The sequence below is a fragment of the Drosophila hydei genome, unplaced genomic scaffold, assembly GCF_003285905.1.
Source record: "Drosophila hydei strain 15085-1641.00,03,60 unplaced genomic scaffold, DhydRS2 tig00008114-arrow-pilon, whole genome shotgun sequence".
In the NCBI taxonomy this organism is placed as follows: domain Eukaryota; kingdom Metazoa; phylum Arthropoda; class Insecta; order Diptera; family Drosophilidae; genus Drosophila; species Drosophila hydei.
The window spans coordinates 3,930,475-3,991,422 of record NW_022045827.1 but is presented as its reverse complement, the minus strand read 5'-3'; the positions used below and the strand labels follow the sequence as shown (position 1 = coordinate 3,991,422).

Here is a 60,948-nt window from a genome sequence, read left to right as displayed (position 1 = left end):
CAATTACAAAAAAAAATACTTTAGAAGACAAATTGTCTCCAAATGCTTTTAAAACAAACAAAACGAAAATTGAAAAAGAATAAAAAAAAATATTTTACTAGAGACACGAATTAATTTGTGAGATCTTTCAGCAAATGCAAAACTTGTGAGACAAATGCCATGAAGTACTAATCGTATAACAGATCGTATAACAGTTATAGCAAACGTAACTCAAGCAACTTTTTAGGTATGCAGCAAATGATAATTATGATATTTAATAACAAAAATAATGATTATGGGTATGATTATGATTATGATAATGAGGCATGCTTTAATGTTAAGCAACGATTTTTAACTTTCTCCAGATAAGATAAAAATTGATATTTGCTATGTATGTTATGTATGAAACGACAGCAACAACAAATACTATGCTAGCGAGAGAAAACAAAAGGATAAATGATAAAATTAACATTATTAACAAACCACAAAACAAACACACTCAAGTTTTCATTTAACATTACAAACGATATATATTCAAGTGCTTCTTACATAAAATAACATATAAATACATATACATAAACATATGTATATATATATGCATATGCATATAACAGTATAGTATATTATTAACAGGCATTAAATTATATGAATAAAAAACATTAAGAAAGAATTAACAACTAATTAGATCTAAGCATTACATTTACCATATTATTTATGAGCATGAAAGCGAACTAATGAATAGATGCGAATGCCTAAATCGTTTTAAAATTAGTCTCTGCCGAACTGGGTCTAGGTCTGGGTCCGGTTCGAGTTGCGTTTCCGGTTCCGCAATCGGTTCGGCGTTCGGTTCGCGTGTCTGGCACTTAGCTGCGGCACGAAGCGTTTGGTTTTTTAATTTGTAAGTAGCCCGCTATTGACTTGCAGCGTAATCGCTGCATTTTACTCAAGACACTTGCGAGAAATCAATTTATATAATTATGTTAAGATTTTATAACGCAACAAATCTAAACTATATATAAATACACACACACACAAACACCTATATATATGAGACTCTGTAAATAATTGACAAAACATAACATTGAAAATGATCAAATAAATAACCTTTCATTCGAAGAAAAGAAAAAACACAACACAAAATCGATTTTCTCTATGAACAAAAAAATATATATATATTTATACATATATATATATATATATATATATATTGGCCAAATCACACACACCCCTTCATACACATACACTGCAGAAATAATTAAAAGTATGTTATACATTCTTTGGCGTTTACAAATATGTAAAATACATTTCAATTTGAAATTGAATTTGAATTTAAATTTAAATTGTTGAAAATGTAGCGCGAAACAAAAAACAAAAAAGGAAAATATTAAAAAAGAAGCAAAGCGAATGAGCAAGCCATAATATATAGCATATACGAAAACAAAATACATATTTAATCAAATAAGTTACGAAACGTAGTTTGACAGAACTCACAGAACGGTACTTCCAAGCAACTATAGAGCTACACACACACAACACACACTTACTTTCTTGATATCCTCTCTGCCCCATAAGAACGCATTTTAGGTGTGTCAACATCGATCCTTTAAGTTTTCCCTGATTTTAAGTTTCGAAAAACTCTGAAAATTGATTTTTACCTTTGGAGCCCGCCAGAAGTATTGAGCAGCACTTGACTTAGTTCAGCCAAACGCTTCAGAAGACATAAGCAAAAAACATACTTTTCAGAACAATTTCTTATAATTAATACATAAAATATATATATGAAAAACGCAAAAAAAAAAACAAACGTTAGTAAAAGACTGAGCTACAAATAAAACAAAAAAATTATCAATAATAAAAACATTTCTTAACACGAGGTATATTTGAGAGAAGCAAGCGGTTAAAAAAACACATTTTCCATTATGTATTTTTTTAGTTTTTCTTTTAAATTAATATATAATTTAGAACTACAGCCATATGTGTAACGTCTCTATTGTAAGAAGCTAATGTAATTATTTGTTGAAATGCAATTATTTGTTAAGTTCCTAAAACTTATTGCATTTAGGTGTGTTAATGAATATTTATCAACTTTTATAGATCTATCGAATTACAAGACACTGGAACTTCTGCATTTCTTTATTGACAATTTATTTGAACGTGAACATATATATATGTATATATATATTTATATATATGTGTAAATGTATATCGAATTACGCACAAGTTTCGTGAGAAAAGTAAACGCATTTAAGGCTTATCAAAACATGAAAACTTTGTACCCCAATATACGTAATGCAGTTGAAGTTTACAAATATTTTACAAGGTTCTTTCTAAATTCTTATTATTATTATTATAATTATATTAGTTTCGATCTACCGTCTTCGCGCACATAGGGCATATAAAAGATCTATATAAAGCAAATACCTAAATACATATATATATGTATATATATATATATATATATATATATATATATATATATATATATATACATATAGACGAACAGATATATACATACATACTACATAAAATTGCTTTTAGCTTTCCTAGTCCTCTGATTTAAATCAAATACTCGTACATATGTGCGATTACCTACATTAATACATCCATACATAGTTGAAGAAGAGAGCGATTCTTCAGGCTTAATCGCAAAACCAATGCAATCTGACCCGAAAAGTAACAAATGTCAAAAAGAAAAAAACAAAATGATTTGATTAACTAATCAAATCAGCATAAAAATGAAAAAAAAAATGAAATAAATTGAAAAAGAGGAAGGGAATCAGAACGAAGCTTTGACTTCGCAGAGGCACGATTAAGCAAATGATTGAAACATTTACAATTAACAGCATCTAAATATAAAAGAAAATAAATAATAAATAAAAGTTTATGAAGATGAAGTAGAGGAAGAAGCAGAAGAAAATACGAGAACAGCGCAGTCAAGTGTTAAATTCAAAAGCGAAACACAAAACAAATTTAACACAATATTATTAAAAAATTATTATATTGTACTATTATAACTGAAATATTTAGATGAAATGACGATTCTTAATTATAACATATTATTATAGAAACATACTGAAACAACAAAAAATGAAAAATGAACCGAAAACGATTATTAAATGAAAATATAGAGAATATTATATTATGAAACAAATTTGTGCCTTAAAAACTTATTGCCAACTTAGGCATGCGAGCAGCGCTTGGAATATACAATAAAAAACATGGACGTAAGTATATATGATATATAGCTGATATAAATTGATATAGCATAGGTAAAGATATAATCTATGATTGAGCTGCAATATATTGTGCGGAGCCCCAGCGATCTATGCTGTGCTGCACTAAGTATCTTGCCACAGATGGAGACTGCTCTGAGCGGCTTAAAGGAGCAGATAATTGAGCTATAACATCAAGTGTTCAGATCTTGATCAGATCAGATCTTGTTATTTACAAACCTTGCTTTCCTGATATATATTACATGCGCCCAAATGTTCACTCCCAAATAGTAGATTTTGCATCTGATCCTTGCTCCACTGCTGTTCATGCTTGAGCAGTATATATAGCTCAATATATGACAATTTTCTAGGCCTGCAGCCAGCCAAGTGCCTGCCTTGAAATTAATATTGTAAACAGCAATGAACCTTGGAATTTGATTTATAGCTGAGTTTGATGTTTGATTGAAAATCTTTTGAATATATTTTGCAATCGTTTCAGATTGCGGTTCATTTGCTGCTGTGAATAAAGCTGCTTATCGAAAATACCTCAAAAGGCATTTGCAGCTATTTTTATAGCTCATTGAGGTAAAATGAATTGAATACAAATTTCTTAGTAAATTGTGCAAGTTGAGTACCAGAAATAGGCAATCGTATAATATAGTAGCGATAACCCCACATCAACTGTAGACTCTATTGTACTGGCTCTGCCAGATAGGCGACAGCGGCGACAACGCAAAGGCGAATCTGGCGCAGCAACAACAACAAAATAAACTGTCATCAAGACGAGATTAAGGCTGGCGACATCGAGTACGAGAACTAGAACTACTTAGAGCTATGTCTCTACTGCATGTGTGTGTGTGTGTGTGCGTTTGCTTCTATGTATTGATGAGTCGAGCAACTTGCGATTAGGTTTGAACTTTTGATTTCCGAGTGTCTGCCATTAGTCCAAAATCAGTATCAATTTAGCCACTAGGGAGTTCACAACATGGAGCTGCCTACTGCGAAGAGCCAGCTGCTCTGGCAGCTACTGCTGCTGCTGGTGTTGGGCGCATGCCACGCCCAGTTTGATGAGGTACATGAGGATAGCGAAAGGGAAGCTTGGCTGCATGGTGTGTTTACGCCACAGCCTTTGAGGGCGGCTCCTTGGGAAGTGGATGCTGTGACCCCACCACCGCCGCCGCCAAGTGGAGGTGTGCATGTGCCCGGCGTGGGTCAAGTGTTTGGGCTGCGCGGTTATCAGTTCATTAAGAACCGACCCATCGATGCGTTTCTGGGCATACGCTACGCTCAGGTGAGCAGTGGCCTGGGACGCTTCCAGCCAGCCAGAGCAGCGCCTTACCAGCCGATCGTCAATGCAACCCAATCGAGCCCCAACTGCGCCCAGTTTCCGGAAGTGCAGCGCCTGCAGGTAGCAGAAGCGCGCGGCGAAAACGTCGACGACTGCCTCACACTGGATGTCTACGCGCCCGCCGGAGCCCGCGAGCTGCCCGTCCTGGTCTTTGTGCACGGCGAGATGCTGTTCGATGGCGGCGCCGAGGAGGCGCAGCCCGACTATTTGCTGGAGCACGATGTGATCCTGGTGTCCGTCAACTATCGATTGGCGCCCTTTGGATTTCTGGCCGCTCTCACCCAAGAACTGCCCGGAAATGTGGCTCTGTCGGATCTGCAGCAGGCTCTCGAATGGGTGCAACGCAACATACGTTACTTTGGTGGATCTAGCAACCAAATAACGGTCATTGGACAGGCAGGCGGTGCCACGCTGGCCCATGCGCTCAGCCTGAGCCCGAAAACGCAGCACTTGTTCCAGCAGCTCATTCTGCAGTCGGGCACTGCTCTGAATCCCTATTTGATCGACGAAAGGCCTCTCGAGACGCTGGCCACCTTTGCTCAGCTCGCTCGCTGTCCCAGCGCTGGCCGCAATCTAAGCCCGCTCTACGAATGCCTGAGCCGCCTGCGCACATCTGAGTTGGCTAGCATCTTTGAGCAGTTGCTGCTGCAGAACGAGCCGCGCGGCCTCAGCGCCTTGGGCGGCTTCAAGCTGGTGGTGGGCGACTCCCTCGGCTATCTGCCTGAGCATCCGGCTGCTCTTGTTGCCAGCAACAGTGCCAACAACACGCTAAAGCCCGCAGTCATTGGAGCCACCAAGGACGCCAGCGCCTTCATTGTGTCACGTAAGTGTTTCCCTACTTCCTAGTGCCCACCTCATACTCATAATTGCCGGAAATCAACTGCTCCTTCAACAGGTTTCTATGATCAAATACAGCGCTTGCAGTCGCAAAACATCAGCGACTACATCAATGTGGTGCTGCGACACACAGCCCCGCCGCAGCAGCATAAGATATGGCACGATTTGGCTATTCGGGAGATTTTTACGCCGGAGCAGTTGCGTTACGTCAATGCTCGCAGCGTCTCACAGGGCTTGGTGGAGCTGAGCAATCTCATATTGTATCGGGCGCCCGTTGTCTACTCGATTCGTTCGTCCTATAAGAAGAATCCCACCTATCTGTACACCTTTGACTATCGCGGCGAGTTTCATCGCTTTGCCCACTTTGGCAATCCGCTGCCATTCGGAGTGGACGCCTCGCTCAGTGACGACAGTGTCTACCTGTTTCCCTATCCGAAGGATGCTAGCAACTTGAATCCCCAGGACAAGTCGCTCGCCCGCGCCCTAGTTGCCATGTGGGTCAGCTTTGCCCAGAATGGCATACCGAATCAGAACTCAAACGTGTGGCCCAAGGCGACCTCGGAGTATGGCCCATTCTTGCGTTTTACCAACTCTCGGCTTAGCATCTTGGAGCTAGACCAGCATTTTGGCGAGAGCATCAATGTGCCCAATATATATGCCCAGTACTTCAATACCACCAACAGCACAAGCACCACGACGACAACGACAACGACAACAAGACGGCCGTACTACCCCGAGCAGCCTTATAGACCGCCACAGCAGCCCCAGTACAGACAGCCAGCTTTCAACGATTATTACGCAGGGGAGCAGGAGGTGCGCAGGCAACAGCTACTGCGAGAGCAGCAGGAACGAGATCTGAAGCTGAGTGAGCAACAGGAGCGAGAGCAACAACAGCAGGAGGAGCTTTTGCGCGAGGAAGAGGAACGTCAGCGGGAGCAGCAACAACGCGAAACAGAACTGCAACGCGAGCTGCAGCAGCGGGCACAATTCGAGCGAGAGCAGCGACAACGCGAGCAGCAGCAGCGCGAATACGAGGCAAGGCAGCACGTGGACGAAGACGAGCAGGATGAGCGAGAGCTGCAACAGCGAGAATATGAATTAAGGCTGCAGCAAGAGCGGCAGCAGGAACGCGAGCAACAAGAGCGCGAGCAGACGGACCGAGAGCAACAAGCACACTTGCTGCCCATGGACTCGGAGGAGCAACGTCTGCAGCAGGAGCGTGAGGAACAGGAGCGAGCACAAGAGGAACGCGAGCAAGAGTCCAGAGAGCAGCATGAACGAGAGCAGCAGCAACGGGAACAGTTGGAGCGAGAACAGCAAGAGCGAGAACAGCAAGAACGGGAACAGCAAGAACGGGAACAGCAGGGACGAGGTGAACAGACGTACGCTACGAATGAAGAAAATGCACCAGATCCAAGTGCCTACCCCAGCTACGAAGATTATGTCAAAGCCTACACGCTCTGGGTAGAAGAGCTCAGCAGTCTCTACAACCCAGAGAGCTTTGCAAGTGCTGAACAGGAAGCATCGCCGGATGATGAGCTAGCCAACGATCGCTATGCCCAGCCGGACGAGAACCAATTGTATTCCGACAACAATCCACAACGAATTAAGCTAATGCGCAGATATCAGCGTTTCAGCTTCTAAAAATCATTACAAAAAGTAATCACTGCCTTGTTTCAATTTCATTTATAATTCTTATTAGCGAATTTCGAGCTTATATCGATAGATATTTGCAAATTTGTAAAGTTAAATTTGTTCAATAAATAAATATTATTGTTGTTTCTTAACTCGGAAAGTTGAAGAGGGAGAAAAGATTAAATACGACCTCAGCACATATAAAAAGTCTGCTCTGATTGATTGACTGTTTGCTGATAAGCTAAGAGTACTCAGTTCTTGCAGAGTAAATTATGTATAATTGATATTATGGAAAATGTAAGTGTTGAGTGTGGAAAGTTTTGCAATTTAAGAGTGGATTAAATAGTATAATATAACATATAGACTCAAACGGGCTGAGTTCAGTTTGCATACAACATTTACTTCAAATTTGCATAAATTATATTTTTAATACTGCTCTACTACGTGATTCTCATAAATGCAATAGAGATTTATATATTTTTGCATTGAATATGCTAGGCTTATTTTGAGCATGTATTATAAATCCATAAATATATTTGTAATTTACAATTTGTATAATAACAACTTAGTCTATTGGGTACTCTAAACTGGATTTGACACTTGAGAAATATTTTACTTTTGGCGTTAAAAAATGTATTTATATTTGATGTATTTCATTCTTGATACTCAGTCCTTAGTCCGTATTATCACATATATATATATATATATATATATATATATTTAAATTTATTATATTTTATATTTTTTTATATTATATATTTTTTTAAGTATGTATATTCAATTATTTCAATTATGATATGATATTATCGAGAAGATGTAAATATTTATTTTATAATCTTAATAATTTTTTCTGAACTCACTTTTTAATCTCATTTTTTCTACAAATCATATTTGTTGCATTTCTTTTAGAATTAATTTGCATGAATTTCTTATTTACAAAGTTTAATTTTTATAAACTTTTGTTTAGTTTTTTCTTGCCTTTGTTTTTGATAACATTCTTAGCCTTAGCTCCTGTGTCAACCGTCATGGCATTGATTATGAAGCTGTAACCTTCTTAGATAATTAATTAATTTATGTAAAGTTATTTTACAGATGTTATAACAAAGTTTGTTAAGCTAAGCGCTCCGCCATGTGGATAAATATGCATATTTATACTAGTGCAAAGGTCATTGAACCGAAGTCTAAGCCGTTTAATGAGCGTGTCCCGTCCGCTCATTTCTATTTGCAAAAGCATATAGCAAGGTAAATACTTTCACCCACCGCACAAAATGATTAATATGAAGACAAAAACCAGTAGCGACAAATTCATCGAAATCAAAATTTTTTCAAATTAAAATATCCAAAATTTAAATGAGAATAATCTGTGGCCTGCAGCTCTGAAAGTATAATTGAACCTAATCAATCCGATGCGAGGCGCCAACTTTCATTATGCGAAGAACAAATAGACGGCCAATGCCCTAATGGTAATCCCCAGCTCTGTTTGCTGTTTACTATTGGCTATTGGCTGTTTGCCATCGGCCAGCAAATATTAATTGTGTGTTCGCCGAAATTAGCTTGAGCCGCAGGGGCCCGCTAGCGAGCCAGCAAAATACGAGGGAAAAGTGTAATCGAGCAGTGGCTAAACAAATTAGTTCAGTTTTTAATTAGAAGTGACCTCCTGAGAGAACTAAAAAGCTATTAGCAAATTGCTGTCAAGTTTCCCTTTTACTTTTATTTGGCTTTTATCAACGCCGCCTCAAGAAACCAGAGCAAACAAAAATAGTGTCCAAGAAATTAATTGGTAGCAGAAATGGAAAATAATGGGATGGCTACAGCAGCGCAACGTAGGTGATCTTTGTTTCTTTTTAACTTTATTTTTTTTGCTTGTTTTCGATCTTTTTTCTATATTTTGCATTCTGCTTCTTGGCAGTATTCGCGCAACGGAGTGAAACTTTTACTGTGGCCAAGCAAAGCGATCGAACTAAAATCTAATCGCCAACTGCTGTCGAAGATCAGTTGAGTTTCGTACCTATGCGAGCGCTGTCGCATCTTGGCCTTGGCTTCACAATACCCAAAATGCAGTTTTCGCTTCTGTGCGCCGCGCTGATCGCATGCGGCGCCGTTTTCGCAGAGGCACGCGTGCGCGGCAGGCTGTACGACGAGGAGAAGGATACCATTGTGGAGCTGCCCAAGCTGGGCGCCATTCAGGGCAAAATAGTGGAGACCGCTTGGAGCAAGCGCGAGGTGTTGCAGTTCGTGGACGTCAGATACGCTGAGCCGCCCACGGGACAACATCGCTTCAAGGTAGGCAGCCAAAAGGTTCATATACTCAAGACCCAGAAAAAAAAGGAACTTAAAATAGAAATTTCGTTCACTTAGCTCTTAGTTCGAACCCACCTATCCTTATACTTAAGCTACTCACCAAGTTTAACCTAACTGAGACATTTTAAGTATTATTTATGTGCATAATAAATTCCTCATTAAACTAATCTTTATTCAGCATACATAAATATTTTATAGTTTGTGCCAAACAAATGATTCATATAGAAATTTTCGTAAATGTTTTAGGGTATCTTTGAGTCAGCTGATGCAAAAAAAAGTTTCTCTAACGATCATAAATAATGCTAGACGTTCGGTACTATTTCGTCGACTCGACTCTTTAGGTCGCCGAGCATTTCACCCAAAGCCTTAAGCCATTTGTAAGCAAAGTTATCTCAACGAAAACGTTCACGCAGCTCATAAATATTTATTTGAGCTAAGACCTAATCAGAGCCAAGTTTGCTGGCAACATCTTTAAGGGGCAAGAGTCGTTAAGATGCGAAATTTTGCCTGATTGGTAAACAATAAATTCCATGCACTAATTAAGGCAGAGCTTATTATTGTTCGTGCAATAAATCCAACAATCATCTCCTTCTAGCCACCGCGTCCCATTGAGCCCTGGGAAGATGTTATGGATGCGACAGCGGAGAAAATTGGCTGTCCGTCTGTCGTGTCGCTGGACGCTCTGCAAAAGCTGGACGATGTGCTGGATGTCGAAGACTGCCTTACGATGAGCATAACCACACCGAACGTGACTGGCAACCTGCCGGTGCTGGTCTACATACACGGCGAGTATCTCTATGAGGGCAGCAACTCAGAGGCGCCACCCGACTATCTGCTGGAGAAGGATATTGTGCTGGTGACGCCACAGTATAGACTGGGACCGTTTGGCTTTCTCTCGACCAAGACTGATGAGATACCCGGCAATGCCGGCGTTCTCGATATCTTCTTGGCACTGCAGTTCGTGAAGCACTTTGTTAAATATTTTGGTGGTGATGCGAGCCGCATCACGGTGGCTGGACAGGTGGGTGGTGCGGCCATAGCGCACCTGCTTACCCTTTCGCCGATGGTGCAGCGCGGCCTGTTCAGTCAAGTGATTTATCATTCTGGCTCGGCCATTATGCCCATTTTCCTGGAGGACAATCCGCGCAAGCATGCCCAGGAGATTGCCCAAAAGGCCGACTGCCAGATGGTAACTGTGCGCGATCTCAATAAATGCCTAATGGAGCTGAGCGCCTTGGAGCTGTTGAATGCATTCATGGACCATGCGGTAGGTGAAATCTTACTTTCTTTATACCTCTTATTCAGCTCAATTAATTGTTGGTAGGTTGAGAAATCTGATCTGGGCATTGGTCACACGGGCGGCATACAGTTCACAATTGGCGGTCCCAGCGGGGTGCTACCCAAGCACCCGTATGATCTCATGCTGGAGTCGAACTTCTCCTACCCCGCCATGGGTGGCTGCCCCAAGAATGCGGGCACACGTGTGCTAAATGAAATCGTGGAGAACGACTTTGAGGGCAAAATACCAGACGATGATTACAATACCTACAACTATATCGATCACGTCATTCGCCAGGTGGTGGGCACCGATAAGACCATGCTGTTGACCAGCTTTGTCACCCACGACTTCTTCAATCGCCAGCTACTTGAGAACGGAACTTTCGACACGCTCATTCCACGGCTAATTGATGTGAGTAGAAGTCCGCAACTCCAATAACTCGTGTATGCTAGTGAGACTTCTCTTTCAGGTGGCGGGCACCTTAAACCACAAGCTGCCAGTGCTGCTGGCCCTTAATATGAACAACAAACACAATCCGGAGAACACGTTTCTCTACTCCTTCGATTACGCGGGCGAGTTCAATCGATATCGCGACATGGACGAGGAGACGAACATGCAGAGTCCCTTTAAGGCTGGCGTCTCACTCACCGATGAGGCGCTCTATCTGTTCCCCTATCCCGATCATGTGAAGCGCCTAAGCCCTCCCGATATGACAATGGCCCATCGCATGGTCGAGCTATGGACGAATTTCGTAATTACCGGCAATCCGCTGGGCTCCTATCGGTCCGGCTACTGGCCGCCCATGACTACGCTCTACGGTCCTTACATGAAGATCGACGAGACGTTGACCATTGGCGGCAACTACTTCAACGAGTTCTCGGCCACGCTGAAGGACGAGGACCAGGGCCACAGTCTCATACGTGAGATTTACTATTTACGCAATCGCGCACGCCACAAGGTCCTCGGCCAGGCCCAGCGCAGGAAGCAAGCGGCAAGCAATCTCAAAAAACTAGAAGTGCGAAAGAGTCTCATCAAGCGTCCCAATCGAAACAAGATACGTTTCTAGGATTGGGACTAATTAGTTAACCAGTATTTCTAATAAGAATTGAAAACGTATTTAAAATATAATTATTATATTGAAATTTATTGAAGTCAACTTGAAGTTGCTCTATTAATGTGTTTATTCAAATCGAAATGGCAGAAGAAGGCGTGGCAGCTAACATCAAGTAAATATACCTCTATATGCTTGAACAGGAAGACAAGCTAATTCGATCTAGCCACGTTCGTCTGCTTAGCTATCTAGCTGCAAGCTATTAGCTGTTACCTTTTAGCTGTTAGCTCTTATCTGATAGCTTTAGCTTGTAGCTGTTAACTTTAAACTGTTAGCTTGTAGCTGTTAGCTAGTAGCTTTTAGCTGTTAACTTCTAGATGTTATCTTCAAGCTGTTAGCTATTAACTGTTAGCTTCTAGCTGGTAGCTGTTAGCTGTAAATTTCTAGATGTTAACTTCTAACTGTTAGCTGTTGGCTGTTGGCTATTAGCTTTTAGCTATTACTTTCTAGATGTTATCTTCTAGCTGTTAGTTATTAACTGTTAGCTTTTAGCTGTTAACTGTTAATATCTACCTTTTAGCCGTGTGTCAATTTCCAATTCAAAGTGAAATCAAATATAAAAATTCAATACCTAAAACATTAATAATTTATTCATACACAAACTTTAATACATATTCAAAGTTTGGTACAGCTATTCATCTGATAATTCGCAAATGAAATGACACTTTTCCTCGCAACTTAAGTCATTCATTACGAACTCTGTGCTTAACATATGAATGCAATTTTCACCTTTTAAACTATTGGGTTCCTTTTGATTCCAGCGCAGGAATTTGGCTTTCAGACCAGTTGTTAGCGATTGGTAAAACCCCTCCAAGCTAAGGTCATTGATATCAGTCCAATACAATTTCTGAGCATCCAAGAATGGAATGATCGCATTCAGCTCTTCCTGATCATTTAGCTCTACCAGATGGGCGCCAAGTGCGATGCATTTGTGTGCAGCGGCAAACCAATTGAGCGGCGTTTGTTGCTCAATGTAGTAAAACTTGGATCCGATTTGCTGGAACGGTTTGTGGGGAACTTTTTTGCGTTTGGCCATTAAGTTTTCTTGCTCCGTTACTTTTTGCTTTACTTCCTCGATTGTGCTGCTAAATCTGGTTGACGTCTCTGCCTGTGTAGCCAGCTGACCTTCGATCTTATCCAGCCTGGACGCCGCATTCGCCAATTTGTTTGCATCGCAGGTCAACCAAAGATTCTTCATGACATACAAATGGTCCAGCAACGGCTGCAATGCTTTGAAACAATATGCTTCACACTGGTTCTGCGAGTCGAAAGGTGTCCTCTCTGATTGCTGATAATGTTTGGGAAATACCTTTGCTAAATATATTTATATATATATATATAGATTGACCTACCACATTGTTCAAAGATCCCAATAAGATGCACATCAAAGTAACTAAGAAGTAAAATTCCATTCCGGACTGATCTGAGCTCTGTTTAAAGATGATTTTGCCTTAAATAGCTTTTTCTATGTAAAATAATCTTATACAGTGAAGCTCGAATAAGACAAACTTGTAAATTATATCAATATATAAAATCTATGGATTGAACTAAACTTTGTTTGAGTAAATACATACAAATGTGTTCAGTGAGTGCATCAATAGTGTATATAAAGTATAAAGTATATATATATATAGATATATATATTTATATATATACATACAATACTTGCAATAGAAGTAGTCATTCAGCATGCAATAATAATTCATGTCGGAAGATTGTACTTGGTCGCCTTATCAGCAGAAAAAATATATAATTGATAATGATCCCGGGAAACGAATATTAACAAAATATAAAAAAAATAAATACACGTTTTGCAAGTCTTATAAATGGACTGCAGAGTTATTGGAGTGCTTTAGCTAACGGTCGAACTCCATCAAACATAAAGAGACAATGGAAGACTTAAGAATAAATTAAGATTCATCATAATAGAAGAAAGTTTTCTCTTATAATTTAAGCACTTCTGAAATTAATTTTCGGAATAATAAATTCTTCAATATTTATTAGTTTTATTTGTATATGTATAAATAAAATTATTTGTGAGTCGTGCAATTTAGTGTTGTACGCGTGTCGATTTTCTAGCTATGAAAACCAGGTTCTGGCCACGCGCCTCGGTGGCTCCGGCCTCATCGTTGGTTTGCTCCTGCTCCTCGTCCTCGTCTATCTCGGCTTCAGCTGGCTCTTCCTGCTTATTGAGGGCATCACGCAGCACTGCCTCGAGTTCATAGTAGTCCTCATTGACGAGGTTATAGCCATGCTTCACTTCCTGCACCCCAATGCTATATTCGTCCAGGTAATTGTCGCCAAAGCTAACTGTACGTCCGATATGCATGTACGGACCAGTTTCGTCATTCATTGGGGGCCAGGCGGGCACACCCTCCGCCATGGGCACACCGTCGGCCGCAAAGGAGGTCCAAAGGGCCACCATGCGTTTGGCAATCTTGACATCGCTGTTGGCGTTCAGCATATTAATGCGCGGCCAGGGAAACAGATAGAGATTCTCGTCGGTCAGGCTGACGCCCATGTCGAAGGGCACATCGATAGCCTCTTCCTCGCCGGTGGCATAGCGATTCAGCTCGCCCTCATAGTCAAAAGTGTACAGGTAAGTGCTGTTCGCCAGCTTCCTGGCATTGGCCTGGAGTACCAACAGCACCGGGTTCTTCAGCGCGATCGTGCTACAAAGCTAGGTAAGGTAAGGCAAAGCACAATATAGGAAATCTATTTGCGATTCTGTTCAGCCCACATTGCAGTTGTAGCAACTCACATCGATTAGACCCGGTGTTAGGCGCTTGAAGCTACCATTCCGAATGTCCTCGGCACTGAAAATATACTCTTCGGCGAACTCCCGCCAAGAGCTCGTGGTATCGGCGCCATTAATCTGCTGAATAATTGTTTCAATGTACTTCTCCCCGGTCATCTTGTCATCTGTAGTGCTCTCATTAAAGCTATCCACGAAGAGATCTATAAAGAATGCAACAAGGGGTATCAAAGCCTTCATCTGCCTATTACCTAGTTGGACTCCACGGTATTACTTACCCCTCATCAGGAAGGTGCCGCCGTGCTTGACACTGCCACCCAAGGTGGGATAGGCTGTAAAATTCTCGGCGGCGAGCAGTCGACCCGGATGCTCTGGCAGAATGCCCGATGGCCCGCCAATGACCAGCTGGACGCCACCGTACGCACCGGAGGGCACCAAAGGCTTCTTTTCGCCAAAGACACTGAAGGCAGCCAGCAGCATGGTGGCGTTCATGCGATTGAAGCACTTGTGCAGTGCGTCCGACTTGGTGAGCTGCTTGCAGCCGGCAATGCGTGCGATTTCCTTAGTTGTCGTCAGTGGGGAATCTGTGATGAAGGCCGGAGATAGGGCTGTGCCAGACATATAGATGACACGATGGAACAGGTTCGCTGGCACAGCCGGGCTCATCGTGAGCACATTAATAAGCGCCGCTCCGCCCACCTGGCCGAACAGAGTCACTCGCTCTGGATCGCCACCAAAGGCCGTAATGTGTTCATTGATCCATTGCAAGGCTAAGATGAGATCTGTCACCGCCGCATTGCCGGGCATTTCATCGCTCAGCGTGGACAGGAAGCCGAAGGGACCCAGTCGATAGCGCACCGACACCAAAACCACATCGCGCTCCAGCAGATAGCCAGGTGCAGCTTCCACAGTGTCGCCGTCATAGAAGAAGTCGCCATGTACATAGACCATGACAGGAGCCAGTTTACCTTCCAGCTGCGAAGAGGTTCATTATCTATGATAGTCAAATGGATTAAGTCCAGGCAAACCCACCGATTTTGTGCTGACTGTCAAGCGCAGACAGTCTTCAATATCAATACCGTTCTCCTCCATTTTGGCGAACTTGACCAAATCCTGTATAGAGGGACAGCCGGCATGATGACGATGTGCCTGCAGAATGCCCTTCCAAGACGACGTGAGTTCCGCCGGCTTTTAAGGGCGTATGAGAAACATAATAAATTAGTATAAGGCAACTCTATATTATGAGCCATATATGATCAAGGCATAAAAAGATTTCAGAAGTTTTTAACAGCTCTCGAAAATGGATAACATTTATGAACAAATATATTGAAAACTGTTTTCGAACAAGTTTCAAGTGATTTTTAAAGAATCTTTTTGAGTACGGCAAGGAACACTTAAGGACTTTGGCCAGAAATTACTTCAGGTCATTTAAAGCAAAGTTAAAAAATTTTTATTTGCTTTCCGAATTTCCCAAATTCAGATTCTCCCTGCCTAAAATGAAAATAAATATTAGCCCAATTGCTAGTAAATTTTACCTTAAAACGCTCCGCTTTGCCATAGGGAATGTCTAGGAACTGCATAGCTTTCTGGCCTGTCCATTCCGTGAGCAAGGTGCGACCACGAATCTTGCCCAGCTCCGGCAGCGTTGTGGTAAACACCCTGGAGTTGGGCTTACTTTGCTGTTGCTTATTGGGCCTTGTATTTTGGGGTCTTTGCGCCTGGTGTGGCTGGGGGCGCTTGTTGGGGTTTACCGGCTTGGGCCGCTGTTGCTGTTGCTTCTTATTCTTTTGAGCCGAAGCGCTGCTGATGGCAGCCAGAGCAAGGAGCGCCACCAATAGCAGCAAGACAATGCTGCGTAGATTTGCCATGATTTGACCCGTTGCCGTTACGCGTTCAAAGGTAACTGTTGACCAGATTGGTTGGCAACTAAAAACGAAGACTTTCGCAACGCGTCTCTGGACGCCGGCGTCATAATTAAGTATCTCTTAACCGGGCACCTGGCGGCGGTTCTATTTTAGATGAGTGCTCGAGCGAAATGGGGTCAAGTCGCCGTCAACAATTCGACTCGAGCTCCCTTTGCCAGCCACAAAGATTCTTAATCTAATTCGATATTCGCAAATACAGATTATGAATATTTATCAAGTTGATTGCCAAGCCAGAACTCGTTTGCCCTAAGGGGCGCACGTTAAGAGTTTCTTCTACAGATTATACTTGATTTTGAAAGTAAAAAGCCGAGACCAAACTAATTCTTGACCCCTTTTAGACAAATATGCTGACAGTATATGTAAATAACTATCTAACGATTAGGCTATATGCAATCTACTCCGGCGAACATAATAATAGTGTTTACCTGTAAGGTAAACTTACTTAATTACTCCACAGAATTCGTATTTGTAAACAATATAGAAATACTGAAATAAGCATTTGCAAGCTTCAAGTTTATCTACATATATTTGTATTACATTCGTTAATACTTTATTAATAAGTTAAACAATAATGTTAAATAATAATTAAATATTAAAATGCATTAGTCTAGATGTATGTAAGATGGCATATACTAGCTTAAAAAACGCACAAAAACAATTGCATTGAAATGCGTAAGAATTGTGTCTGCTTCTTGTCCACAGAGAGAACGAAATATTGGGCAAGCTGTAAAAATGTATTTGGGTAACAATTTAAAAATATTTTATATATTTTTTGTTGTTGTGCCAATGCAGAAGAATGAACAAACCGGCAAACGGCAGAAACAGCAGCAGATCAATATATGTATGTTTGAGGAACACCTGACAGTGGGGGATTTTGTGAGTGTATAGGCGTGTGTCTGTGTGTGAGCGTTGGTGTATCGCACACACAATATATATTTATATGTAATATAAGCGCACAACCGATTTTGTGATGAGTGTTTCGTTGTCATAGAAACTGGTTTGAATTGTCACATTGCCATTTAAGACTTTAGCGGGCATCATTTGGGATTCGGGCGCTGCTTCAATGGTGCTCTGCCATGTGTTGGTGGTGTTGGCGCCCACGAAGCCCATCTCGAAGAACCACTCTTCCATGATGCGACCCTTGAAGAGGACCTTCTGGTCGAGCCGAAAGTTTTCCATTGACTCAATCGTGCTGAAATTGATCTCTCGTGATACGGCGCGCATGTCCAGAATTTTAACTGGCACTCGCGCTTCGTGTTCCACGTCTGGTGCGGAAAAGTCTTTATTCTCCTGCCAGATGACTTTGCCGGTGTCCGCATCTCGCAGTATCATGTAGTTAATCTGAAATCCCTTTTGGATTTTGTCGCCTGCGCTGAGGTCATCGGATCCCATTTTGAAGCCACTATTTGTGTCACAACCAGGAGGGAGATTTCTTTAATTAAATTCGCTTTTTGCAGACCAGATTATATTTGTGGAAATAATCAATGTTTATTTTTAATACTAATTATGTGCGTAGCAGTATATTTGATTTTGAAAAATACATATGTACGTGCAGCCGTATTCGCAAGCAGCTGGCTCAGCTGTAATACAATCGATTACTTGTGTCAGCAGGAGACTAGTGTTGTTAAACAGGCTTGAATCTATCGATAGGTGTCATGAAGGCAAACTTTAAAATATTCAATTAGTAATATAAATTCGAGTGTACCTGAAAGTTTCTTTCACATCCATTCAAATAGTATCAAACTCACAACCCGTGTCAATCAAATTTACTTTTAATTATCGCGTATATAAGCTGATCCGTTTTATGTTACATCTCTGTTAGTGTAAATGCTTTGAACCACTCAGCGGCTGTTAATTTCAAATTCAATCTAATAGTAGGTGGTCGCTGTAATGCACGTGCCTTATCGCTGTATTGCTGTTAGAATTCTGTTAAAAAAATACCAGTATCACAGTAAATAAAAAAAAAAACAGCTAAAATTGGTGTTTGTATTACGTGGACTGCTTGGCTTTCAATTTCATTTTCATTGTTCAATTGCGCACAATCGAAGAATAGTAGCGCCTCGATAAGAGCCGGCGTAATTGCTTAATACACTTGTCGCTCAAGCACTTACGTAGAAAGTGATAAATTACCAAAAATGGTCGATGTTATCAAGAAAGGTGCACTGTTTCTCATGAATCAGAAGTGCTATGATAACTACGTTATTGATCACAATTTTCTCGATGGTAAGTTGGATGCACTGCTTACGTTATTCTAGCAGATGGTTAATAAATGAATTTTAATTTGCAGTTCCGTGCTTCAAGGCGCTACTGAGTAAAGGTCTCGGCATCGGCATCATCGCCGGCTCGGTGCTGGTGAAAGTGCCGCAAGTGGTGAAGATTCTTAACAGCAAATCTGGCGAGGGCATTAACTTGATGGGCGTAATGCTGGATCTGCTGGCCATCACATTCCACTTGTCGTACAACTTTATGAACGGCTATCCGTTCAGCTCCTGGGGCGACAACACTTTCCTCGCCATCCAAACGGTGGCCATTGCGGCGCTAGTCTTATTCTTTGGTGGACGAAAGCCACATGCGTTTATATTTGTAGTAGCCTACGCTATACTGCTGTATGTACTCAATTCAGGGCTGACATCCATGAAGGTGCTGTTCACCATACAGAGCTGTAATATACCCATTCTTCTGGTGGGAAAATTATCTCAGGCTTTGACCAACTACAAAGCCGGCTCCACGGGTCAGCTGTCGGCGGCCACTGTCATAATGATGTTTGCCGGATCGGTGGCACGCATATTCACATCCATACAGGAGACAGGAGATCGGATGATTATCATCACGTTCATCGCCTCGACCTTTGCCAATGGTGTCATTTTCGCTCAGCTGCTTTACTACTGGAACAAACCTGTAAGTGGGGCTATCAAGCAAGACGCTTCAAAGGTCAAGAAGGCGAAGACCAAGAAAGATGACTAAGTTGTAATCGCATAGCATTAAATTTAACAGTTTCTCGACATGATTGAACAAATATCACAAATAAATAAATTTATTATTAGCAATTGTAATAAGTAGTCATCGCGGTTTTTTATTATTTTTCGTTTTGAAAGTGATTTCGCAGCAAATCCAACGCCCTGAACCGATGCGAAATTGTATTCTTCTCTGATTTGGGCAGTTCAGCATAGGTTTTATCGTAACCTTTGGGCTGGAACACTGGATCCCTGTGGACAAGCAAAATGAATATATTTGATCAATTTCACTTGCTATTCTTTCAAATACGAACCAGCCAAAATCGCGCGGACCACGCGGCTCCACAATAGTGCCCTCTGTAATGCCCTGAAAGATTTTCGGCTCTGCCACGGAGCTCTCACAATACGCAAATGTGCAAACAGCACGTGCAGATTTATCCTCCCAACCACTCAGCATTCGATGCAGTCCCTCGGGTTGCAGCTTCTCGAGAAACCACTTAATATACGGACCAGGCAATCCCTCTAGCGCATTAAAGCACAGACTGGTGTCCTCTATTAGCACTGGACCATCCACTTGACGAGCTGCTTCCTTACATTTCTTCACCGCAATCTCATCAATCTCTCCCTGTAACTCTGGCAAATCAACCTTTTTTGAGATGACCGTGCGTGGAAAATTAGGCCCAAGTATGGCGACCAGTTCCTCCAATTTCTTAGCATTGCCCGTCACAAAAGTAATTGGTTTCGACATGCTCATCTATTGTTGCAACCAATTTAAATAATTTGTACGCAGTGGCTGCTGCTCCGGCACATTCCAGCGATGAGTCGATAGGTTGCGCCATCAGCTGATCACAATAGCCAAAAAGACGGGGTCGTTATGCATTTGAATAAGCCAATTGCACCAAGAAGCTATTTGGCAACTTTTCTAAACGAATTGACAAGAAAATAGAACGCTGTTTTAATGTTAATCTCTGTGAACAGTTTTTTTCCGTAACGAAAATATAAAATAGCTATAGCTATTTATATAGCTCTATTTTGGCGAACCACACTTTTATTGGGTCCGATGTCACTTAAAGCTAATAAACTTAAGTACAGTATAGACTCCCTTATCCGGAAACTTACAAGAACGAAAATTTTGCTATTATCTGCCTTTTTAGCAAATTTAAAGTTGAAATGAAGTTGACAAATATTAGATCAAGTTATACAATAGCTTTAAAAGTTTTTTGTTTCTGGTTCAGACAATTTTTGAAATCTGTTACTAGGGAGAATACACTGTAATGCAATAAAAAAGTTTATAGACATCATAATACCCTTTCCGTTTAATTGGTAACGGATAAACCTTTTTCAACTTTTAAGTTTCGCATTATACTATAATATAAAATAATTTTTGATTTCGTATAATAAAATCTAGTTAAGCTAAATTAATAGAATTATTTTTTTTATATTTTTTATAATTTTTTAAAAATAACAATTTCAACATTTTCAAATGCATACATATAGTAAAAAAGAAAACAAAATCAAATTGAAATAAGTTGGCTGAAGAAGCTAGAGAAAAGCTCCCCATCCAATGTACATGGAAGCGAGGTTATCCACTTTAGTGGCCTCATTAATCAAGTAGTTGACCTGCCCCTCTGTCGATAGGGGTATGCTGTTGGCCTGCTGTCGCTTGACCTGGTCAAAGTAATAATTGGATTAGAGTTCTTGAGCTAGTTAGGGATCTGGAAAAGCTACTCACATGTCCCTGCAAGCGCTCGGCAATGCGCTGCACATCGTTTGTGACCTTAGGATCGGTCAACTCGGCACCGTTTTTGTTCCGGTTGCTAGACGAGGCCATGAGACGGCTCTGGATCGGGCCCAAATCGTAGACGAACGGCCGCAGCATGGACATGAGCGTTTTGGTCTCCTGCTTAAGGAGTCGCAGCGTTATCTCACAGCACTTGCGAAAGCTGCCCTCCACGCCTAACGGACCCATGGCCGTGATCATATTATGGGTGAGGCGAAAGGGAACCACCTCGGGATAGGCAAATGCCTCGCCTTGGTTGAACAAGCAATTGAAGTCCACGTGCACCGCATCGCCATTGCGTTCGTCGAAGAGTATATTTTCACCATGGCGATCTCCCAGGCCCAGGATATAGCCCACCATTGACATGACAGCCACCGTACGTATATACGAGTTGCGGGCCTCGTACCAACTGTGAGGCGTGGTGAAGCGCTGCAGGAGCCATTCCTGAAACACGGGCGGGTGGGCCGGCAGCAGCTGCTTAAGAAAAACGGCCCGCTTGCGCTCAATCGGCTCAGTTTGTGGCAGAGCTAGCTGTTGCAGCTGGCGGCCGCTCATCACCTGGCCACGCTGCATGTACAACGCAATACAAATGCCGCGATATGAATTGAGATTCGGCAGCCACTCGAGCAGACCGCACTCCTCATTGAATGGCAGCACGGCGTAGGTGCGTATGTGTAGACGACGCTGGCGGGCACGCGCATCCTGATGTAGATAGCGTTTCATCAGCCCATTGAACTCCATGAGACGTGCATCTTTGCGCAAATCGTCCTTGGGCTTGACCATGATATCATAGTTCTGTCCATCGCTGCAGCGTATGGTCAGCTTTTTGGGACGCGCCGCCGAACGCAGCACGAGCACCTTCTCCTGGAAACCAGTTATATAGATATGCTTATAAGGAAACCAATTGCTCGTTGACAATTTGTTAGCGCCAGGAGTGGACGAGGGAGCATTATCCTGCGCCGAGGATATGTTGAATGTCGGCTGCATATACTTTTCAAAGGGCAGCATTATGTTGGAGAAGTTCGCCTGGCTGCACAGCTGCGGCAATCGTTTGTCCAGATCGCTTAGCTTATAGCTGCGATCGAGCGTCACCTCCTTGTTGGTTACGCAAATCAGTCGATCCGTTAGAGTATTGAAATCGCTCAATAAACGTTGAAATTCCGCGTTCTGCAGCCTTTCATCGGTGAGTATCGAATTACAGCGCTTGACACGATTCACGGTGGCGGACTTGAAGTGGGGCAACAACATCCAGAGTGACTGCTGCGGATACTCCCGTATCAGCATGATAATCACAGTGCGCAGCACAGCAAACACCTCGGACGAGGGGTGACACAGTCGGCTCAGCATTTGCGAATACGCCGTATAAAATATGCCCGTGGACAACGCCGTGCAGCAATTGTTGAGCAAATCATTCATTTTGCGCACCAGCTCTGCATGGGTAGTACTGGCCTCGGTCGTGGCTGCCGTATCCAGCCAGAGGCTGATCAGGCGCGGCATGGACTGGTAGACATGATCACTGCCATAGCGTAAGGATTTCGCATAGTTAACCATAATTTGCAGCAGCAGCTCCTCGCTTTCGCGTGTCTGCGCATTGGCAGTGCCAGTGGCTCGCGCCTCACGCATCTTTTCTAGAAATTGGGCCAGCTGCACGTAGCAGCGCTCCGACTGACGATGCACAGCAATGGCCTCCTGGAAGTACTTGAGTATGGCTTCAGCGCATAGATTCATTGAGTCCGCATTGTATGTGGCCTGCAGGTACTTCCCCTCAAAGTAGAGCTGACGCTGTTCGCCGCTGAGCTGCTTGACGTTCCCTTCGCATTGCTGTCCAATGGCCGACAACTGTTCTTCGAGGAAATTCATGGCCTGCACCTGATCGCCCTTTTGCCACAGCAGCTTGGCGCGCTCTAGGAAAAGACGGCTAGGCTTGTACTCTGCCGCCTTCATCAGGTATAGATGGGCGCGCTGCAGTTGGCCGGCATTGAGATTGATTTGCGCGCTGTTAAGCCACAGCTGGGCCAGCTGTGTTCGAAGTTGTGCCTGCAGTGGAGCACGATCGCCCAAGCGTCGCTTAAGCTCTGCGAGTAGATTACGTCGAAAGCTGTAAATGGGCTCCAGCACACGCAGCTGCGGCTGTAAAATCTGCAATCGGGCTTGCCAATCGGCAAAGTAGTTGTGCATCAACTGTGTCTGCTCCTGCTCCGTCTCTGCCGGCTGTAGCGCTGTCAACTGATCCACTAGCTGCTGGCTGCACTGCAGCTCGTGCAACATATGTAGTTTTAGCACATTGTCATATGCATGCGCGTAGGAATGTTGCTGCAGGGCTGTGCAGCTGCGCAGCTGATCAAGCACCGAGCAGCGCATAGTATCCAGCATCGAGTCAAACTCAATTTTTGTAGTCGTCGGTTGCCTTAGGGCCAGGCATGCCTGGGCGCATTGAGCATGCCAGTTGGGCTTGCTGCGTCTCTGTTCCTGCTGCTCGAGCTGTAGCTGCTCCAGTTCATCATAGCTGCCCAGCCGCCAGAGCAGCTCCGCTTTACACTCGCTGAAATACTGATCCGTGTGTCTATCTGACAGCCGCTGCGAGAGGCCGTCAGCAATGAGCAGCGCCGTCTTGGGTGTGTCCATGCGCAAGTAGGCATCGATAATGGCTCGTATGTGCTCCGGCTGGAGTTGCTCTGTGCTCGACAGCAATTGCTCATAGCATGTTATCATATCCTGTTGGCGTTCCACCAGACGATTCACAAGAATTTCCTGAGTGATGCTCATGTCGCAGCTGCGTGTCTGGACTGCCCCCTCCACGGAATCGGAGTCCATCAACCGTCCATAGAGCTCAACGAGAAATGTGAACTGTTCCAGCAACCGCGTCGCCTTGTCGTCTTCTATATAAGCTTCCAGATAGCGTAGAGCTCGCGCGTATTCGCCACAGTTGTAGCTGGCGCGTGCCACACGCAATTTATCTATGCGCTGCACGAACTCGTAGATGGCACCATAGTTGGCGTCAACGTTTTGGGGCGGCTTGCCGCCCATGCTTAGGCCATGTTGACGTTGCCATTCGCGCAGCCAACGTTGAAGAAAGTCCAAAAGCTCTGCACAGAGTTTACCCGCCAAACGGGATTGATCCTCAGCACTGGAGCCAGGTATGGGGCCATCATTATTTGATTTAGTGGCGGCTCTATAGTGCTCAGCCTCGATGAGCTTGTGGCCGCCAGTGTTGAGTGTTGCTGAAGTTGGTTCAAGAACAGCTTTCGCTGGTGCAGTTACTTGTTTGGACAGCTCTTCATTGGCCTGCAGCACCGCTTGGAACTCCTCCTCAATGCGGCCACGTTGCTCTGGATTGCACTCGAGCAACGCATGCAACAAAATATAAGGATAGAATGTGCTCAGCATATTGGAGTCGCGCCTTATGCAGGGCTTATAGGAGCTGAGCAAATGACGCGTGTCCGAGGACTGCACGTAGTCAACAAGCCGCGAAGCCCAGAGAAACGCCCACTGCTCGTAGGAATTATGTGTGTACTGGCTGCCAAAGAGCGGCTGTTGTGTCAGCGTGCTGGGGCGCTGAGAGCAGGTGTAGCAGGAATTGAGCAATGGTTCCATAATCTCGCGCATACGCACGGGCAGAGATTGCCAAAGCTGTAGCTTCTTTTGCTCCTTGGGCGCAATACCGCAGACGGCGAGCGTTTCCTGTATGGCCAGCGAAAAGCTATCCACATGTTTCGTCTTCAACTGGAACTGATAGCCTCGACAGAGTGCCGTTAAAGCTAAAACTGTAAAGTCGTCCGTTAGGACGCTCAGTGGGAGCTGCTGGTCACTGGCATAATTGTAATTTGAAGGCAAATAACTGGCATCGATAGCACCCAGTTCACCCAGGCACTTGGCAGACGCGAGCTGCAGCGAACGATCATCATGCTGGCTGCCAGACATTAGGATATTGACTATCTGCTCCATAAGCGGTTCCATGGGCAGCTTGTGTAGTATCATGTGATAAAGTTGGGTGCGACGTCGACCGAACAGCTCAGCCATATGCTCTAGTCCATAGACACGCACCTGCAGGCACTCGTTAGTGATTTGCTTATGTAAAAAGCGCAGCTGATCCAGCAGCGGAGCTTCTTCCTCGTCTGCCACTGGGCCTCTAAGGCACAGCTGCGCTGTATGTCGCTTAATGCACTCACGTATAGGCGTCGACACGTGATCTAGGCGTTCCAGAAAATATAAATCTATCATAAGAGTATAAATGTGATTGCAATCAACAGGAATTCATTATTTGATTTAGCTACCCACCTTGAATGTAGGTGCCCAACATGGAAGCATTGCGTAGTATGACAAATTCGTAGAGCTCATTGACCTGATCTACGCTGTAGGCAAGTAGAGGTTGCAACGTGGCTACAATGCGACCCAGTGACGGACCCAGCTCCTGTATGTTTACAACATGAAGGAATATGTGCCAAATCTTCAAGCAAATGCGCTGCAGGTTAGGCTCTTGTAGCGTGTGCACGAAACTCAACATGGCGATGATCTTAAAGCGAAATTGGGTGACATGTTGAGGGCCAACAAATCGAAGAATCTGTCCCAGACTGTAAAGTGTTTCCTCCTTCAATGGCTTCTCGAAGGTGGGCTCCGAAAGGCAACTTTCAAAATAGGTAATGACCCCGAGTATACGTTCCGCAATAAACGTGGAGAACTGAGCATTGGTCGCCTGCGTGGACGTGCTCTCGTTGCAATTGCTAAGCTGCAGCAGACTTTGAAAGGACCGCATCACAAAAGTTGGATTGCGATTAAAATAGATAAGCAGCTCGGCCACAGTTTGCTAAAGCAATCGAAAAATAAGTAAGTTGAGTTGAGTGAGGATACGAGGATTTTCAACACACCTTTACATCGGCATTCATTAGTTCCTGCACTGTGGATTGCGTGCAGCTGGCCACCAGCTCGATGCAACGATTGGCAATCTCTGGCGGCTCACTGAGATGGACGTGTGCGTAGAGACGCAGAAACGACGTAGAAAATAACAAAGCAATTGGCTTCTGCACATGCTTGGCTATAAGCACAAAGACGCCCTTACAGCGTGGCTCCTTAACACAATAGGGCAGTATTAAAGCGGTCAGCAGGCGTTGATATTTGCAGATGAACTCCTGCACGCATGAGAAGTCTAGCATCCTGCTGAGCTATAAAGGAAATCACGGATCAGCTTTGATTTTCAAAATATACAAAGACTCACCGCTCGTAGGGAGTGCGTAAAGCGTACGCCTTCCGTCAAATAGCCGCGCAGTGCCAGCTGCACGACCAAACCGAGTGCATCGCGTTTGTACCAGTTCCACAGTGTAAGCGGCTGTAGCTCATGGCGTGCGCACATCTGGCAAGCGGCGAGCACAGCTTCCTGGGCTACCAGCGAACGCGTGTGCACCAGAAAAAAGAAGGTCATCTTGAACCAGTGAAATAGCCAAAGCTCATCCATCTCCGGATGCGCTGCGCATACGATCACACGCAACAGTTTTAGCTGCTCCTCCTCGCTCTGTGCATCCAAAGGCTTAGCTAACGTCTCCACAACCCAACTAAGCACAAGACTTGCCAACTCCTGCATGAAGTCTGTCGATTGAGCTGCCAGCACGGGCACAAGTCGTTCGAAGCTGCGTTCATTGAGTGCCTGCAAATTAGTCGATTCCTTAAGCAGGCGCAGACAGAGTGAGGGCTCCAATTTGACCACATCCAAGTGATGTGTGATGAAAGTGCATTTGGATTTAAACAGCAGAGCCTCACCGAGAATGCTTTGGCTGCAACTGCTAAAAGGCTTGGCAACAGCAGTGCTCTGTTTACACATGCCTAAATATTGCCCTGGTAATGCGGCAGGCAGCTCTTCGCACTTGGAGCAGTACAATGTAATGCGTTCCTCTGTCTTGAAGACTTGCGCTGCTTCCGGCTGTTGAGTGCACAGCAGCAAACGCAGCACAGCGGCCAAGGTGTTGCCATCTTCTGTAGCCTTCAGTTTGGGCAACATCTGCTGCAAGTTAACGGATTTGATGTAGCCTGCCACATACAACTGAGGTAGATGCTCGCAGATGAGCTGGACTATTTCGCTTTGCTCGGAATTAAGCAACGTTAGACATTTCTGAGCGAAGAAGGTCTGAAGCTGTGTGTGTGCACTGGAAGGGGTCTCCAGCCGCAAAGTGGCTAAGGCAAGCAACGACTGAGTCTTCTTTTCTAGCTCTGATGACTGCAGTGCTCGTTGCAGCACGCCCAGCAGCTGTTGCTGAGTGTGTGGTTTCAGTTGCAGACGCAGGCAAGTGCAGTGCATCAAAAGTGCGCAAATTTCCAAGAACTCCGGACAAGCCAAGCACAATGCGTCCTCCAAAAGCTGTACACTCATAATATTCCAATTGCTGTTAGCATCGGTCTGCAGGGTGAGTTCATGGTGCTGCGGTAGTTGGGCGAGCAGCGCCGCATTAAGCGCCTCATCGCTGGCAGCCACCAGATCTTTTTGGTTGGCCACCAACAGCAGCTGTTCCAGTTGCTTGACCGCACGCAGCACGGCCAACAATTCCGGCAAATTCATTGCGGTCGGCTTAGATAACAGTTGAGCCAGACTCTGGCTGAGGATCAACACGATTTTATCTCGCACTGCAGGCTGCTTGGTAGCAACTGCAGCAAGCAAAAACAGCACTGGTTTAGGATTCCCACGCCACTGGCGCAGCAAGAGCTGCAATGTGTTTTCAGGCAACATTAAATTCGCTTCCTTCAGCTGTTCTTGCAAGTAGTCGCACAGAATCTGAAGCAGGCTGCAACGCCAAGCGCTGGTAGGTAGACACAGCAGTTCGTTCAACATTTGGCAACATAACTCAAGGCAATCCGTATCAGACATCTTTTGCTTTGTAAAAACTAGCAACAATTGCTCGGTATATGTGGCCAACCGCTCCAGTTGCGCCTGCGTCATACATTGGTCTTTCCAGCGGCTGGTCAGGGACCACATAAGAACAACAGCGCGCAGCGTTAGGGATGCATAATGTGTCACAACAATGCTTTTCGACCAACTGGTTGTGGAATGCTCTTGGAGCACTGCATGACAGTAGCTCAGACAAGTTAACTTGGTGTCCATGTTACACTCTTTGAGTGTAAGCAGCGCCTGTTGCAGGCTCTCGGCAAACAGTTCGGTATGTGTAGCACGTCCAATGTGATGTGCTTCCTGTAGCACTAGCAGCAAATACTTAGCGTACACATCCGAGTTCTCTAGCTGCAGTTTGATCACTTGAAACGCACATTCCTCATCGAACTCCTGCAGCATACTAGCATCGCAGAAAAAGATGTTCAAATGCAATGTGCGCAACTCTTTGGAATTCTTGTTGGGATTTGTATAGTCAAAGGCGCTCATTTTATCATAGAGCTGCTGTAACGCCTCCACGTAGGCCTCCACAAGACACTCATAGAGTCTCGGATGGTTGCACCAACAGGATAATAACAGCTTCTGCTGCAGCTGCACATTCTTCAGGCACTGTCTAAATATATCAATTAATACACACATATATATAAGTACGGATTGATCAGTTACCCTTCATCAGCACTTTCGCTTAAATAAACAGACAGCTTGTTTAGAAGCCAAAGCAGAAAAGTCTCCTGGAATTTATTTTTCAATTCGCCCACCGGTGAGCAGCTGATCAGACTCGGATCCTGGCAGAGAATGTCGTCAACCACGCTGTACACAGCGGATAAGTTACCGTGGTTCCGTTTCACCAAATTGTACAGCAATTTCCACATATCTTTACGTCGGTCCGACATATTGCCGAATTTAGTTTTTATACAGATTTAAATATCAAAATGCGAGGGTCGACATTGCCATGCAATATGTTAGTGTTGCCAGACTACGAAACAAACTGTTGCTTCAATTTTACTTGCAGCCGATAACTTGAAAATACCAAAGAAATACACAAAATATCATATGGCAACCAAAATAAAACAGCTGTTGATTTAAAAAAGCTGACAACGGAAGAAATTGTTTTTATATGGCATAATTTACTAATAGATACCAAATTAAAATTAAGCTTATTAAAAATACTGCAGATCGAAAGATCAAATCGAGGGATGTCACCTGAGATAATGAATCTAGCTATTGTCGAACTCTAAATTATGTGTGTAATAGATTTATACCTTATCTTTAGTTTGCGTCATATAATTTGTGATTTTGCACTTAAAACTGTAGTAGTTTTGTTCAATTATAAACTATGACCTCTTAAGCTATCTACACATTTTAATAAATATTTTTCCGTACATGGAAATCGTCACGAGAATGTAATGTAATATTAATTAAATAATAGCCTCAGCAGAGCCAAAGACTAGAAATATGATCCAACCGACCAAATTAATGCCAGCCGCCGCGCTAAAGACCATTGGCCAACTCTGCGTCAGCTCCAGTATGTGGCCTGCCAGGTAGACGCCTAGGAAGCCGGGTATGGCACCCACAGTGTTCATCAGGCCAAATACGCTGCCGGAATGCAAGGGCGCCAAGTCTTGAGGATTCACAGTCACCGCATTGTTGTGGAAGCCTGTCCCGCCAATGATGATAGTCATACAGATTAAAGCCGTGTGGAAGTCCGTGGTGCGGCTCATCACAAAAAGCGCCACGTTTTGCGCGGCAAAGCAACAGCTTTGAATTAGCTTTCGGACTGTCGTTGTGGACCATTCTCTGGCTATGAGCCGTGTGGTCAAGTACTTGGCAAAGAAGGTACATGGCGGCAATGCCAGCCAAGGTATCATGTTGACAACCCAGCCCTTGGCATGGGGAAATCCATCGTGGAAATATGTGGGCAGCCAGGAGAGCAGCACAAAGAAGCAGTTCATTTCGCAGGCATGTGTCAGCACACAGGCCCAAAATGGCAGCCGACTAAAGAAACGCAGCCAAGGCACAGACGTTTCCGTAGGCGCTTTGTTGCCGCACAAGCGCGCAGGTGTAGAGATGTTAATGATCCGGTTTCGGTCCCCAGCCATGGCATAATAACGCAATACCAGCGCCCAGGCGAAGCCCATCAATCCAATCACACGGAACACATACGACCAGCCAAAGTAGTCCAGCACAAAGGACCCCATGATGCCAGTCAAAAGCGTGCCCATTGCCGACCCAGAGGTGAGCAGGCCAAAGAAGCTGCTGCGCTCATTTTGACATAGGTTCTGAAATCAGAAAAAATATATAAGACAGACAGATATGGTTTATTGCAATACTTTACCTGACTTGTCAAGCTGATCATGCTTGGAAAATGCACGCCCTGCAGTGCACCATTAAGAATGCGTATGGTAACAATGATCGGTATCGTATAACTCTTTACTGATGCAGCCGACCAGATAATTGTGGGCATTAAAAATGTGATGATAGACCAGCCAAGGGCAGCAAACAATATAACACGCTGCCCGCCAAAACGATCGCTGAAATAGCCGCCCATCACTTGGGTCAGCGTGTAGCCCCAGAAGAAGGAGCTGAGCACTGTGCCGGAATCGGTTTTGCTCCACTTTTGTGCAGCTGCCACGGCAGGCACCAGCAGCGGCATCGTGGTACGCGTCGAATACAGCATGCAAGTGCCTGTGAGCAGCGTAATGAACCAGACGCGTTTCTCATGCCTGCAGATGAATATAATTTGTAATAAGGAAATTCGATAATCCAACTCGTACTTGCCTGCTCCAAATACTTTGTGTGTCCACAAGTTCGCCGCGCAGCAGCGAATACTTTAGTTTCTCGTCCATTTTGTGCGTATGACGGCTGGTGATGATGGATTGTTGTGTTTACTACTGATATTGAACGCCCCTCACGTCATGCATTTCCGCAGTTGTGGCGGTTGTCGCTTGAGCATTTTTATTATCACAAGAACCCAAAAATCTAGTTCCTTTTCTCTCTATTTACAATAAACTATTTCTTTACTTTTGTACATATTTTGCTATTGGCGTTGGCGTTGGCGTATGCTTTTACGTGGCTACTTTGCTGCTTGGGATTAAACGGTATTTAATGGACTGACAGTGCTCAAGCATTCAGCTTGTCCGATCTACTTGTGCGCTACTTTACAAAAGTGAGCTGTCAAATTAAATATTATATTTACCAATCGGTTGGGCAACAAAATTATAACATAAGTTTTATTATCAATTTAAAATAAAAACAAAAATATGTTGTTAGGACGTCTGATATAATATTTTGAAGTTAGCTTTATAAATTGAAATGCACTGCGAAGCGTACACTTGCCCTTGCCACATATTCTTTCTGAAAACATATGATTTGGCGCTGCCACTCACAAATGGCAGTAGCAGCGCTTTGCAGTGCTGCCAGACCTTTTTTGGCGCGTAAATGTAATATTTCAAATATATTGTTTTAATGTGACAAGAGCCCTGATTATTCTTTGTTATTGAAGTGAAATCTTGTTGGTTTTATGACTACTTAGGTCAGTAGTTAAAATTAAGAATTTCTGTTGTAGGTAAAGAAGTTATGTAGGATGAGTTCGAATTAATTCAATTTTTTTTATTATGTATATAGATATTTAATTCATGTGTAGAGTAGAAGGATAAGACAAATAACGTGAAATAAATATTATAGCAAAGCGCTGATATAAACAGTTACTCGTCCAGCGTGAGATGCACATTTGCGGAGGGATGCAAGCCAAGTTCCTTCAGCGTGGCTTCATTATGCTCCGTTTCGAGAGACTTGCGCGGAAAGGCACAGATCAACTTGTAGCCCTCCAATGGTATGTGCTTGTGCGTTTGTCGTATATAAAGACGTAGAGTTTTTAACTTGGTATCAGACGGCCACCGCAATTGAATGACCTCGTCGCTGCCAGCGGCGTCGAACAGACGCAACTTTAATGCAGTTAGTTCGTCTGTCTGAGAACCCAGTTGAGCTTCATAGGAGATAGCAGCGCCTTTAAGCTCGTCCTCGTCAAACTCCTCTAGGCTCTCGCAGTCACTGGTATTGGCATTGACATTGTTGGTCGCCTTTGTGGTTTCTGCACCTCCGCCATTTTCATTCATGGAGTTCTTGATGGCCAGGGCCAATTGCTCTTCCTCGCTAAGTTCCAACAATTTGGCTCGTTTCTTGGGAATGCCAGTGGTTGAAGAAGAGCATGATGCAACATCTTCCTGATCATCGTCGTCATCGATTTGAATAGATGTGCGTTTCGAGGAGCTTGCCTCTTCAAGAGAAAAGCCACGATGATCGCGCAGAAATTGTCGCAAATCCGGTAGTACATTATCCTGATTGGGCTCTGGACTGCGCCAGACCTCTTCACCCGTGCGTGGATCTATAACACACAAATAGGGCAGCTTGGCACAGTGATAAAAGGCCACGAATCGTCGACCTTCTGAGCTATCGTTATCCACTTGCCAGAGCACAAACTGACGTCGCACCAGTTGCTTTAGGTCCTTGATGCTCCACACATCGCGATTCATTGTCTGCGACTGAAAATTGTCGCCTTGAACATTGACAAGAAGCCAACGCTCGCGTTTGCTGGCAAATTCACGAGCCGCTGCCAGCGAACCAGAATATATAAGATCCGTGGGCGGGCGGAAGAGATCACCAAGGCGGGATGAAGTGCTGCCGCTTGAGCGGCCTTGTAACGACATGGCCTGCCCGGCCACAACCATTTGGGCAGAACGCTCACGGCGTCGACGATGTGTGCTCGGATCGGAGTAAACGCCTGTGGCTTGAAGCTGTTCCTCCATTAGGGCGCCCTCGCGTGCAAAGTCACGCAGTGGGCAAACCTTAACGCGCTGCGACACGCGAGACAACCGACTGTTATTACTGCTGCCAGACGCAAAAAAATTATCATCCTCCGGTAGAAGCAGTTGTTCCCGGACTGGCGCAATGGGTGCTCGCACCTCCTCCTCATCTGCAACGGCTGCTGTAGACGAGGATGTTGAGGCGCCATTGCCGGCACTGTTGCCACCTTGTTCGAAAAACAAGGCAACGGCTGCCGCCACATCGTTGGCACAGGCGCCAAGATAGTGTTTGGCCTCCTCCGCAGTGCAGGCAGTAACTTCCACCACGCGCTCGATTAGCTCGTCTGTTGGTGCTGCATTGCCACTCGACATTGCGTTGCAGCGAGTCAAATGGACTTGATCGATATCTTCAATTTAGTAGCTTGTGGATTTTTTGTATAACGCTTAATGCAAACACTCGAAATAGAAACTTAAACTTTTATTCGATGTGAAATGCAAATGTATGCAAGCTTGTAGTGCTGTAGGACGTTCGAAAATAGTGTGGACTATTGTTTGGGACTAAAGAGCACAAAATAATCGATGCTATCGATATATGAATATTCTATAGAGAGGAGAATATTTTGTAACTGTTATTTTTCGTTTACATTTCTCATCGAATTCGGCTCTACATTCGCAATGCTTCTCTCTCTATCTATGATTGTAAATAAGTCAGCAACAGTTTTATTCCTAGTCACAGAGAACAAGTCACAGGTACATTGAGTGGGCGCATCTCTAAGCAACAGTATCTTTCTGCGTCGAGCGCACGCAAAAAAGGTTTGCGATAAGACTTGTTAATTATAAAGAAATAATTCTATAAAATATGACTAATGCGCGCGTAGTCTAAATTAACCAATGTCGAAATTTCTTGTGCATGCGTAACGCCTGGAAACGGCTTATAGGCTATTTGCAACAGAGCCCCCTTTCGAAATTGGGAATACCAATTCCAATACAAAGCAAAAATTACAAGTGCTCACTTTGTGCCTCTATATTACAACGGAATAATGTGTTTACTGTGCGTTAAATAATTGCGAGATTAATTAAAAGCGTTATCATTGCTGCTGCTGGCTTTGTGCATTCGATCTGTTAACCGCATCCCGCCCGCCGCCTGTCTGCTGACGTCACAAAATGGTCTCGTTGATAAAAAACCAATTGCTCAAGCACTTGTCCATGTAAGTGTCATCATAAACGAGTTAGCATGAAATTGAATTATAAACTCTATGCTAATTATGGCCTTGCAGTGAGTGGTTGGTCGGCGGCTCTGGCGCCAGTTGCTGTGGGAAATTAAATTGATTTTTCCAAGCGCTGCTGCTGTTGCTCTGTTTTAGTTACTGCTGCTGCTCTTGTTGTTGTTGTTGTTGCTTTAATGTCGTTGTCTCTGGCTGTGTTTGTGCGCCTCTCTGTATGGGTGTGTAGATTTTTGCAGCATCCCAACACTTGCACAAAGGGGACGCTTGTTTATCGGCCGCCCCTTCTACCTACTAAGAGTAACAAGTGAATAAATTCAGCTCCCTCTCTCTCTCTCTCTCTCTCTCACGTTGAGTGTTTACATCTGTTATCAACAAAAATAAGCAATTTTATTTTAAACATTTTCATCGCACCCCGGCTTTGGGGTTTCTTTGCCATCTTGAAAAGAGTTCAATATGTTACGGGCTTATGTTAATATGTGAACATATTGCACATATATTTATAGATATATATAAATCTGGTCAGCTGGATAAATAAAAGTTATAAAGTAGCGAAATTTCTTCGACTTTCGGGCTCAATATATCGTTTTTTATATAGTTATAATTATATAAACAAAGGGAATATGCTTTGTGCGCTTATCAAATAGTTTATTTTAAGGTATTGTTCAGTTTGTTGGCTATCTTATATCTATCTAAATTCCTATTCCGTTTTCTCTCGCCATCCGTTCACACATATATGAAGAGCTATAGATGCGTGTCTAAGTAAACATTTAGCTGTATATGAGCATGTATTTACACGATAAAAGGCCCACTTTCCTTTTTAGCCCAGTTGTGCTCAGTTCTCAGTTTTCTGTTGTCCTAAAACTTATTTGACTTCTTTCTTTACACACAATTAAGCTGCAAACAAACTTAGTTTATGGTAGGACTTAAATGTTAATGCAAAGCAAACTTGTTGCCTTTTATCTTCCTATCCCTCCCTCCGGAGCCCCCCGCCCGTTTGATAAAAATATAAGCAGCCGCTCTTCTAAGAGAAAAGTTTTTGCTGTGCCTCAAATAAACTTTGAAAAGTTTTAAGCTGGAATTTTTGAAGTAGCTCGTTGGAATATATAAGTAAATATATTACTTATAAATCGATTAGAATTGTTTGTGTGTAAATTAAGAGTTATAGGAATTATAGGGAAATAACTCGATTTTATTCCAAAATTAATTCAACTGAAATCTAAATATGAGTGAGATATTAACAGTTGCTAAGTAACTTGAGTGAAATATCTAGTACATAACTTGCTTATGCTATCTTATCTCATTGCTTTCCAAATAACCTAATAGCCTAACCCTTAATCAATTATTCTCTTGACATATCAATTTAATAACAGTTAATACATACGTTTAGTCCAAGAAAGAGAAGACATTCAAGGCATCGACTATTAACTGCGAAACATAAAAATGTTTTAGTATTCACATTTAAGTATTAAAACAAGCTTCTTCTGCATTTGATACTTAACAGACAAATCATTTGCTGCGCTTGAGAAGGCAAATCAGCGTCAATTCAATCAATATTCAGATTTCAATTATGCATGCAAGACATTTACTTGAAATGGGTCAATTGATGGCAGCCGACGGGTCGCTGGCGCCGCTTGCTCTCGACAGCTTTGATAACTGAAATAAACAGCTTTTAATATTGTCTATTACTCATTCTAATAGCTACACGAAGAATCTATCCTCGGACAAAATCAATTTGAGCACATTTCGGGGCGAGGGTGAGCTCTCCAATTTGGAATTGGATGAGCGCGTGCTGACAGAACTCTTGGAACTGCCCAGTTGGCTGCGCCTGACGTCAGCCTGGTGCAATCATGTCTCGTTTCGCATTAGCTGGACCAAGCTGAAAAGCGTGCCTATAACGCTGGTAAGCTCAGCACATTTTTTCCATTTATCATCTGAAACATATGTTAATCTCGCTGTGCCTTACATAGACGCTGGACGAGGTACGCATTACCATCGAGACCTGCAATCCCACAACGCGCGATGCTGGCGCTACCGCCGCAGCGCTGCCACAAGTGCCTCAGGGTAAATACAGCTTCATACACAAGGTCGTCGACGGCATAACCATTGTGGTGAATACGGTCAATGTGAATTTTGTGAGCGCCGCATTCACAGCCTCCGTGCAAATGTCTCGAATTCGCGTCGAGTCCAAGACGCCGAAGTGGGCCAATGCCGATTTGCGTTTGACACGCCTTAAGGATGGCCAGAAAGGCATCATTTTGATCTTCAAAGAGCTCTCTTGGCAAACGGTGCGCATCGAGGCCAGTTCCACTCAGGATAAATCGTTGACTCCGCTTCGTTTGCTCACAAACCATGCGCGCTGTCGCATCACGATACGCAAGCGCTTAGCGGATTGCTCACTGCTGGCTTCTCGCCTGGTGCTCATACTGGACGATCTGCTGTGGGTGCTGACCGATTCACAGCTGAAGGCAGCGCTGCATTTTGTTGATTCTCTTTCCGGCCTGATAAAGGCCGCCACTCATGCCACACAAAAGTCAAAAGCTGCGCGTAAGCTTCAGGTGAGTCGAATAGCTAAACAATATTATACGAATTCAATTGAACACCTCTTTTGCTTAGACCCTGCCGGAATACCAGGCTCAGGTTGCACAGCAGCAGAATCGTCTCTCGGAATCGGTGCACCTGACGACGGCACAGCGGATGTTTAATGCATTTGATGTGCGCGAAACCTCGTATCATTTCTTCAGTCAGCGCATTGATCTGCACTTGTGTGATGATGAGGGCGATGGACGCTCGAGTTATCCAGAACTGGACAAGGGCGGTGCCCTGCAGGTATCTGTGACTGCGTTTCAGGTGGACTATTATCCTTACCATTTGGCCAAATCGGATCGCTCGCATTGGGCCAAGTACAAGGAGGCGTCGGTGGCACCGGCGCTGTGGCTCAAGGAATCGCTCAATGCATTCCGAGAGGCAGTCCTGAATCTTAGTCAACCCAATAGGCCAGCGACGCATGCACCGCTGGAGCGCAGTGCGCCCGCTTCGCCTATTATGTTGAGTGCCTCGCTGCTGAATTCACAATTCGCTAGCGCTGGCCCCGGCTCCAATGGCAGCAGCACGCCCACCGCAGCAGCAGCTGCGGGCAGCTCAAGCTCGACCGGTGGGTCCGGCAATGCTTCAGCCAGCAGCCAATATACACAGGCAGCCCAGCAGCGCAGCACGTTGGAGAACCTGGCCAAACTGATGAGCGCATGCGTTATACTGCGAATCGAGGACTTTACGCTGTACCGAGTCACTACGTCGGGCAAAAAACAGATGCCTAAAGAGTTTGTCTCAGGTAGGAACTAAGTGCACTACTCTATTGCTGATACCTTATACAAATACCCGCACATGCCACATACAAATTAGAGACAATTCACAACTGATGTACAAAGACAAAGACTTAACAGCTGCAGTACGCTGTTCATTAACAGATCTGTTAAAGTGAATGCTGTTAATGAACAGAACTGTTAAAGTGCGCTAACAGCTTTTGGCAGACCCAGGCTAATTAGCGCACAGCAGAGAAAATACCCTTTTACACATAGACATTTTTTGTCGATTCATTTTATCTATGGGCACCTATATTTAAACCGCTTAAACTATATGATAAATGTATATAGTAATGCTTGACTTATAAAAGTCAAGTCTTATAAAGTTTCTTAGGGCAACACAAACTTTTGAACAATCTAATATGCTCTTTAAAGGTATATAGACGTACATCAGCGTCTAAAACATTACAACACTTGTGCAGACTCCAGTACACACCAACACACAAACGCCCACCCCATACTTCCACAGACACTCCCCTAATACGCTTACACAGCATTTTCTTTTAAACTAATTTATTTTTCTCTTGTTCTCTGCTTGTTCCTTTTGTTATGTTATTTTGAACTCTTAACACAACACAATTCACATGTTTTCCATTTGCCGTCATGACATCTCATCATCTCATTGTCTTGTTTGTAAAACGCTTTTGTTGTTTGTTATTACTGTAGCACAACATAAAAGGAAAATCAAATCTTCAGGTGAATATCATGCAAACAATGCGCCTTTAGACACGGGCCGAAATAAATAGATCAACACTGAATTGGTTTCATTGTTAACTTTCTTAAACTAAACTTTCTGAGTTTCAGCAGTGAATGATCTATTGATTTGGCTCTATCTTAAAATTGTTTTCGTGTGTGTCATTTGTAATTAGCTTTGAATAACCAAAATGTGTTAAATAAAACTAATAAAAGCCTCTGATTACAGGTGATAAGGATCGTTACTCGTTTCCCGCCGAGATGCCGATAGTACATGCTGAGTACACGTATTTCTATTATCCGGGTGATTTTGTATTTCCTCGTAAGTGGCTAACTCAATCAAACTGATTTGTTACAAAGCAATTAATTAACTTGTTCTTTGCAGTGCCGCCTTCAAAGATGTTTGTACACATCAATCCGCTGCAAGTGCATTTTGATCTTAGCTCAATATTGTGGCTGAATTCGTTTGGTTTGAATCTGCACGAGAGTTTGCTGCGCACCAGCGTCGGCTCCCAGACCACGTTGCAGGAACAGCCGCAGAGCACGCGCGGCTCCATTGCCTCCAATGCCTCCTATGGCTCCAATGGCACACAGATGGCCGCTGCGCTGAGCTTGGAACAGGAGCCAAATCTGATGTACATGGATGTCAAGGTGGAGGCTATTATGCCGCGCGTGGTCATGGAAGCGGCGCTGGATGCGCCCAATCAAAAGGATCGCCCCAAGACAATGCTAATCCAAATTTCTCGCTTCGCCCTGACCAACATACGCGAAATGGGCAGCTCACGTGCGGATTTGGCCCAGGCACTGCATTCGCTGCAGGAGGGCTCGCTGGTCTTCGGCTCGGGCTTTCCCTCTGTCGAGGGTGATATGTGCATTGTTACCGATCGTATTCTCTCGCACGTCGCCGCTTCGGATGTTAGCATGATGTCGGCGCCGATGTCACCAATGCAGGCGCAGATGGCGCGCTCCGCCTCCACGCAGTACCTGTCTCGCTACGCAATGTGGTCGGAGCCGCGTGATGTTTGGTGCATTAAATTGGATCCCGTTTGGGTGGATTTTCTTGGCGCTAGATCACTGGGTCCCAATAAAGCCATACCGTTTGTGGACGCGGTGCCCATTACGCTCTGGCTGCATTCAGGTGGCGCAGCACAGGCACAGGCACAGTTGGAAGTGGGCAAGCGTCAAAGCACGACCAGCTCGCAGATGGAGAGCATGGGATTGACGCCATTGCCCACCCTGCCACCTTTGCCGCGCAATCCGTTCCTTAGCGAAGAGGATGTACGTGTCCTGCAGCCGCCGGAAACAGAAGCAGCCACGCCCGTCGAACGTTGCGCTGATGTACATGCTATAGCGCATATATCGAACTTGGTTAGTTTGCAAATTGATCACTATCAATTGCTCTTTCTGCTGCGTCTGGCCGAAGAGTTCAATGAAATGTCCACGTTCCTTAACCTCGACGCGGAGCGCATCTTGCAAAAGGTTCGTCCGTCACTCAATGAAATTTAGAAAATGAAATTAATTATTGCTTCTTCCGCAGCAAAATCAACAAAAGTCCATCATATTTGGGTGTGTTGTGCCACAGATTGAGGTGACGCTTGTGATGCCATCGCCAACACCTGGTAAGGAATCGAGTGGTGGTGATGCTGAAAGTGTCTTACCCGATTCAGCTAGTTTGGGTGATGATTTACACATGAATAGTAAGAATTATATATCTTTTGTTGTCTCTCTTTTAAAAACTCTTTAGTTTTAAATCTATTGATTAAGCGCTATAGTTAACGAAACTAACCACAGAACTGTCTTTGATCTGTTCGATCTCTAACAGTATCACGAAACAAAAAACTAACAAAATTTCACAGTAGTTCTCACTGATTAGTGCTTCTTAATCAGTCTAACACACCGCCCCTTCAATCCTTTCTTAGGCTTTCATTTAATTTCTCTTAATTTCTTTGTTTTCATTTGATGCTGTACTTTTGCTTAACTATTCCTAAGAAATTCTTTAATGTAGGAACGTACACGTAGGATTCCAAGTCACTTAACCTTGTTAACCTTCAAATAATGGGAAAGTTTTTCGAAAGGCCTAATGGAAGTTTTTCTTGTTAACACACATTACAACATATTTTTAAAAGAAAAGAAAAGAAAAGAAATATTTTAAAATCTCATTACAATGCGTATTGTGGTAATGTGATAAACCGTTTCTTAACGATAATAAATTCTATTTGGCTTGCTAAAATACTCTACCCATAAATAATCTCGCATGTTTTGTACTAAACTAACGCAAAAGCTAATTAGTGACTAACTATTAAATATTGTAAAAAATAAATGAAAAGCTAAAACTCTCAGCACGATTTGTATAAACCAGTCACCGATTTCACAGGCGGAAACATAACGTGGCCTACACCGCCTCCATTGGATCAGCTGAAGAACAACACCTTTGGCAGCGTCGAGACGCCATCGCCTGTTACCAATGATCCGCCTTTTGATAGTGGCATTCATATATCCAATCCGAACACACATGGGTTAGTTCTTATCCAATTGAAATCTATTTGCTTTCGATCTAATTTATTTCATATTTCCAGTTACAATGTGCAAATTCAGAGCACCCCAACGTTGGCTTCCTCTACGCCAAGTCAGGGCTCGCGGCCTGACACTGGCATCTCCATGCAATCGCAATCACAAACACAATCAATTTCATCTGCCTCGAAGAGCTATAAGAGCACTGCGCGCCCTGGATCGGGTAGCGACCCTGTGCCCAGCATTACCAAGGAAATCAATTCGGGTCTTCTGTCCATGAAGAAGGGCTTCTCTAGTTTTATGACTTCCATTGATTCGGCCATTAAGTCCGGAACGCCCAACGACGATGCCAGTGATACCTTTTCCGTACAGAGCGACATAAGCTCCGATTCGGAGAATTTTGCAATAGTAATGGGCGATGACAAGACAATGGACTGCATGGATGTTATGTTCCGCCTCAATCCTTTTACGAATGACAACAATATGAAGGCCTCTCCCGTTGAGGTGGCCAGCGAAGTTTACGAGGAGCCGAGCAGTTACAAGACAAACATGTCCTCGCCATCAGAGCCTTCAGAAGCTAGCACTTGGCGGCGCCGGGATCTAGTCTCCATGGCCACCTTTAGGTTGTAATTGCTATCTAAATGTTTTCTGTCTTACTTCAACTTTTAATTGTATTTAAATATAGGTTGACCACAGTGGAGCTCATACGCCAGCAGGAGGGTTCCAAATCCTCGGTGCGTTTGCAGGTGTCAGCTGTTTCTTGTGATGAATGTGGCGCAATACCCTGGGATGAGTTGCAGGTTCGCAAGGTTTTGGGTTGCTATGGTTTATCTATTCATACCTTTTTGTTTCAATTTTAATGTCTACACTTTTCTTTTTCTCTTTTATACGATTTAAGTTTTGTACATAAGCAAATAATTTCGTTGTGTTTCCATTTCTTAATCTTTTTTTTTAACTTTTGCTGAAACTTTATTAAATGTTTTTCGCTAAAACTTTCATATCGTTTTCTGCATGCTCCGATCAATTTCTACTGAATATCTAACAAAGTTTTTATACAAAAAAAAAGAAGAAAGTAAAACAAATACCTATTAATTTGAATAATTATTTAGTAATACATTTACTGTAAGATATACTTCTCATATATAATCATTTTCTCATTATATTTTCTCTTTTCTCTAAAAACCAAATATGTTTTCATAAAAAATCGATCTCAATGTGTGCTAATTAAATACGACTATTGTGCTCAACGTTTAATTTACTCTATAAACAACAACGAACACTTTGTAAATTGAATTACGACAACATCTACATGACACATTTTTTAAAAAACAACAACAACAACAACAACAACAACTACAACTACTACTACAACAACAACAACAACAACCAACACTCTTCAACAACAATAAAACAGATCGCGCATCAAGCGAACAAGGTATAGAAAAAAGCTCAACTACAAAATTGAAATTCTTTTTTAACAGCTAACTTATTTGTTTATTATTTATGCCGCTTTTGTATATACTTATTAACAAATATTTGATGCCCTTTTATTTTTATTTTCATGTTTAAAGTTTTGAGAAATTTTTATTTAGTTTTTCTCTGTAGTTAACATTTGGTGTTGGCTCCTTTTGCCAGCGCTGCTGCAGCTTGAGAGCGTTCTTGGCCACTAGTTAACGTAGTTAAATATATTTTATTAGTTATATTATACGAACATATGCTAGTTTGAACGAGTTATTTATTCTTACATATATAAATAAATATATATGAAATTACCCAAAAAGTTGATATCAAATCTCAAATAATGTAGGCAGCTTTTTCAAATTGTTTATTGTTTAATACGAATGTTTTTTAAGCATGCCTCCTCATGCGCCCCGATGCCTATATCTGTAAGGCGTTGCAGATATTCAAAGTTATATATACTGCATTAAGTTTTGATTAAATAGTTAATTATTCCTTTGTAGTACCCACTTTTAAGTTTAGTTTCTAATTTTAAGTTGCCGTTGATTTTTTGTTGCGAATTGGCTTGGTCATAACTACACTTAGGTTTGCAGGCGTTCACACCTCAACTGGGCAAATACGAATCTAACATCTAACAACAACAACTAAACAACAATAACAACACTAACTGGATACGAACATTTGGCTTAACAATTGGCGCCTTAACATACTAAAGACCCAAACACTAAATAAACACGCTGCTTAATCTTATTGACAATCAATAAACTTGAAATTAACTCTGCTTAGTAGAATATCTTTAACATTTCACACATTCGTACACTCACACACTCACACTCACACATACATTCACAGTAGACTGCATGTGCGTAAGTGCTTACAGCTTAGCATGTTTCTAGTGTTTCTTATGCATGCAAGTTCTACTCCTTATAGAGTATTATGCTTTGTATTGGAACACATTGATTTATGTTGTGGTTCACTTGCAGACCAAGTTTGGAGCACGCTGCAAGGCCTGGAATCTGGCACCGTACAATCCAGAAGCGCCGCCCTGTATCAAACTGCGCCTTGAAGAGACTCTAAACATGCCCAAGCAAATTGATGGATTGATTGATCGCAAGCGTATACAAAGGTACGTTTCTCTCAGCTATAGATTTCTACTTCAAAATCTCTAATTTCCTTTTGCCTTAATTTAACAATTACAGCTGGTTTACACATCATGCCGAGATACATGTCAAGGACATTAATATAGACCTGTCCATGAGCACAGTGATTGGTCTAGCTGATCTGGCTGAGGATGAGATAATATCACCGCCCATGCCCGTTTCGGTAAATTTGTTATTTAAGCCGAAATGCTTCTGGCTCATCTGTTCGTTTGTGTTTAGATAAACCTGGAAAATGTGCGTGTGAATTTGTTGGAAGATCGCCCGCCTGTCAATATTACTTCGCCGGGCCCAGTGCCCATTAATTTGTGTATTGGGCGCATGCATTTGGAGCGCGACAAAACCGGCCAACTCAACATACAGCCCATAGGTGTGTTAATGGCTAGATCATAACCATTTAAGATTTCTATAATGATTATTTAATTTGCAGATACAAATTTGAGCTCTGAGCAGCAGCAGGCTTTAAATGGTGCCTTACGTGGTACACCACGTGAACGCGATCGTGAGTTGCTCTCCATGCAACTGGTGATGCAGCAAATGAAGCTTGATAATGAGCACATGCGTAAACAGCTTCTCGATTCCAAGGTCAACACTGACAATTACAGGTAAGTGTGACATTTCACACCTTGTCGCAAGAAATATTACATTTTATTTGAAAATCAAAATAGGCAAAAGACCAGACAGGAAACTGATGTTTTGCGATCATATTTGAAGGCAGCACAGGATGATATTAGCATATTGCTAGAAGAGAAGAAGGCCTTGTTAGATACCATACGCTCCATGCAGGTATATTTTCATTTGTATTGAACTATATTGAAACGCACTGACACACCGATCAACACTCACTTAACTGTCTATCTATCTATCTGTACACGTCTAAATGTTGCTTGTACGTTTGTGTCACTTTACACGTTTTGTACTTGTTGTTTTGCGTGAGAAGTTGAAATACGTTAGCCTTAAGAATACCACAAATAATAATGCAAGGACTAAAGGTCAGTCACATATTGCACGCATGAATCTTACTTATGACACCAACACACACCTAACTATTTGTTGCATGTATCTGTAATTTAAAATTCTCAAGGACGATTCTAATTTGTATCTTTCGTTTATAGATACAATTGACATCATCGAATATGACCCGAAAGAATGATGGAAACAGGTAGCATAACTGCATGGACTGCATACAATGCTGCGGCGAAAATAATAATGCCTAAGCCTTGTGTGCGATAAAGTCAATACCAATGCCAACAGAGACGTCCTCGAGTCATTTTTCGCTTTTATCATCGATACATTGCGTTGAGTTTAGCAGAAGACTGAGCCGTACTAAACACGGACACTATTCACGTTGCCGTTCGTCGTCATATACTTACGTACATAGTTCGACTATATACTATACTATTACAAACTATACTATATAATTATATTGGTTTTATATTTTTAAGCTCTATTTGCTATCGTTCCAAAGAATGTTTTCCTTTTACAAAAAGTTTCTTAAAATCGATTTTACTGTTTTGTTTTTTATTATCATTGCTAGGACTTCTAAAGCAGCAATTTTTAAATATATAGCACACTGTTAATTATTTTAAAAACGAGTAAATCAAATGAGTATATTGCTACCTGTGTATTTAGCCGTGTAAATCGTCATTGATATTACGCCCAACTAAAAGAAGAAACATTGTATATTCAATAGATATTGATAACATATTGTTGTGATTCATGATCATATCAAAATACTAAATTCTAGTAACTACGTATTATGTACTGTTCTTATGTATTTCGTGTATGTATTGCTGTTGTAATCCATGTGCTAACAAGCAAATTAATTGGCCAAACCTATTAACTCATAGTATTTGAGGACTACATAATTGTAGCACTCTGAATCCATTAAATTTTTATTCATATTCATTGCATTCCAATTGATCATCATTGTTGTTTTATTTAGATATTACTATATACATGCTCTCATACACATACACTAACTATGCTAATCAAAATGTTCTACTCTCAAATAAATCAAAAGTACCATAATATTTAAAGATATAAAAAACTCAAGTAAGCAACGCGTATACAAATTTTGAATTAATAGTTTTCATATTTCAAATTAGCAAATCAAATATTTACATAACTGCATATACATATATATACAAATATGTATATAAATTATATATATATATAAATATATATATATATTGAATATTGCGTTTGCTGCTTACGAATGTAAAAATGAACAGTGTTTGTAATAATATTATATGTACTTGAAATATACTAGTGAAAGCATAAAATTATTGATTGTTATACATGCATTATATGAAAGTTTTCATCTGTAGCTAGGCAAAACAATATTAATTAATTGAATTCCCATTAATTATTAAAAAAAATATATATAAAATAATTAAATGTGTTTTACTTAATGTTCTATGACGAATTTTAGTGTACTCTATAAAGCTTCTGCAATAGTAATATCGAAATTATGAAAACTATCGATAAGAAATGTTAAACAAGAAGGCCGAATATTAAATACTCTTCTACTTAAATCAGCTATGTTATTATTCAAGTGTCTTTAAGATACTGAGAGATTTGTGTAGAGAGAGAGAGCGAGAGGGCATAATTATATAGCTGCTATTATTGATGTGTTTTGGTAACGTTTCCTTCCTTTGACAAATTTCGACTACAGTAGTCTCTAGTCCTAGTAGGCTCTGTTCGAAGAGTAGTAATAAAAACAAAAATAGGTTACGCATCTCCACAAGTTGTTTGTCACAATGGAGACGATGAGCCAGCTGAAAAAGGAGGACATCCAACGTATGTGGAGCCAGATTGTTACCCAAACAGGAATTGACAAATACAGCTATGAGGAATGGCAGGAGAACTATGAAGAGTTCTGGAATTGCATGCTGTCCACCTCGGAGCCGTACATAAGGATTCAAAGTGTAAATACAAATTACGTCTATGAAGAATCATATTTCACCTGAATCGATCCGTGTTTATAGATAGAGCAACTAACGGGATCGAATGTCAGTGTCATGCTGCCAATAGCCAAGCAGTGCAATCCTCCAGCTTCCAGACCTCCGAATGCAAAGCACACGCAGGTTAACCCATCTGGTGTATCAGATTCGATATCGATGCTACGAATACCACGCCTAAAAATCGACAAACAGTCACTAAAAGGCGGCTCGATGATGGGCTTTAGGCCAGATGAGAACAATAATAAGCCACAGCCAGTTGCACGTCAGGTTAGTAGAATTTTGTAGTGTATTGTGTATTGTCCTTTTTACGCGCGTTTTACTATTATATACTGTTATTTTATATATACCCTTGCAGAAATCTAGATTGCCTGAATATAGGCTACCACAGCAACCAGAACAGCATCAGCAACGGCAACAAAACGAACAAAAACATATGAAGCAAGCACAGAAAGAACAACAGCAGCGAAAAAAGCATCAGGACATGCAACAACAGCAGCAGCAGCAATCAAGACAATACCTTGAGCCCCAACAGCAATCAGATTCAAACAAACGAACTGAAGCAAAAGATACTTCAAAGCACTCACAGAATGATACACGAGGAAAAAGACCGCACGATCATCATCAACTGCAGCAACAGCAGCAAAAACATAATCAACAGCATAAAAAAAAACATCTACATCCACTTAATCAACAATATCGAAAACAGCAGCCACATTTGGCTGGCTTTTCGCAACAAATGGATCAGTCACAGCAGCAAAATTCAAAGGAGCAGCTGCAACAACAATATCCGTTGCCGCAGAATATACTGGAACAGCAAATGAAAGGCTATCACCGTCCAAATCAGGATAGATCGCGATCATATCAGCAACTGCCACCCAGCAAATCAAAGTCAAATCAAGCGCTTAAGGATGACCGGTATAAAAACCAATCCAGCGAAGTAAACGAACTGCTCTTAATTAATCGGGGTTGCAAACCCATCAAAAGTCATCTCATCTGGTGTTTCGTTCCTATTTTTTTAATTCTTTTTTTTTTTTAGTTTAAAAAATTTGGTTGGCAAACGGTTTGCAGCCTTTTTTTAAGTCACTATCTAACTAATTTCTTTCCAGACTTTGACAAAAGGGGCCTACGAAAAACAGCGAGTAGTGCTCTTAAAACCCCAAGCCGATCAAGACTATAAATTATTGGGAGCAGCTAGAAATGCCACTGATTGCAATGAACACATCGATACAGCCTCCGATCACGAACTAGAGAACGAGCTAATTGCAGACACCTTACAGCTGGCTAATAAAATCCGTAAGGCTGATAATGCCTGCCCAACGAAAGTGAGCCCAGAATTGGCCTTTAATACTGGCGAGAAAATCGATCATTGGCTGCAAAACTTTGATGACAAAGAGTCGCCAGCAATCGAGCATAAGATCGCAGATACTTCGGATTTCTTTAAAAATTTACCAAACTTATCTTTGGTGGTTGGGAGAACGTCCCAAGAGCTCAAGTCAGCATTGCAAAATGTCTTCTTCTGGGAGCTTATGGAGGACGACAATGATCGACAAAAGTCTCAAACAGGCAAGAAAGCCATGCAATCAAATCATCAAAGTGAAATCGAAAGCAATAGAAGCAAAAAGAAAGAGAAAAGAGTAAAGCAATGCGCGTGAAGCCAGTGAATGTATATAGAACATAAATAAACCAATAGTAAAAAGATATTTATCCGTTTTAGTTTTAATTGATGAAATGGATTTTTCTTTGTAGTGCATTAAATGGAAGCCTTAATGCACTGCTTGTTAAGCACTTAAAAAGCAGTGTACATACCATTCCAATTTTGTAATATTCACGGGAAAGCAGTGCAACCGCTTGAATTATAAATAGCAACAAACTTGCAAGCAGTGCAACTGTTAAAAAGTAAAAAGGGAAGAGTTAACAAATGAACATACAAATACATATACAAATACACCCCCGCTTCGCATTTCGACGTCTGATTTATATCACAAAAGATCGTTTGCGGCTAGAGGAAAACAAAAACATGTAAAACACTTCACATAAATTGCATTAAAAGGACACAGCAGCAGCAGTAGCAACAACAATATTAACAAAGCGTTGTAAACAAACGTTGTAGGCTGCAAACCAAAATTGAATTTGCGGTTTTGGCGTGTGGGCCAAGTTCTAGTTGTAGTTGGGTCATTTGTTGGACGGACAACTCGAACAATGGGGTTTCAGGTATCCATGCGTGGCACGCAAAACCCGATGAGACAATGCAGCAAATAACTGTAAATGAAGCCAAAATGTGGTCAGCAAATGCGGCGACCGCATAATCAACAAAAAAATATAGTAGAAGAGAAAGTACTCTAGTTAATGAAGTGTCGACTATAAGTTACCCTGTAACTTAGTTGAGCTACTACTAGATTCAGGTTTTTTTTAATAAATATATATATGGGGCATTTCAAACTTTTTAAGCATATCTTTCCTATGAAACTTTCATTGAAACATTCATTTCACTGTAAATTATTTAATTTATTATTAAATTAATTTAATAAGAGTATAAAAACTTAATGAATTACGAAGCGGAAGCTGTCTGCAGTCTATATAAACACGCTGCAAGCCATTATACCTCCATACAGCGCATATCATTATAAACAGGACATACAGCAACAAAACAAGGAACATTTTAACAATGAGCCTGCGGCCAGAATAGTATTTCAACATAGATCGAAACAACGAGGCTAACACATATTATGCGCCTACCCAGTCGCCGGACCATTTACATGCCTGGATTTGTCGAGACTCGCGGCAGTTTGCGCCTGGATGTGATATGGCCTGTGGTTAGCTGTTGACCATGCGCTGATTACTGACTGACGTGACAAACTTTTTGCCACTGCCTGGCGGCCGGTTAAAGTTCGTGGCTCGGCAGTAGATCATCAGCCAGCAACTGGCCGTGTTTAAATGTTTAAAACAGTCTTCGCAGCCAAAGCGTGCCAGCGACATGTGCACAGCACTAACTGGAGCAACATTAGCAGCAGGAGGTGCTGCAGTGCGGCAGGATATGCAATATGGTTTACACGGCACACAGTGGCAGGCCGTCAAGTTGCGGTTGCTGTATCTGTGTGTGTGCGTGTGTGTGCCGTATGTGTTCTCCGATGTCAGTCAAGCTCTCATTTCAGCTGAAATATATTCAAAGTTCAGCTTTAAGCAAATGTATAATTAAGATAATTGAGCTTGAGTGATGCATCAGCGGGATTATATGAAATGGATAATTTAAATTTACAATAAATATGAGTTTTCTGTTTGTTAATATAAGAATATACCAATTCTTTTGGTATATCAGAAACAGTTTCTCTGACAAATAATGTTTTTATTAATTTTCTTAAAGTTAAAAACTTGATACTTAAATATGGAAATTATATATATAGTTATGCGGGTACATGCACTGCATGTCATTTGTAGACCCTTCGAGCTACAGTCATAAAATTTGTTAAAATGAAACCAGATCAACTTCTGTGTAATTTCATCAACTATTTTTAAAAATAATATTAAAAATATACTTACAAAAATAGATAGCTATTAATTTGTCAAGAAAAAATGTTTATTTTTGTTTGTTTTTCTCTTAATTTTACTTATTTATTTATATGAAATACTTTATTTTGGAAAGACGTAAATATTTCACAAGTGCGGAAGACTTACATGGAAATTAAAAAGTTCAGGTTAACAATTTGACCTTTTCAGCTGAGACATGTGTTTATTTTTACGGCTCTCAGGTAGGTCTGAATAAGGGCATTGGGCTGTGCTGTGAGATTTCTGCAAGGAAAGCTTATATATGTTAATGTCTCTTGATTATATGAATTGCCTTCTTACAAGTTTCGACTGAAACCGGGGTTGACTGCGTTATGCTCTGATGTAGTTGGCCATAAGAGTATATCGAAGATCCTCATAAGTTTTAGTAATGTTTTATATAGTAGCAATTAGTTCTTAAGGTCAATAATAAAATCTCTCTATAGCATCAATCTTTCAAAATAGTTGTGTATAATTTATAAATGTACTCTTATATTTTATATTGCGCAGCTTGGTTTGTCTGCGGAAGCTTAATACTCTTTTTATGAAATGTATGCAATTATTGCAATCAGCAACGATCGCCCAAGCATCATTATTGAATTTGACTTTATCAACTGCGATTACGCATACGCACACACACATGCAGACACAGTTGAGCACCGGCAACATTGTGATGAAGTTGGCCAAGTTTTAATACCCGCTGCTGGCCATGTTGCGCATATGTAATCCCATTAAAATCCAATAAGTTAAATTATTTCCATTATTATTATGTGAGCGCACTTTGTCGCCGGCTGTCCAAGCTCAACTTTGTGTGTCCAGCGCCCTGATGACTGCTCCAATGGGCGTTTATCTCGCATTGCTGGTCAGCTGCTGTCCGTGTGGCTTTTGTTGGCCAGTCGGCGGCACTTTTGACCAATATCTGCAACACTTCAAACTCATCCCGGCCATTCTGTGGTTACGGCCATTGGCTTCTGTTGGCCATTAAATTGCATTACGGCCGACAATCATTGTCATTGTTGTTGTTCTCGCTGCTGCTGCTGGCTGCTTGTTGTTATTGCTCTTGCGCCATGTAATTTCTGTAATTTCGTTGTCTGTCTTTGTCGTTGGCGTTTTTAATTACTTTGCATTTTGATGCGTGCTAATGTTTAAGCCAGCTCAGCCGTAATGCCACTTAAGGAGCATCTTCTTTTTGTACACTAATGACAAATTGCTTAATGGATTTTTATGGAGTATGAGATGCTTGTTTGACTCGTTCATAAAGGACTTATTTGACTCTAGAATTCTAAAATATGTTATTATTATAACATAATAAATATATATTGTTCTCTGGTTCAGCAAAACTAAAATCACATTAAATTCTTTAATTTCGTAGTTTTTAATAAATCTGAAAAAAAGTGTCGAGTCGAGAAAAAATCGAAACGGAAAAAACAAGCGCATAAGCAACAAAATAACAGTAAAACTATAGTAAATTTTCTGTACGACCAATTTGGAGTTTTGGTCTCCATTCATCGTTGATATTTTTGGCTGCCAAACGGCGGCAGAGCAACAACAACTTTTGCTTTTTGGCACTGTTAAGCGCTTATAACACGCATACGCCGTGTATGTCAAACAGTCAAGCAACAAAACCAATGGAAAGTGTGTCGACGCCAGTGGGTGGCCGCTGAGCTGGCAAGGGAGAGCAGCAATTTTTTGGTTCATCAACATGCGGCAGAAATTAGAAGCCAAACGATGCGAAGTACGAAACACACGACTGACAACGGAAATTGTGCAAACGGCCAAAACTAAAATAAACACGGCAAAAATATCGACCAGCAACAATATTGGCAATTTTCGTTGTGCTTCCAGCGAATGTTTTAATAATAACAACAAAATGCTGACGAGTGGGAAGTACTCAAAGTTCTACATTTTAGAAACTGTCCGAATTTCGAAATAAAAATTATCAGTGAAAGCTTTCAAATTTTTAACTGAAAATAAACCAAATTTTAGAGTATCGATACTTTAGTTAGTTTTAGAGTTTCAAACAGTTTTGAATCTTGAACAAATTGTTCTTTCTAAATGCGATTTTCACTGTCGTTCGCTTCTGTTTAAGAAAAATTGCAGAGCTGTCGAGTTAGTTTCTCTTCTTATACTAGATCTGCGAGCGTCGGCTTAGCATGATCAAGCCGATGCGCCGTGAGAACAAAGTCGAATGTAAAGAATAGAGAGAAATCGGAAACGCGAATTACCGCAATCTCTTTACAAATATAAATCCCTTACAAAGCTGGTCTTTTGGGCCGAGGCCGCTCTTCAGCTCCGAGTGCTGGGTCTTATATCCACAATGTCACTTTATAACCTTTGCTGTATTTCCGTTGATTACAGGGTCTTGTCCAGCTAGTAAGAAAGCTTTAGTAGTGGTGTCCGACGAGGAGATTCCCTAAACTCAGTCCTATCTGCTTTTCTTAAATATCGAGCAATACAAAAACAGACAAAAATAACCGACATTAGGACACCAAGATTCGAACGAACACTTATTGCATATTTATATATATACATTCATAAATTATTGTTTTCAAATATAAATATCTATACATGTATGTGTTTAGATTAATATTTTATATATATGTACAAAAATATAATATTATAAAAAGGAAAATTAAGAGAAGAGATTCTCTGCCTATGATAAACACTAAGCACACTTGGCAAATAACTTAACTATATCACAAAGAGTATCATAATAAGAGTAAGTTTAGTAATTAACAATTTTCAAGAGAAAAAGGTAACAAAAATGATCGTCAAAAAATCATATGCACACCGATCATCATAACATATATATATAAATATACATGTACATACATATACATATACATATACATACATACATACATACATACATACATACATACATACATACATACATACATATATATATATATATATATATATATATATATATATATATATATATATACATAAATATACATATATACATATATATATTTACAATTAGTGTTTATTAATAATAATTAAAGTAAAATACTAAAAATTATATATTATTAACATTTAAACAATATATTATTAACAATTTATAAAACAAATAGACAATGATCAAAAACAAGAACAACTTAAACATATACTTAAATATGTATTGAACAAAAAACTTAAATATATATTTCAACAAATACAACATTTAAAAATAAATACAAATTATTTAAACTTAAACAATTTAACAAAAAAAACTTAAATTTATTCACCATTTTCACTGCACTGCACACGACTGACCTAGTCCAGGTCACAAAATTGACTGATCGCCACAGCCGCTGCAGCGCCCTTTTATACCCAAAAGTCACTCAAAAGGCAACTCCAACAGATCTCGTGAGCCCATTTTGAGTGGGAATTAACACTCAACTTGTATGAAGCTCGAAGCAGAAAGAAAGGCGAACATACAAAGCTAACTATATACATTTAAGTTGTCACTATGATCGAGAATATACATATATGCTATACATATATACTTCATATATATGTGTGTTGATATGCGCGTGCTATACACGGACCTTTTAAAAATATTTTAAGTGTTCACCTCTTATAAGTGTTGAGATCGACGTGTTCACACATACGGACAGACGGACGGACAGACGGACAGACAGACAGACAGACAGACGGACAGCCGGAAGGACTGACAGACGGACATTGCTAAATCGACTATTCTTTTTGTCCGGATCAAGAACATATTGGTCTGCCAAATCAATACCCTGATCCCATTGTATCGTATTTGCAAACAAGTTGGTCTGCAGTCCATTGAAAGCAGAATTTCCTGAACATGCACAGATTCGATGCCAAAACCGATTAATTTTAACAATTTGCGCATTTGTAAAAAGAAGTGAATGAAAAATCATAAATTTGCCTGTGGCGCTCGCTGAACTAATTTGCACCATTTCAGACTTTTAACTGCGGGGCAATTAGAAATGTTGTTAACAGACATTCGTAGTTAGTTAGAATTTTGTATTTTTATTTATTTTTTTAAATTATATCATAGACATAGGCAAACACTTGCGTTTAAAACGAGCTTTATACCGTGCAGAACTCTTTGATTACAATTTTATGCATGAGCTAACTAAACGTGAAATATGATAGAAAAATAATATAAAATGAAAAATATACATTTGAAAGGATTAAAAAGTGACTGGAGGGCATTTATTTTGGCAAAAATGTAAGCAGAATTAATTTTCTTATCTTATTTATATTAATTTCTGTTGCCATTTGAATGTATTTATTTTTAAGAGCTGCTTCTGAACTTAGTATTGAAAGTGAGGAAATGTCGCACTCATTGAGAATCGAATAATAAAGTCTTTTAAATTGAAATCAGAAGCGATCAGTTGTTCCGGTAGCAAAGACGTCACAAGTTGTAAGCTAACCAAACCAAACGATCCTCCGGCTTCGTCAACCGAGCTATCATCTCTAAATCTCTCTTATGTGAACTTAAACTAAATTTAAGAGTCAAATCATTATGGCCCAATATGGCCAGCTTTTACCTTGACTCCAGGCGTTTAAAGCCATTGACAGCAAATAATCGAATTGCATATCTTGGCCCACTCATGAACGTCATGAGCATCTTCAACTGACTTCCAAAGTCGGTCAGACAGAATAATCTATTAGATTTGAGTTTTGCTGTAATTCTTAAATATTTGATACATTGATTCAATTCGTTAATTACTTACAAATATTAATTCAATATTTTTTTTAGTTAATAGTTTCAACTCATAAATACAAATAATTCCCAAAATATTTGCCAAAGTTATTTTTACCAAAAAATATTTTTCAATTTTAATTGTGAAATTGCAAATGCAAAATGCAAATACAGCGCATCCTTTTGTACATATGTAGTTTTGTGGAAAAGATAAATGAAAAAAATAGCAACTGAAAATTAAATAAAAAAATAAATAAGTTTTGTAAAAATTGTTAAGCTGCTTGTAAGCCGCAATGCAAATGTGGCTTTAATCAATTAAAAAATTTTGCGCTCTGCCAAAAGTTTGCTTTGCATGTGTGTGTGTGTTTCTGTTTGTGTGGTGGCTGTGAAAACAACAATAAAGCAAATCAAACACACACAGCAACAACAACAACAACAGCAATCATACTGTGTGGAGCTTACACGGGGCGTATGTGCAACTTTTGTGGCCTGCCTGTCATGGCTAGGCGGCTTTTGCCAAAAATGTTTTTCGAGCTGCGTTTTGTTGTTGCTGCTGCTGTTGTTGTTGTTGTTGTTCTGCGGTCTGTTGGCTCGACTTGACTTTTGGTTTTCGCAGAGCCTTTTCGAAGCTCTCGTGGCTTTGTTTGTCCTTGCCTAATGTTGCTCATCATCTCATTGTTGTTGTTGTCGTTGACTGCGCTGAGTCTTATTTATGTGTCGTTATTGCTGTTGTTGTTGCTTTTGTTGTTTCTGCCGCTGTATGCAAAGATAATAAGATAAATGTTCTCAAAGGACTGCACGACACTGTGCGCCATCGTTGCTTATGCAAAAGGACATTTGCGCAAATGTTTTGTGATAATAAATATAACTCTCTGTGGCAGCAGCTGCCCTTGCCGCCCCTAACCACCCGCTATTCTGTAGTTGTGCAAAAACACAAAAAATAAAACCATAAAAAATATTTATATATATACATACATAGATATGTATATATGTACATATAAATATTCATATAAATAATCCAAAAATTTAGCATTTATTTCAGTTTCATGTCTGCGGCTTGGAAATATTTTTCGTTGATTGTAATTTATGTTAATTTTGTTCACATTTTATTTTCCTGCTTGCTAATTGAAAAATACATTTGGCTATCGAAATATGGTTCAAAAAATATTTTAATGAAATTACTTTAATTTGATACGCTGCCATAAATAAATATATATATATATATATAATATTGGCAGAGTTAATTTTATATAGAAATGGTAATCAGACAGCAGACAGACTGCAATTAAATATCATGTCGATCGGTCTTACTCAAGGGGCAGCTCAACAGAAGTCAGCGTGATCAGCCTCTGACTGTTTGGTTCGGTATGTCTGACTCGATATGTCTGGTCGATATGTCTGCCTCTGTCCGTATGGCTTGATCTGATTGGTTTAATGCTGCTGTATTGTAATTTCTATCTATTGGAGTCAACTCTTCTATTGAAGAGTATTTATTGTTTTGCATTTCCCATCGCAGCACATATGAATTTGATCGGATATCTAGAAACAGTAAGTGCTAGCGTTTTATTAGCTTTTCGACACTCTATGCCATTGGTACAAAGTTTGAACTTATCATTTTGTAGTTTTGCAGTGCTCTGCATAAATTTACGAAAATCAAATTAAACAAACATTTTTGGGGGGCTAGTTTTGTAATGAATTTATAACAACATTTCTAAACATTTGCTAGCCATAAAAGCGAAAAACGAATTTGCATAATTGACATTTCGCCCGGCCAGACCCAAAAAGCCGCACAGCCAAAAATTTATTTTTACATGGGCAACAAATTTTCCAGCCCCGCTTCCACACGGCACCATTCCATGCCGACGTATCGCTGTTTAAAGTGTGTGGGTAATTCAATTTTGGCAACTGCTACTTTAGTTAGTCGAGCTATTTTACATAAATAACTAGCAGAGAAGTTTTGAGTTGAGCAAAAAAACTGAACTACGCTAAACTATTTAGAAAATTTTCAATACATGACAATAGCTATATTAAATATTTTTATAGAAACTCGGATTCGAATTTAAGCCTGGGTATCTAAGTGAAGTAAGACTTAAAGAAAAACTGCCTTGGTCAGTTGTTCTGTCCGAAGACTTCCATTTAAATCAGTGCGAAACAAAGAATTGAAATTTCCATCATCTTTGCCTTGGCCATGTCATGGCATGAAGAGTTGTAGCCGACTGGCAAAAGTGGAGGCGCAAGCATTTCCATAATTAAACGTACAACGCATAATGGCACCTTAATGGCTAATGAGTTTCGTGGAACGCGGGAGGCAGGTGACGGTCTCTGAGAAGATTGTTGGCCGGAGTGAATTCCAACAGCATTTGCATTTCTTTTCATTTCCATCATGACGTGCAATGGAATTGAAAATTAAGTCATTAAGCTGAGCAATGGCCCAACTAGCCGACTGGCCAACGATACGTATACGTATTATTAAAATGAAAGACGAACAAAGCGTAGAAGCTGAAGCGGGCCAAGCTCTGCTGGCAAATACCCTGTACTATGAATGCAACCCATTTTCAGATGTACTCCAATTCAATCAGACAATAAACTCATAATGAAATCTCTCCCTCTCTGCTTCACTTTGTCAGGGTTAAGCTATGATCTTGTTATCATAGTCTTCGTTCTTTTACCATTTTTAATGGGTGTCTGAAGAGCAGCTGCCAAAGACAAATGGTTGTTGCTTGGGAGTGCGTCAAGCGCAGCATTCATGCAAATTTGCATACAATTATTTTCGCATTAAGTCAAACGCGATGTGAAAATTCGCGCAAGCAATGAAAATGTGATTTGGTCTTGTGACAATTGTAATTTTTCACTCGCTTGATTTCTTTGTGCGGTGTTCATTTCGACGACAAAGTCCTGGCCGTGTCCTCTTTGTGCTTCATTTAAATGATTAAGGATTTGCTTTTATTTTGTTTTCTTTCTTTTTGTTTTATTTTGTCACGTCAGGCATAAATTTTTCATTGTACTCCAAAGTATTGAGTTGAGCCTGAATCGGTCGCAGCGTCCCTTTGGCTATATTTTACACTCAATTGCCAGTGGGTCATGGGATGACCAATTGGTTTTATGGCCAAGTCTCTATGCGCAGCTCTGTGCCCTGTTTACTTGTCTTCGTTTTTTTGTTTATCTCTTTTCTTTTATGAGGCTTTTCATTTCAGTTCATTTTGTTAATCAATTTGTATGAGCAGCTTTTGAGAGTGCCAATGCTGCTCCCAAAACAACAGTTAGCATATAGGCAAGGCGCCAAAGAACGAGGCTCGGCGCTCATAAAAGCGGCTCTAAAATCGAGTGAGTAAAACGTTGAACTTGACTTTCTTGTGAGTATATTTTTACAATCGAAGTGACCTTAGAATTTCAACAAAAACATTTGATTTAAAAATAAGAAAAATAAAAATATATAATATAACATAAAGAAAGATTCCGGCTAAAGGAATTTCAATGCAAAATGTTTTTAATAAAGTTTAATTTTGAAAAGTTTATTTTAGTTGAAGTCTTTGTCGACTTAAGCTTAAATATATATAAAAAAAATATATATAATAAATATATATAAATATATTCATTTGTGGCCTTGCCTTATGTGATTGATTGATTCATGATTGATGATGTCAAAGTTCTTTTTTAAAAGATAACTTCTTGCCTTATTCAATAAATTCACCGAATTTCTTTTATTTTCTTTGGCTATTGCGTGAAATTTTAAACGGTTTGTGGCCAGAAAGGAAATGTTATTTTTGCCTCACTTTGTTGCATATATTTTCTTGACGCGTAATTGAAAATGCGGTGCACCATTGATAAACTGCCAATGCTCGGAACGAGCGAAGGATTCGTGATAAGTTTCTCTGACAGAGCCAATCATTTGGTAGCTCCACCCCACCCCCGTCTCTCTCTTTCTCTCACTCTGACACTTGCTCTCTCTGTCTGCTTCCGTTGTGGCTGGCTACGTGTTTCGCGTTGCAATTTGCAGCTGAGCTCATGTGCAAACGAGCAATTTCGTTGGCAACAGAAACGAGCCGCAACGAGCGAGTTTCTTTTGCTGAAAATGCAGCAGCTGCTGCTGCTGTTGCTGCTGCTGCATCTACGACCACTGCCGCTGCTGCTGCTGCTGCTGCTGCTGCATTCATTCAATCAATATATTTTGAGGTTCAATTGAATCAAATGCGATTTATGCATGTTGCCCCCGCTCTGCAACCAACTTCACTCCGGCCAGTAGTTGGTTATTAATTTTCCAATTAGAGCTACGCCAAACCTGCCTAATTGCTGTCTTGTAATGCTGTAATGCGATCCCTGGACAGTGGACTACAAATGTATGTGGTTGCACTGAGGCCTGTGGAATGATGCATTTCATTCGCATGATATTTCAGACAGCCCGTCGTACTCTTTGCACATTAGTTGCCACAATTTTGTGGTTTACATGTGCAGCTGAAGTCAGCTTGAGATGAGGTCAATTATGAGGCATAATATTAAAGATTAAGAAGAGATTAATGTAGAAATTCAATTTGCTTCAGGGCTGACAAAAGCTAAAGCTGATTACAATATTCATTTAATATTAAACAAAGAAAATATGTGGGTTTTAGATATGTTAGATCCGAAGCTCAGCCATCCGAGGCGAACCCCTGAAAATTTTTAAACATGAATGAATGAATATTTAAATATACAAATTTATATAAATTAAATATTTACACATACTTTTACCTTATTATATGACTAATATTTGGAAAATGTCAAAATTCATTGGAATTACAGCTGGCATTGAACTTAATAAGCCAAGCGCAGCTTAACAACGCATCAGCATTAATCTTCTCATGTCATGTTGGGCTTAGACTTACCCTGTACTCAAAGTGCATCTGGGGCTGATGATAAAATATATATGAACTGAGATATTTATGTATTTGTAGATTATGCAGCAAACTGGAAGAAGTCTGACTAAGAGATACCGTGAGTCTTGCGCCGAGCTGCAAATCTCATTATGAACTTAAAAGACGTGTTCATAATATAAAACTCTCAATATTTGTGTAATTTAGGAGTATCTCTGCCGCATATTTAGTATGTATATATAGTATGTTTCTGGGACCCACAAACTACATACATGTAAAGAGGCAGATACATAGACGTACGAACGGACGCCAATCAGACAGGCAGAGAGCTAAGTCTTCATGTCTGTTGATCCTGTTCCGAATCTATACATAGAATGTATGCCTTTTAATTGTTAAATATAGATTTTATACCACATATTAACTAAGCCTTTATGTCCTGAACTCTCACTTGAATAATGTCCTTAAAGTCTGTTCAGTCTAAGCTATGCACTCTAATGACTAATGACAGTCATTCTTGCCTTAGTCGCAGGTCAAAAGTAGCTGAGTATTATATTAAGTATTATAGTTGATATTAAGAAATTTAGTTTATTCAAATATCGATATGGCTCACTACAATTATTATTTGTGTATATCTAATGGGTATCTCATGATCTGACACTGCCCTTGCCCACGCTGACATGCACCTTTGTTTAATGCAACTGTGCGCAGCGCATTACGCAAACACCGCATGGGACCACAGCGCGAGAGTGTGTGGTTGTGGGTGTATGTACTTAAGTATTTGTTCATAATATTATGGCAGGCGTTGCGGTTCATTTGGTTAATGCATGCAGCCCGAGCCTATTATTCACGACTGCATAATGCGTGCGTGTGTGGGTGTGTGTGTGTGAGTATATCCTGGGGAGAGTATTTGTGTGCTGTGCAAAGCTGCCTTTTGTTCGGGCTGACTTTTTGTCTATTTGTACGAGACAAGGCATTCGATAATGCCTTCGCATATGCCACTGCTGTCCAAATATGATGCATGCATCCAAGAGATATGCGCATTGTCCTTGTTGCCACAGAGATTCATCAGATGCTGCCGTATTGTAAGGCGCTGTAACCGGCTTTCATTAAAGCTCAGTTCGATTTCAATAGCTTGCAGCCAAGGAGAAAACTGTATTAATTTGACAGATTATCAGGGAGTAGCTTATTAGTGAAATTTAATAGCTCTTCGCATATAATAGAGTAGAAATTATATTGATTTATGTTTTAAGCATTAAAGGGGATTAATCAAATACACTGCGAATATTGTCTAAGCCATTCAAGCGATAGTCCTACAATTGTATTCCATCGAATACATAATAAAATAATATTAGCTGCTGTAACTCTACCGAAAATATTTAAATAATTTAAAAAACGATGGAGTATTATATATATAGCTCATAGTTCGTGACTGGCACATATATTATTAATTACTTAACGCAGGCAACTTTTAGCAGCATTACATTACTTTAGAGAGTACAGCTTATAATCATAAACTAAATCCCATTTATGATTTATGAACTTAAGCATATTTTTTAATGCCACAGACATGTGTTTTCAGGCTCTATACATTTGCTTCACACAAATATATGTATATGTATAAGCTGCAGATGTATTTTACTTAAGCAAATAGCAATTTCTACAGGCAAGTAGAGCAGTGCTTATACCCTGTAATAGCAATTAAATAGAGATGTATTCAGATATCTGTGCTCTAAGGATTG

The 60,948-nt window shown here is 41.2% G+C and overlaps 12 protein-coding genes across 19 annotated transcripts; 5 read left to right on the top strand and 7 right to left on the bottom strand.

Moving 5' to 3' along the window:
• Nucleotides 1–4,150: 4,150 nt before the first annotated feature.
• On the top strand, nt 4,151–7,087 carry LOC111599481 (glutactin). Its single transcript, XM_023315149.2, has 2 exons — nt 4,151–5,362; nt 5,435–7,087. Exons 1-2 carry the CDS (start codon nt 4,177–4,179, stop codon nt 7,018–7,020), a joined length of 2,772 nt encoding a protein of 923 aa, XP_023170917.2. The 5' UTR covers nt 4,151–4,176; the 3' UTR covers nt 7,021–7,087.
• Nucleotides 7,088–9,066: 1,979 nt separating this feature from the next.
• On the top strand, nt 9,067–11,657 carry LOC111599487 (glutactin). Its single transcript, XM_023315154.2, has 4 exons — nt 9,067–9,294; nt 9,908–10,579; nt 10,637–11,002; nt 11,061–11,657. Exons 1-4 carry the CDS (start codon nt 9,067–9,069, stop codon nt 11,655–11,657), a joined length of 1,863 nt encoding a protein of 620 aa, XP_023170922.2.
• A 661-nt stretch (nt 11,658–12,318) lies between these two features.
• On the bottom strand, nt 12,319–13,125 carry LOC111599488 (accessory gland protein Acp29AB-like). The gene is made up of 2 exons (XM_023315155.2): nt 13,055–13,125; nt 12,319–12,990 (listed from the first exon to the last, which is right to left on the bottom strand). Exons 1-2 carry the CDS (start codon nt 13,112–13,114, stop codon nt 12,334–12,336), a joined length of 717 nt encoding a protein of 238 aa, XP_023170923.2. The 5' UTR covers nt 13,115–13,125; the 3' UTR covers nt 12,319–12,333.
• Nucleotides 13,126–13,752: 627 nt separating this feature from the next.
• Nucleotides 13,753–16,833, bottom strand: LOC111599490 (glutactin). The gene is made up of 5 exons (XM_023315156.2): nt 15,993–16,833; nt 15,490–15,645; nt 14,736–15,432; nt 14,464–14,660; nt 13,753–14,382 (listed from the first exon to the last, which is right to left on the bottom strand). The coding sequence occupies exons 1-5, from the start codon at nt 16,323–16,325 to the stop codon at nt 13,753–13,755; spliced, it is 2,013 nt and encodes a 670-aa protein (XP_023170924.2). The 5' UTR covers nt 16,326–16,833.
• Nucleotides 16,834–16,996: 163 nt separating this feature from the next.
• LOC111599474 (probable cGMP 3',5'-cyclic phosphodiesterase subunit delta) lies at nt 16,997–17,970 on the bottom strand. Its single transcript, XM_023315144.2, has one exon. The coding sequence runs from the start codon at nt 17,772–17,774 to the stop codon at nt 17,319–17,321; it is 456 nt and encodes a 151-aa protein (XP_023170912.1). The 5' UTR covers nt 17,775–17,970; the 3' UTR covers nt 16,997–17,318.
• Nucleotides 17,971–18,010: 40 nt separating this feature from the next.
• LOC111599452 (mannose-P-dolichol utilization defect 1 protein homolog) lies at nt 18,011–19,416 on the top strand. The gene is made up of 2 exons (XM_023315110.2): nt 18,011–18,605; nt 18,670–19,416. The coding sequence occupies exons 1-2, from the start codon at nt 18,518–18,520 to the stop codon at nt 19,344–19,346; spliced, it is 765 nt and encodes a 254-aa protein (XP_023170878.1). The 5' UTR covers nt 18,011–18,517; the 3' UTR covers nt 19,347–19,416.
• LOC111599453 (inosine triphosphate pyrophosphatase) lies at nt 19,402–20,404 on the bottom strand. Its single transcript, XM_023315111.2, has 2 exons — nt 19,651–20,404; nt 19,402–19,588 (listed from the first exon to the last, which is right to left on the bottom strand). The coding sequence occupies exons 1-2, from the start codon at nt 20,088–20,090 to the stop codon at nt 19,459–19,461; spliced, it is 570 nt and encodes a 189-aa protein (XP_023170879.1). The 5' UTR covers nt 20,091–20,404; the 3' UTR covers nt 19,402–19,458.
• Nucleotides 20,405–20,872: 468 nt separating this feature from the next.
• LOC111599446 (serine/threonine-protein kinase ATR) lies at nt 20,873–29,175 on the bottom strand. Its single transcript, XM_023315101.2, has 6 exons — nt 28,651–29,175; nt 26,329–28,597; nt 25,982–26,275; nt 25,395–25,920; nt 21,069–25,330; nt 20,873–21,004 (listed from the first exon to the last, which is right to left on the bottom strand). Exons 1-6 carry the CDS (start codon nt 28,875–28,877, stop codon nt 20,879–20,881), a joined length of 7,704 nt encoding a protein of 2,567 aa, XP_023170869.2. The 5' UTR covers nt 28,878–29,175; the 3' UTR covers nt 20,873–20,878.
• A 77-nt stretch (nt 29,176–29,252) lies between these two features.
• Nucleotides 29,253–31,303, bottom strand: LOC111599447 (solute carrier family 17 member 9). The gene is made up of 3 exons (XM_023315102.2): nt 30,763–31,303; nt 30,320–30,707; nt 29,253–30,263 (listed from the first exon to the last, which is right to left on the bottom strand). Exons 1-3 carry the CDS (start codon nt 30,828–30,830, stop codon nt 29,403–29,405), a joined length of 1,317 nt encoding a protein of 438 aa, XP_023170870.1. The 5' UTR covers nt 30,831–31,303; the 3' UTR covers nt 29,253–29,402.
• A 267-nt stretch (nt 31,304–31,570) lies between these two features.
• LOC111599459 (UBX domain-containing protein 7) lies at nt 31,571–33,349 on the bottom strand. Its single transcript, XM_023315127.2, has one exon. The coding sequence runs from the start codon at nt 33,156–33,158 to the stop codon at nt 31,689–31,691; it is 1,470 nt and encodes a 489-aa protein (XP_023170895.1). The 5' UTR covers nt 33,159–33,349; the 3' UTR covers nt 31,571–31,688.
• Nucleotides 33,350–33,470: 121 nt separating this feature from the next.
• LOC111599456 (UHRF1-binding protein 1) lies at nt 33,471–44,662 on the top strand. 8 transcript variants are annotated; one of them, XM_023315118.2, is made up of 18 exons: nt 33,471–33,994; nt 35,711–35,912; nt 35,980–36,567; nt 36,626–37,340; nt 38,038–38,067; nt 38,294–38,386; nt 38,450–39,543; nt 39,602–39,761; nt 40,424–40,580; nt 40,641–41,198; nt 41,261–41,375; nt 41,990–42,010; nt 43,017–43,159; nt 43,233–43,356; nt 43,413–43,560; nt 43,621–43,795; nt 43,859–43,976; nt 44,306–44,662. In XM_023315118.2, exons 1-18 carry the CDS (start codon nt 33,951–33,953, stop codon nt 44,354–44,356), a joined length of 4,536 nt encoding a protein of 1,511 aa, XP_023170886.2. In that variant the 5' UTR covers nt 33,471–33,950; the 3' UTR covers nt 44,357–44,662. The 8 variants fall into 8 exon arrangements, with proteins under 8 accessions (XP_023170886.2, XP_023170889.2, XP_023170888.2 ...); XM_023315124.2 differs by having other exon boundaries at nt 33,472–33,994; nt 39,602–39,683; nt 40,439–40,580; nt 44,306–44,661; XM_023315119.2 differs by having other exon boundaries at nt 33,472–33,994; nt 40,439–40,580; nt 44,306–44,661.
• A 1,231-nt stretch (nt 44,663–45,893) lies between these two features.
• On the top strand, nt 45,894–47,836 carry LOC111599465 (myb-like protein I). The gene is made up of 4 exons (XM_023315135.2): nt 45,894–46,120; nt 46,181–46,423; nt 46,512–47,093; nt 47,263–47,836. Exons 1-4 carry the CDS (start codon nt 45,953–45,955, stop codon nt 47,806–47,808), a joined length of 1,539 nt encoding a protein of 512 aa, XP_023170903.2. The 5' UTR covers nt 45,894–45,952; the 3' UTR covers nt 47,809–47,836.
• Nucleotides 47,837–60,948: the final 13,112 nt, after the last annotated feature.

Bases quoted from the DNA above. Each gene is read 5' to 3' on its own strand.
- LOC111599481 (XM_023315149.2), top strand. From the start codon at position 4,177: ATGGAGCTGCCTACTGCGAAGAGCCAGCTGCTCTGGCAGCTACTGCTG. The intron at 5,363-5,434 runs GTAAGTGTTTCC...CTCCTTCAACAG, and splicing joins CAGCGCCTTCATTGTGTCAC to GTTTCTATGATCAAATACAG.
- LOC111599487 (XM_023315154.2), top strand. From the start codon at position 9,067: ATGCAGTTTTCGCTTCTGTGCGCCGCGCTGATCGCATGCGGCGCCGTT. The intron at 10,580-10,636 runs GTAGGTGAAATC...AATTGTTGGTAG, and splicing joins ATGCATTCATGGACCATGCG to GTTGAGAAATCTGATCTGGG. The intron at 11,003-11,060 runs GTGAGTAGAAGT...CTTCTCTTTCAG, and splicing joins TCATTCCACGGCTAATTGAT to GTGGCGGGCACCTTAAACCA.
- LOC111599488 (XM_023315155.2), bottom strand. From the start codon at position 13,114: ATGGAATTTTACTTCTTAGTTACTTTGATGTGCATCTTATTGGGATCT. The intron at 12,991-13,054 runs GTAGGTCAATCT...AAACATTATCAG, and splicing joins TGGGATCTTTGAACAATGTG to CAATCAGAGAGGACACCTTT.
- LOC111599490 (XM_023315156.2), bottom strand. From the start codon at position 16,325: ATGGCAAATCTACGCAGCATTGTCTTGCTGCTATTGGTGGCGCTCCTT. The intron at 15,646-15,992 runs GTAAAATTTACT...CGCCCTTAAAAG, and splicing joins GCAAAGCGGAGCGTTTTAAG to CCGGCGGAACTCACGTCGTC. The intron at 14,661-14,735 runs GTAAGTAATACC...CATTCTTTATAG, and splicing joins CGGCACCTTCCTGATGAGGG to ATCTCTTCGTGGATAGCTTT.
- LOC111599474 (XM_023315144.2), bottom strand. From the start codon at position 17,774: ATGGGATCCGATGACCTCAGCGCAGGCGACAAAATCCAAAAGGGATTT.
- LOC111599452 (XM_023315110.2), top strand. From the start codon at position 18,518: ATGGTCGATGTTATCAAGAAAGGTGCACTGTTTCTCATGAATCAGAAG. The intron at 18,606-18,669 runs GTAAGTTGGATG...TTTAATTTGCAG, and splicing joins TGATCACAATTTTCTCGATG to TTCCGTGCTTCAAGGCGCTA.
- LOC111599453 (XM_023315111.2), bottom strand. From the start codon at position 20,090: ATGAGCATGTCGAAACCAATTACTTTTGTGACGGGCAATGCTAAGAAA. The intron at 19,589-19,650 runs GTTCGTATTTGA...GCTTGTCCACAG, and splicing joins GGTCCGCGCGATTTTGGCTG to GGATCCAGTGTTCCAGCCCA.
- LOC111599446 (XM_023315101.2), bottom strand. From the start codon at position 28,877: ATGTCGGACCGACGTAAAGATATGTGGAAATTGCTGTACAATTTGGTG. The intron at 26,276-26,328 runs GTGAGTCTTTGT...TTTCCTTTATAG, and splicing joins TTACGCACTCCCTACGAGCG to CTCAGCAGGATGCTAGACTT. The intron at 21,005-21,068 runs GTGAGTAGCTTT...TACTTTGACCAG, and splicing joins CCGAGCGCTTGCAGGGACAT to GTCAAGCGACAGCAGGCCAA.
- LOC111599447 (XM_023315102.2), bottom strand. From the start codon at position 30,830: ATGGACGAGAAACTAAAGTATTCGCTGCTGCGCGGCGAACTTGTGGAC. The intron at 30,708-30,762 runs GCAAGTACGAGT...ATTCATCTGCAG, and splicing joins ACACAAAGTATTTGGAGCAG to GCATGAGAAACGCGTCTGGT. The intron at 30,264-30,319 runs GTAAAGTATTGC...TTCTGATTTCAG, and splicing joins TGATCAGCTTGACAAGTCAG to AACCTATGTCAAAATGAGCG.
- LOC111599459 (XM_023315127.2), bottom strand. From the start codon at position 33,158: ATGTCGAGTGGCAATGCAGCACCAACAGACGAGCTAATCGAGCGCGTG.
- LOC111599456 (XM_023315118.2), top strand. From the start codon at position 33,951: ATGGTCTCGTTGATAAAAAACCAATTGCTCAAGCACTTGTCCAT. The intron at 37,341-38,037 runs GTAGGAACTAAG...TTATTACTGTAG, and splicing joins GCCTAAAGAGTTTGTCTCAG to CACAACATAAAAGGAAAATC. The intron at 39,762-40,423 runs GTAAGAATTATA...TGTATAAACCAG, and splicing joins TGATGATTTACACATGAATA to TCACCGATTTCACAGGCGGA.
- LOC111599465 (XM_023315135.2), top strand. From the start codon at position 45,953: ATGGAGACGATGAGCCAGCTGAAAAAGGAGGACATCCAACGTATGTGG. The intron at 46,424-46,511 runs GTTAGTAGAATT...ATACCCTTGCAG, and splicing joins CACAGCCAGTTGCACGTCAG to AAATCTAGATTGCCTGAATA. The intron at 47,094-47,262 runs GTAAACGAACTG...ATTTCTTTCCAG, and splicing joins ATAAAAACCAATCCAGCGAA to ACTTTGACAAAAGGGGCCTA.